A 72,089-nucleotide genomic window follows, 5' to 3' on the forward strand; every position below is an offset into this window, starting at 1 on the left:
CCACTTTGACTTTGCTATTTCTCCTTTTATTTAACGAATCTCAATTATGGGACAGGATACGTTCTGTTCGATTTATGGATCGATTGCGACAGAACGCGTGAACAGCTTCGCTGCGAGAGGCTTAGGCTAAGGGGTTTAGATTCAATACTCAGAATATATTATGTGTTGTTGTGTGTCGTTTCACGTCGAAACTAGGGGCCTATTTATAGGGAAGAGTTCGTGGAAAGATAGAATTGCAGAGTTCTATTCCGCAAAGAATTAGGAAAAGAGACGTACCCAGGTACTTTCAACGCCCAGGCCTGGGCGCCGAAGATTTCGGCGCCCAGAGCCAGGCGTTGAAAATAGGGTCTGGGCAGCTTTGTTTAGTCAGATTCGGATTCCTAAAATTCGTAGAGTTTGAGATTAATTCGAGTCTTTTAGCGCGTATCAATTTCATGACGGAATGCGTCTGGGCCCGTTACGAACTCTAGGCTCATTAGGATTTTGATTAATACGTAACTCTTATTTCCGAATCCTATTAGGAATAGGATTCTCGCGGTTTTCTATCTCATTTAGGATTTATGTTGGAGTGCAACACCTAATTCTGACAGGTTTCTATCTTTTATGATTTGCCACTTTTAGACGCTACCTTTTACGGCAGTTACTATTTTTAGCATGTTTCCATAAATAGCAGGTTTCGGGTGAAATGAAATAGGGAATCGAGATTCGTTTATTTTATAGGAGATGCGTTGTCAAGTGGAGTTTTTATGCTTTCATCATCGAACCTTTCCCTTGCGGGAATGGGGACAAAAGTAGGTGTCTACAGTTGTTAATTATTAAATGGCTTTTGCATGATGATTAGTACTTAGTGAGTGATGCATGTTTTAGTTTTGTTTCACTCTATTCTTGTAAGTACTCATCTTTTGCTGACTACGTGCTTTGCGTGTTTTGGTCATGGCCTTTGCCTTAATGACCCTATGATGATCTATCATTTGCACTTGCATTGATGGGGAGTAGAATAATATAGCAGGTTGGTAGATCGGAATCATGTGGCTTGGGATGATCGAGAGAGTTGCATGTTTTCGTATTTTGAACTATTTATTTATACTTTAATTATGTTTGAAATTGTTGAACTATTTATACTTTGGTTTTTGGGACGTTATGGTTCCAAATTGTAGGAGGCCTCGATATTTTATTAATTATGTTTTTAAAGGTTAGTTGGCATTAATTTCTGCTGCGTAATTCTGGTAATAGCCTTAACCGTTATCACGGTGGCGGTTATGCTTTAGTAATTCCTTTATTTTAAGTTGGAAAATGATTTTATAAAAGCAAGGAATTATTAGGGTGTTACAAAGTGGTATACTAGAGCTTAGTTTCATTCCTTCTTTGTAGTAAGCAATACTACAAAGTGGTAATCGGAGACTAATGCGGAACTTTAGGATTTTTTAATATTATTTTCCTAAAGTCAAAACGTATTATTTTGAGTACTCAATATTTTAAAGGTCAAATATTAATTATTTTGGGTCGTTTGAAATGAGTTGAAAAGTTTGGGTTATTATTTAATTTAATTAAATTTTCCGCAATATTTTTTTTATTCACTCGAAAATTTCGAATTAAATTCGAATTAATTTTATTATTTTCGCATTTTCTTAAATATCCGAATTTTTTTATTTTATTTTATTTATTTATTTATTTATTTATTATTTATTCGAATTTTTTTTTTGAATTTATATTTCTTTTTTTTCGGATTATTTTCTTAAATTATCCGAAATTAATTTGTTTAATTAGTTAAAATTCTTATTAATTTTCAATTTTAATTTAAATAATTTCAACTAAGTTAGGAGTTATTTCTTAATTAATTTCGAAAATTAATATTATTTTCAAGTGAGGAATGGGTAGACTAAGAAGGGCATATTAGTCTAAGAATATATATTATGTGACAATGTGATTTATTAAATGCCATGTGTGCGTTCGAATCATGTTTTATCTTGCTTTATGTGATTAATTGCATCATATTTCATGTTGAGCATATATTTGTGCATTGAAAATTGTATGGCTCCACGAACTATTTATTGTATCCTTCTTGGGGTTGGAATTTCTATGGAAACGCGTTAGTAAGACTTTTTAGTTGTGAATTTTCAGGAATTAAGGATGCTACCTTCTAAGTTCACCAGTCTAGGATACTTAGAGAAGATGGATAATGAGACTCCTCGCATGTATGTCCAGAAGATCGTGTTTGCTTGCGACTATTTTGCTTCGACCAAGGATATGCCCACCTTAGGCACAAAGATATGATGGCTAGTATGGTTATACATTATTTGCCCCATAAGAACCCTTACATAGACCTCAAGAACAAGTTCAGTGACATGCATTTTAATGATGGTACCCCTAATTGGTACAAATATGGGACTAGAGATGGTAGGTGGAAGTATGATTCTGAGGTTCTTACTACTATCTTAGAGGTTGCGGAGAATAGCTATGAGGATGGGAAGTATTCTGCGGGTTTAGGTATAGGCTATGGAGGAATAGAAAGTGATGGTGAGGATGCATGGCATGATCCATGATGAGCAAGCTAGTGATGTTGAGGAGGACGATGATGATGATGATGATGTAGTAGAGATTGAAAATCCTAATCCTGTAGTTCCTGAACCAACCATTGAGATATCTAGTGGATCAGAAGATGAGCTTGAAGAGAACAATGTGGTTGATAGTGAGCCACAACAGAATGATGAGGCTATGGATGAAGACTCTGATCCGGAAGAAGACTTGGATGATCCTAATGATCAAGACTTTACTCCAGAGCAATACAAGGAAAGAAATGATCGTCGTGATGACGTTAGTCTCTAGAGAAATGTAATCCTTAGTTTTATTTTTCGTTGAATAATAAAGTGGCAAAGCTACTACTTATGGTTGTTAGTTCTATCATAGTTGGAGAATAAATGTTATGTCATTAGTGGATGTAAGACTTATTCATTGAAGCATTAATAAAAGAATAGAATTTCCTTTTCGTTATCTCTTAAGTTCAATTTTCAATTCTAAGTCTTGTGGGTATCGCAACGGGATTAATTGTTATTTCTTCAATGAAATTTTATGTGCAAGGTGGTCAAGTAGCAACCATCTAAATTTACATGCATCTAATAGTGGGGTGAGAAGGCCCAAAAGTGGCGCCAACTCTTCCCCTAGGGCGCACATAACTGTGTTCTTGTTGTGAGTAAGTTCGTTGTCGAACTAGTGCCTTAGTAATGTCATGTCCAACCAATATTAAAGTTAGCCTTTTTATTTTATCAAGTTCGAACGCGAGGAAACCTGTCAAGAAGAAGAGATCTCTGAGCCTGCAAGCATGTCGACGTCAACAGGTAAACATGGGTTAGGGTTAGTTTACAGCTTTGGGTTCGTTACCCTTTTCCAAACAAATATAAATTACAACTGTTGTGACGAGACTGAGTCGTCGAAAAATTCTTTCTACAGGAACTGGCCCGTCGACACGCTCTGGCAAAGCTCCCTCTGCGGACGCGTTGCAGAGAAAAAGGTTGGAGACACTAGGGAGTGTGTCTCGAGCCAAACCCATCACTGTGTTGTCACCTCCGAGGCCGCCAAAGGATTCCATCGACTCCACAGTGACTGGGGAGACTGGTGCGTCCATGCCTGCTGAGAAAAAGCTGCCGCCTCCTTCCCGGAAGAGGAAGCTTGCAGTGGAGTTCCCTGACGACTACGGGTCGACAGAGGCGCCACGAGTCCAGCTTTGGCCTGAGGTCGACCGCTTGTGGATGCCGTCCAGCCGATAGCGTCAAGAGTCCCTGTCCCCAGTTGCTGCAACTGTCGAGAGCGTCTCGGATGCTTGGCGGGTATGTTTTGCTTGCTTATTCTTTCGTCTCTTTTACTTTTGTTGCATGCCATCATCGTCTCGTCATTCGGTAACTTAGAATTTTTTCTTTCCTGTTCAAACAGGCCCTGCAATCTGCTTTAGCTACACGTCATCATGTCATAACATTAGAGGATGAAATATTAAAAATGAAAAACGACATGAAGAAAGCAAAGCAAGAACCTGGTCGCCTTGGCGGTGTGGCCAAGGAGGCGGCGGCCAGAGCTGAGGCGCTGCAGGTGGCGCAAGAAAAGGGGGCTGCTGAGATTGCAATGCTGAATGCCGAGAAGGAGACGCTGGTTGCCGAGGTTGACGAGCTAAAGACGTCTCTCTCCAAAGTCAAGGCGAGGATTTTCGAGTGTGCTGGTTACTATACTTGGAAGATGAAGGCCGAGATGATGGAGGAATTTAAGGCGGGAAAACATGTGAGCTGGACTCCTGACGAAGACATTGCTCAGTTCAACGCTGCATTCCCCGAGGACTATATCCCCCCTGGTGCCGTTAGCGATGAGGAAGACGTTGAGGGGGGTGCAACAGCAACCAGCCCCAATGCCGAGACGGTAGCGGCACCAGGCGATGGCGAACAAGGGGAGAATGCAGGTCCAGCAGACCCTCAGGAGTAGCTCTCCCCCCTCCTTAAAAAATTTAAAATTTCACTGGTGTTTGTTTTAAACAATGGTTCGTATTAAAAAATATTCTGTGTGTTTGGCCTTTGAGGAGGTCGAAAAGATATTGTGGTTGTGTTTCGCCTTGATGGCGGCATGTAAATATTTTGTGGATTTTCAGTTTTGTGTTTTTGTGTTTGGTTTTGCAGGTTGAGCACATACCTCGAGTTTTGACTTTGGCGACGCCTCCAGCCTGTCGGCAAGATGCTGCCAATGTATTTTGTAGAAAATGTAGATCTGTATTCCAATGTGTATGTAGTGTACATTGTTGTGTACCAGGAATTTTTGTAATGGCCTAAATTGTGTTTTGTAGTTTGTAAAAATGTAATATGTAATGTATATAATCATGTTTGAACAAAATTGACAATGTTTTCTTTCACTTTGTTTCCTTGAACATGTGTGTACAATTTCGAGTTTTTGCTTTCCTGTACTTTGTGTTGTATACTTCAATTCATCCGTTCTCTCCTTGTCGAATCCATCATCATGTGGGCATCATACTGTTTAACATAGCAGAGCGTGAGGTTTGGCCGTTGGTGGAGCCAACGGCCCTCCGATGCCTAAGTCAGTAATGATAATAATATGTGAAAAAGAAAAGAAGTAGAAAAGACAGAGAAGGGGGACTTAACTTCTTTTGTTACTTGTAAGTATACGTTGTCCGAGATGTTCTCGGTTTCGTGATACGTCATGCCCACACCGTTTTAGGGGTGCCGACATGGTGGCGACGGATGCTAGGGTTCCTGTGTGTTAGGAAAAAACTAAAAAGCAAGAAAAGTGATTCGAGTGTTCAGAAATGGTACAATTTCAGGTGTGTTGCGTTCCAACTTCTTGGGATGGGTGTGCCGTCTCTGTCAACGAACTCGTACGCGCCATGACCTCTTCGTCTTATAATCTGGTAAGGACCTTCCAATGTCGGAGCCAACTCGCCATGTCGGGGGTCCTTCTTGTTTGGGAAGACTTTGCGTAGAACCCAATCTCCTTGCTGAAATATTCGAACTCTCACATTCTTGTTGTAGTTGTTTGCAACTGCTTGTTGGTAGGACCCCATTCTGACCAATGCTGCTTCCCTGAGTTCGTCGACAGTATAGATGTCGTAGGCCAAGACTGAGTCGTTCATTCCTGGAGCCATGAAACTACTTCTTGCTGTGGGGAGCTCGACTTCAGGAGGGATGACTGCCTCGCAACCGAAGACTAGGGAGAAAGGAGTATGATTGGTCGCCGTCTTGGGTGTTGTCCTATCGGCCCAAAGGATCATGGGTAATTCGTCTGCCCATCTTCCTTTGGCGTCGTCGAGGCGCTTCTTGAGGTTATTGATGATGATTTTGTTGCTTGACTCGGCTAGGCCATTTGCTTGAGGATATCTTGGTGTTGAGGTATGCAAGGTGATGTTGTTTATAAACTGAGAACCATTGTCGCAGACGATTTCGGAAGGGATATCGAACCGACTAAAGACATTTCGTTTGATGAACGAGATGACCTCAGTATCTCGAACTCGCTTGAATGCTTCTGCTTCGATCCATTTGGAGAAGTAATCAGTCATTGCCAACATGAAGACACGCTGCCCTGATGCTTGTGGTAAGGGTCCCACTATGTCCATCCCCCATTTCATGAAGGGCCAAGGGGACAAGATGGGGTGGAGCACTTCACAAGGTTGGTGGGAGATAGATGCGAACCGCTGGCAAAAGTCGCATTTCCTGGCGAAGGTGATTGCGTCTTTCTTCATTGTGGGGGCAAAAATATCCCATGGTAAGAGTTTTGTGGGCTAAGCTTCTTCCTCCTGCGTGGTTTCCACATTCTCCATCATGTATGTTCCGCAATGTCGAATCGATCTTGTCGTGATCTATGCATCTCAGGTACGGTCCTGCAACTGATTTTCTGAACAATACTCCATGGATTAGGATGAACCTGGAGGCTTTCATGCGGAAGGATTTTTCGTGGGTGACCCCAGGTGGGAATGTGTTGTGTTTGAGCCAGTGTATGTAGGGATCGCGCCATGAAGGCACTTGAGTAGATTGAGATTGTTCGGTGATGGGTACGTTATCTTTGGTGATGGCTGGATACATTAAGTGTACTACGGGGATGGAAGTGAGTTTAGGTTTGATATTTGAGCCGAGGTTGGCTAAGGCGTCAGCCTGGGTGTTCTGATCTCTTGATATTTGTTGGTGCATGAGTCGAACTTGTGCACGAGCCTTTTCGCTATTTCCAAGTAAGCCTGCATCTTTAAGTCCTTTGCTGCATACGAACCGTTAATCTGACTGATAATCAATAATGAATCACAACGTACCTCAAGTTGGCGGATATTCATGTCGAGTGCTAATGACAATCCCAGGATCAAGGCTTCGTATTCTGCTTTGTTTTTGGTGGCTTTGAACTCGCAACAGACAGACTGTGGCGACTTTAGCACAATGCCGAGGCCTGTCCCCCGTATCTTGGAGGAGCCGTCAGTGTGTAGAGTCCATGTTGATGAGGACCCACCATCGGTCAATATGTTGACTTCTTGATTGACTTCATGTTGGACGCTTGGGCTGAAGTTAGCCACAAAATCAGCTAGAATTTGCGACTTGATGGCTGTGCGAGGTTTGTACCTGATATCGTAACAACCTAATTGTATTGCCCATTTGGACATCCTGCCAGACAACTCGGGCTTCCTCATTATTGACTTCATGGGATAGTTAGTTCTAACAGTGATAGGATGACACTCAAAATAAGGGCGTAATTTAACAGAAGCGACAACTAGTGCAAGGACAAGTTTTTCGAGATGAGAGTACCTTGTTTCGGCGTTAAGTAAAGACTTACTGACGTAATAAACAGGTAGCTGCTTCCCGTCTTCTTCTCGTACTAGCACTGCACTGATGGTCGACTCCGTAACTGCAAGGTATACTTGTAATTCTTCATTGTCTTTTGGTTTGGACAGTCGACAAGTATTGCTTGAGTTGTTACAATGCAGCTTCGTGTCGATCGGTCCAACTGAATTTCTCATTCTTCCTAAGGATGTCGTAGAACAATTTGCACTTGTCGGACGACCTGGAGATGAAGCGGTTGAGGGCGGCTACTCTGCCTACTAACTTCTGTACCTCTTGTTGATTTCGAGGGGATTGTAGATTGATGATCGCACGGATTTGATCAGGACTGGCTTCGATGCCTCTTTGAGTAACCATATAACCTAAGAACTTCCTGGAGGAGACTCCGAACAAGCACTTGGTGGGGTTGAGCTTCATGTTGTATTCTCGTAATACGTCGAAGGCTTGTTGGAGATGCGAGATGTGATCCGAGGCTTTTTTGGACTTTACCAACATGTCGTCGATGTAGACTTCCATTGTGTCGCCTAACTATTTTCTGAACATTTTGTTGACCAGGCGTTGATAGGTGGCACCTGCATTCCTCAAACCGAATGGCATGACCTTGTAACAATAAGTTCCCCGCTCCTTGATGAAGGCGGTTTTTCCTGGTCTTCCGGGTGCATCAAAATCTGGTTGTACCCACTGAATGCATCCATGAATGTGAGCATTTCATGCCCTGCAGTAGCATCAACCATGGCGTCGATGTGGGGTAAAGGAAAACAATCCTTGGGGCATACCTTGTTGATGTCGGTGAAGTCTATGCAAACACGTCATTTCCCGTTCTTCTTTCTGACCACGACGACGTTGGCCAACCAATCTCGATATTTGACTTCCCTGATCTTTCCCGTATCTAACAGTTGCTGAACTTCGTCGTTGATAATTTGGTTGCGTTCTGGAGCGAACTTCCGCCGTTTCTGCTTGACGGGCTTGTGATGTGGGTCAACACTTATCTTGTGAGTAATTACATATGGGCTGATGCCTGGCATATCTTCATGGGACCATGCGAAGCAATCTGCGTTGGCTTTGAGGAATGTGATAAGTTTCGACCTGATGTCGTCGGGTACATCGCATCCAATGAAAACGACCTGTTCTGGCTTTGTAGGATCCAAGATGGTCTCGTCGAGCTGCTCGGATTTGGGCTCCTGGTAGCCTGCTGGGTCGGAACCGGACTGTAGTTGCTATAATGAGGACTTATTGGTGGCTGAGGGATTCAGAGCTGCCTTGTAACATTCTTTAGACTCTTGTTGATCTCCTTTGATTTCCTGAACTCCCCATCGAGTCGGAAACTTGATGGTTTGATGGTACGTTGAGGGGATGGCCTTCATGTCGTGAATCCAGGGCCTGCCCAAGATAATGTTGTAAGATGAAGGGTAATCAATAACACAAAACTTTACCTGTTGGTTGATTCCTTGAGCGTAAACAGGTAGGGTGACTTCTCCGAAGGGGGTCTTTGCTTCGCCGCTGAACCCTATTAGCACGGTGGACTTTTTGACGACATCCGTATCTGGGTTGAGCCCCATCTCCTTGAGGGAATTGAGCATCATTACGTTAGTTGAGCTAGACTTACGTCATCCTTCTTTGATTCGGGTAACCATGTCTCCCCCAATGGTAACCATCTCCTTGCTGGACTTACGTCATCCTTCTTTGATTCGGGTTTGCTGGACTTGGGTGGCCATTGCACTGCTTTCCCCATCTTCGAGAGGTGGTTCATCAGACCTACAGTGTCAACACAAAAAGAATATTCGTTAATTTTTGGAGGCAGGTCCGGGCTGTTCTTCCAATCGGAGTCGTCGTCATCTTCCACCATTGCTACGTGTTGAGGTCGGGAATAAGGGGCAGGACGATCGTTGCTTCTCTTGGGGTAGGGCAATCGCCTTTCCGTCTTTGTATAATCGTTACCCCCTTTCCGAGAATAGAGAGTTTCTTCCAACCTAACTTGGGCCATTGCTTTGGCTTGAGCATCTTCGAACGTCTTGCAGGGCTATTTAATCAGATCCCTCCAGAGGTCGGTTTCCCCGTACAATCCTTGTCTGAACGCTTCGATTGCTGTTGGGACATCACATTCAGGTACAGTTACCTTCTCCCTGATGAACCGGGCTATGTAGTCCTTCAAGGGTTCGTCGGGGCGTTGGATCACATGGTATAGGTCGCTCGTCTGTTTCTCCAGGAATTTGCTACTAGCGAACTGCTGATTAAACATGTTATCAAGTTGAGCAAAACAGGTGATGCACCCATTTGGCAGGCTAGTTAACCACTTTAAGGCGGGTCCGATCAGTGTCGAACCGAACCCTTTGCAAAGGCTAGCTTCCCTCATGTGCTTGGGAACTGGGATAGTAATCATCCGCTGCTTGTAGGTCAAGATATGCTCCCTTGGATCGGTTGTTCCGTCATACATGGGCATATTGGGTGGGCTGAATCGTTTCGGGATGTCGATTGCGCCAATGGGGTCGGCATATGGTGAGTCCGCATAGCTATCCAGGCTGGCTTCTTTGATTGGTGTTGGTACTCCTGGGATTTTGTTTATCATAGTCATGATTTGTTGGAGTTGGTGATTGGTGTTTTCACAGATGCTGTTAAGCACCGGGACAAGGGGGCTGAAGGTTTCGGGAGGCTGGCTTGGAGATGTTGATAATAGGTGTTTTGTGGGTATACACTGTGAGGTTGGTGAGGAGTGAACTGCGGCACCACTTGTTGCATGTAAGGGGGCGTTCCTTGGGTAGCATGGGTACCTGTAACATAAGGGAAAGGAGTTACGAAACCGTGACTAACTGGAACGACTGACCTGTTAAGAGGAGTGTATGGAGAATAGTTTCGAGAAGAGTCCAGGCGCATTAGGGCGTTTGGGAACGCTGCTTGCCGCGCCTGACTGGCTAAGGGGACCGCCATCAACCGGGGGGTGCTCCTGGCGCCGAAGTGACTAGGTTGACGACAGGTTGAACGACTTGCTGAGAGAAGAGTTGATCCCACGGCATTTGAGTTGCCGGCGTCGATCCTTGTGCGGGGACTGTAACGAACATGGGCATCGACATGGTTATCATTGGGGGTGGTAACGGACGAGATGCCGGAGCAGAGGCGGGATCCGAAACCATGGATGATGTCGTCATGCCGACCTGAGATGGGGCGACCCGGGCGGCTGTCCTGGCGACGGCGGCCGCCGATGTGCCTGCAGAAGATGGTTGAGTTGGAGGCGGGGGAAGCCAACTCGGATTGGAGCGGGGCTGATTTGGTAGCGGGTCGAACTCGCAGATCTGCTCGAGAACTGGACCCCCAGGCTCGCCAAAGGCTACATGGAGGGGATGGTCTGGAGTGGTGTCAAGATCCAAGCGGCGGTTTAGCCCAGAGGTGTCTCGCCGGTACTGGAATCTAGATCCGGGAGCGATGGAGGCGATGGACCTGACTTGAGAGTGCAACGCTTCGTTTTCCTTTTAGAGGATGTGGATGCGCTGCTCCATGGCTTTGAAGCGACGAGTGATATCATCGGATGAGCTAGTATTTCCGGCCATGGTGATTGGAATGGTATTATCGAGCTGCTTATGATTGTCAGCCCCACGGTGGGCGCCTAATTGATTTGGGCAAATTCTACTTAGAGACGAACTTGCCTTGATGATGGTGCTAACAATCGATGGAGCTAGATAATTTAGAGTAACGAGAGCAAGTTGTAATAGCATGGAATAATAGTATTTTTATTGCTTGGAATTCGTAAATGTAAACTGACAAATTTAAGCCATTTTATAGGCCTTTACAACAAGAGTGTAACGTTCGTGCTTAGTTGCACATAATTGAACAATAAATACGTAATGAAGGCCGGCTTCATCAATGGTTCGTAACGGTTGTTTTGATCCCAACTGTTGAGAGTAAGTTAGAACGACGCTACCATATGCCCTGCTGGCAGCCACGTACACAACGCTTGCCACGTCTTTCCACGTCACCAAGAGGGTATTTTCCCCCCTAACAGTTTTCATAGATGACATCCTAGTGTATTCCAAAAGTGAAAAGGATCACGCTGAACACTTGAGACATGTGTTGAGTACCTTGAGAGATAACCAGTTGTATGCCAAGTTCTCAAAGTGTGAGTTTTGGTTGGAAAGAGTTGAATTTTTGGGACATTTTGTATCTAAAGAAGGAGTGGAAGTTGACCCTGCTAAGATCAAAGCTGTTAGTGAATGGCCTACACCCAAGAGTGTGACTGACATTCGAAGTTTTCTGGGATTAGCTGGCTACTATAGACGCTTTGTGCAAGACTTCTCTAGGATAGTGTTAGGGGGGGAAATACCCTCTTGGTGACGTGGGCAAACGTGGCAAGCATTGCATACGTGGCTGCCAACAAGGCACATGGTGGCACCGTTCGAACTCACTCTCAACGATTGGGATCGAAACAGCCGTTACAAACCCTTGATGAAGCCGGCCTTCATTACGTATTTATTGTCTAATTATGTGCAATTAAGCACAAACGTTACACTTTCATTGTAAATGCCTATAAAATGGCTTAGTCTTGTCTATTTACATATACGATTTCTAAGCAATAAACATACGGTCATTCCATGCTATTACAACTTGCTCTCACCATTTTCAATTATCTACCTCGATCGATTGTTAGCACCATCATCAAGGCAAGCTCGTCTCTAAGTCGAATTTGCCCAAAACAATTTGGCGCCCACCGTGGGGTTGACAATCAAAAACAGCTTGATAATACCATTCCAATCACCATGGCCGGAAATGCTAGCTCATCCGACGATATTACTCGTCGATTTGAAGCCATGGAGCAGCGCATCAACATCCTCCAAAAGGAAAATGAAGCGTTGCACTCTCAAGTCAGGTCCACCGCCTCCATCTCTACCGGATCCAGGTTCCCGTACCGGCGGGACACCTTCGGGATAAACCCCGCTTGGATCTTGACGCCGCTCCAGATTATCCCCTCCATATACCCTTTGGCGAGTCTGGGGGTCCAGTTCTCGAGCAGATCCGCGAGTTCGACCCGTTACCAAATCAGCCCCGCTCTAATCCGAGTTGGCTTCCGCCGCCTCCAACTCGACCAACTTCTGCAGGCACAACGGCGACCGTCGTCACTACGACAGCTGCCGGGCCGCCCCATCTCAGGTCGGCATGACGACATCCACCATGGTGTCGGCTCCCGCCTCTGCTCCGGCATCTCGCCCTTTACCACCCCCAATGGCGACCATGTCGATGCCCCTGCCCGTTACAATCCTGATGCAAGGACCAACACCGGTGACTCAAATGCCATGGGATAAGCTCTTTTCTCAGCAACTCGTCTAACCTGTCGTCAATCTGGTCACCTCGGCGCCAGTAGCACCCCCCCAGTTGATGGCGGTTCCCTTAGCCAGCCAGGCGCCGCAAGCAGCGTTTCCAAATGCCCTAATGCGCCCGGACTCTTCTCGAAACTACTCTCCATACACTCCTCTTAACAGGTCAGTCGTTCCAGGTAGTCATGGTTTCGTAACTCCTTTCCCTTATGTTGCAGGTACCCACGCTACACAAGGAACGCCCCCTTACATGCAACAAGTGGTACCGCAGTTCACTCCTCACCAACCTCATGGTGTATACCCACAAAATACCTATTATCAACATCTCCAAGCTAGCCTTCCCGAAACATTCAGCCCGCTCGTCCCGGTGCTCAATAGCATCTGTGAGAACACCAATCACCAACTCCAACAAATCATGACTATGATAAACAAAATCCCAGGAGTTCCAACACCAATCAAAGAAGCCAGCCTAGACAGTTATGTCGACTCGCCATATGCCGACCCCATTGATGCAATCGACATCCCGAAGCGATTCGGTTCGACACTGGTTGGACCCGCCTTGAAGTGGTTAACCAGCCTGCCAAATGGATGCATCACCTCTTTTGCCCATCTCGACAACATGTTCAATCAGCAGTTCGCTAGCAGCAGATGCCTGGAGAAACAGACGAGCGATCTATACCGCGTGATCCAACGACCTGACGAACCCCTGAAGGATTATATAGCCCGGTTCATCAGGGAGAAGGTAACTGTACCTGAGTGTGATGTCCTGACAGCAATCGAAGCGTTCAGACAAGGATTGTACGGTGAAACCGACCTCTGGAGGGATCTGATCAAATACCCCTGCAAAACGTTCGAAGATTCTCAAGCCAAAGCAATGGCCCAAGTTAGGTTGGAAGAAACTCTCTATTCTCGGAAAGGGGGTAATGACTACTCAAAGACGGACAGACGATTGCCATATTCCAAGAGGAGCAACGATTGTCCTGCCCCTTATTCCCGACCTCAGCACGTAGTAGTGGTGGAAGATGATGACGACTCCGACTGGAAGAACAGCCCGGACCTGCCTCCGAAAATTAACGAATATTCTTTTTGGGTTGACACTGTAGGTCTGATGAACCACCTCTCGAAGATGTGGAAAGAAGTACAGTGGCCACCAAAGTCTAGCAAACCCGAGTCGAAGAAGGATCCCTCGAAATGGTGTGATTTCCATGCCGACATCGGCCACACCACCAACGACTGTGTCGCGTTGAGAAGAGAAGTAGCCTACCTGTTGAAAAATGGGTACCTCAAAGACGTCATGTCAGACAAATCTCGTGGTGTCGTCAACAAAGACAACTCTAACTCTCCATCTCGACCTCCTCCACCTCCCCCTCATACTAAAACTGTGAATTTTATTGCTGGAGGTTCTGACATTTGTGGTTTAACTTATTCTGCAGCGAAGAGGCACGCCCGAGAAAATGAGATAGATAGACCGGCCCGAGTCGTAGCCGCAAAATATCTAACCCCTATATCTTTTGATGAATCTGATGTAGGGGACATCTTGAATAAACATCATGACGTCTTGGTAATATCCATCCCTATTGGGAACTGCATGATCAAACGAGTCCTTGTCGACAACGGTAGCTCAACTAACGTGATGATGCTTGACACCCTCAAAGTGATGGGGCTCAACCCAGATACAGATGCCGTCAAAAAGTCCACCGTCCTAATAGGGTTCAGTGGTGAAGCAAAGACTACCTTCGGAGAAGTCACCCTACCTATTTACGCTCAAGGAATCAACCAACAGGTAAAATTTTGTGTTATTGATTGCCCTTCATCTTACAACATTATCTTGGGTAGGCCATGGATCCACGACATGAAGGCAATCCCTTCGACGTACCACCAAACCATCAAGTTCCCAACTCGATGGGGGGTTCAGGAAATCAAGGGAGATCAGCAAGAGTCCAAAGAGTGTTACAAGGCAGCCCTAAAGCCCTCAGCCACCAATAAATCCTCATTATAGCAGCTACAGTCCGGTTCCGACCCCGCAAGCTATTAGGAGCCCAAATCCGAACAACTCGACGAGGTTGTCTTAGATCCTGCGAAGCCGGAACAGGTCATTTTCATTGGACGTGATGTGCCTGACGACATCAGGTCGGAACTTGTCACATTTCTCAAGGCCAACGGAGATTGCTTCGCATGGTCCCATGAAGATATGTCAGGCATCAGCCCAGACGTCATCACTCACCAGCTCAGTGTTGACCCCCATCATAAACCTGTCAAACAGAAACAACGGAAATTCGCTCCAGAGCGCACCCAAATTATCAACGTTGAGGTTCGGCAACTATTAGATACGGGAAAGATCAGGGAAGTGAAATATCCAGATTTGTTGGCCAATGTCGTCGTGGTCAGAAAGAAGAACGGGAAATGGCGTGTTTGCATAGATTTCACCGACATCAACTAGGCATGCCCCAAAGACTTTTTTCCCTTACCCCACATCGACGCCATGGTTGATACTACTGCAGGGCACGAGACGCTCACATTCATGGATGCGTTCAGTGGATACAACCAAATTCTGATGCACCCAGAAGACCAAGAAAAAAGCGCCTTCATCACGGAGCGAGGAACTTACTATTACAAGGTCATGCCATTCGGTCTAAGAAATGCAGGCGCCACCTATCAACGCCTGGTCAACAAAATGTTCAAAAAACAGCTAGGCGACACAATGGAAGTCTACATCGACGACATGTTGGTAAAATCCAAGAAAGCCTCGGATCACATCACGCATCTCCAACAAGCCTTCGACGTACTACGAGAGTACAACATGAAGCTCAACCCCACCAAGTGCTCATTCGGAGTCTCCTCCGGGAAATTCTTGGGTTATATGGTTACTCAAAGAGGCATCGAAGCTAGTCCTGATCAGATCCACGCAATCATCAACCTACAATCCCCTCGAAATCAAAAAGATGTACAGAAGTTAGCAGGAAGAGTGGCCGCCCTCAACCGCTTCATCTCCAGGTCGTCCGACAAGTGCAAATTGTTCTACGACATCCTTAGGAAAAACGAGAAGTTCAGCTGGACCGACCGACACGAAGCTGCATTGCAACAACTCAAGTAGTACCTGTCGAACCTCCCCTACTGTCCAAACAAAAAGACAACGAAGAATTACAGATATACCTTGCAGTCACGGAGTCGACCATTAGCGCAGTGCTAGTACGAGAAGAAGACGGGAAGCAGCTACCTGTTTATTACGTCAGTAAGTCTTTACTTAGCGCCGAAACAAGGTACTCTCATCTCGAAAAACTTGTCCTTGCACTTGTTGTTGCTTCTGTTAAAATTACGCCCTTATTTTGAATGTCATCCTCTCACTGTTAGAACTAACTATCCCATGAAGTCAATCATGAGGAAGCCCAAGTTGTCTGGTAGGATGTCCAAATGGGCAATACAATTAGGTTGCTACGACATCAGGTATGAACCTCGCACAGCCATCAAATCGCAAGCTCTAGCTGATTTTGTGGCTGACTTCAGCCCGAGCCTCCAACACGAAGTCGATCAGGAAGTCAACATACTGACCGATGGTGGATCCTTATCTAAAAGGACTCTACACACTGACGATTCCTCCAATATACAGGGGACAGGCCTCGTCATCGTACTAAAGTCGCCACAAGGGGACACCATAGTACAGTCCGTCTGTTGCGAGTTCAAAGCCACCAACAACGAAGCGGAATACGAAGCCTTGATCCTGGGGTTATCATTAGCACTCGACATGAACATCCGCCGACTTGAGGTACGTTGTGACTCATTATTGATTATCAGTTAGATTAACGGTTCGTATGCAGAGAAAGATTCAAAGATGCAGGCTTACTTAGAAATAGCAAAAAGGCTCGTAAGCAAGTTCGACTCATGCACCTTACAGCAAATACCAAGAGATCAGAACACCCAGGCTGACGCCTTAGCCAACCTCGGCTCAAACATCAAACCTAAACTCACTTCCATCCCCGTAGTCCACTTAATGTATCCAGCCATCACCAAAGATAACCTACCCATATCCGAACAATCTCAACCTACACAAACGCCTTCATGGCGCGACCCCTACATATACTGGCTCAAACACAATAACATCCCACCTGGAGTCACCCACGAAAAATCCTTCCGCATGGAAGCCTCCAGATTCATCCTAATCCATGGAGTATTATTCAGAAAATCAGTTGCAGGACCGTACCTGAGATGCCTAGATCATGACGAGATCGAGTCGACATTGCGTAACATACATGATGGAGAATGTGGAAACCACGCCGAAGGAAGAAGCTTAGCCCACAGAACTCTTACCATGGGATATTTCTGGCCCACCATGAAGAAAGACGCAATCACCTTTGCTAAGAAATGCGACCCTTGCCAGCGGTTCGCATCTATTTCCCACCAACCTTGTGAAGTACTCCACCCCATCTTATCCCCTTGGCCCTTCATGAAGTGGGGGATGGACATAGTGGGTCCCTTACCACAAGCATCAGGGCAGCGCGTCTTCATGTTGGCAATGACTGATTACTTCTCCAAATGGAACGAAGCAGTGGCATTTAAACGAGTTTGAGATACTGAGGTCATTTCGTTCATCAAGAGAAATTTCCTTAGTCGGTTCGGTATCCCTTCCAAGATCGTCTGCGACAATAGTTCTCAGTTTATCAGCAACAAAACCAAGGAATTCTGCAGAAGGTACAACATCACCTTACATACCTCAACACCAAGATATCCTCAAGCAAATGGCCAAGCCGAGTCAAGCAACAAAATCATTATCAACAACCTCAAGATGCGCCTCGATGACGCCAAAGGAAGGTGGGCAGATGAATTACCTATGATCCTTTGGGCCGACAGGACAACACCCAAGACGGCGACCAATCACACTCCTTTCTCCTTAGTCTTCGGTTGCGAGGCAGTCATCCCTCCCGAAGTCGAGCTCCCCACGGCAAGAAGCAGTTTCATGGCTCCAGGAATGAACGACTCAGTCTTGGCCTACGACATCGATACTGTCGACGAACTCAGAGAAGCAACATTGGTCAGGATGGCGTCCTACCAATAGGCGGTTGCAAACAGCTACAACAAGAATGTGAGAGTTTGAGTGTTTCAGCAAGGAGATTGGGTTCTGCGCGAAGTCTTCCTAAACAAAAAGGATCCTCGACACGGCAAATTGGCTCCGACATGGGAAGGTCCTTACCAGATCGTAAGACGAATAGGTCATGGCGCGTACGAGTTGGTTGACAAAGATGGCACATCCATCCCAAGAAGTTGGAATGCAACACACCTAAAACTGTACCATTTCTAAACTCTCGAATCTTTTTCTTTCTTTCTAGTTTTTCGTAACACACAGGCACTCTAGCACTTGTCGCCATTATGTCGACACCCCCAAAACAGAGTGGGCATGACGCATCACGAAACCGAGAACATCTCGGATAGTATACACTCACAAGTGACAAGAAGTTAAGTCCCTCTCCTCTATCCTTTCTACTTCTTTTCCTTTCTACACGTTATTCTCATTACTGACTTAGGCATCGGAGGGCCATTGGCTCCACCAACGGCCAATCCTCACGCCGTCGTTTTATTTTGCTGACAATAACATGGCGCCAACATAAGTATACACTTAGAAGGAGTAAAAAACATAAAGCATTCGACTCGACCTCGTCCTGTATCTCTCCTTAACCTTTTCTTTCTCTTTTCTCCTTGTCGCAATTTCTTCTCATTCTCATGTCGCTCTATACTGACTGAAGCATCAGAGGGTCGTTGGCTCCACCAACGGCCAATCCTCACGCTCTGCTATGTTGACAGTATGATACCCACATGATGACGGATTTGACAAGGAGAGAACGAGTGAAATGAAGTATACAACAAAGCATACAGGAAAACAAAATTCGAAATTGAGCACACATGTTCAAAGAAACGAAGTGAAAGGAAGCATTGTTAATTTTATTCAAACATGATTGTATACATTACATACTACAATTTTACAAACTACAAAACACAATTTAGGCCATTACAAAAACGCCTGGTACACTACAATGTACATTACACACAATGGAATACAGATCTACATTTTCTACAGTATACATTTTGCAGATTCTCCTCTGAAAGGCTAAAGGCATCGCCAAAGTCGAACTCGAGGTATGTGCCCAACCTGCAAAACAAAACACCAAACCAAACACATTTTTTCCAAACACAAGCAAGCAACACAGGATCGAAAACCCACAAATTATTTACATGACTTGCCCCCTTGGACAAGCCCAAAAACATCCAAAGACTTCCGCCATCAAGGCGAAACACAGCAACAATATCTTTTCGACCCTTTCAAAGGCCGAACACACAAAATATTGTTTAGAACGACCCATTGTTTAAAACACAAACCATTGAAGTTGTAAATTTTTTAAGGAGGGGGACAGAGCTACTCCTGAGGGTCTGTTGGACCTGCATTCTCCCCTTGTTCGCCTTTGCCTGGTGCCGCCATCGTCTCGGCATTGGGGTTGGTTGCAGTTGCACCCTCCTCAACGTCTTCTTCATCGCTAACGGCACCAGGGGGGATATAGTCCTCGGGGAATGCAGTGTTGAACTGAGCAATGTCTTCATCAGGATTCCAGTTCATATGTCTGCCTGCCTTGAATTCCTCCATCATCTCGGCCTTCATTTTCCAAGTGTAATAACCAGCACACTCGAAAATCCTCGCCTTGATTTTGGAGAGCGACGTCTTGAGCTCGTCAACCTCAGCAACCAGCGTCTCCTTCTCGGCATTCAGCTGTGCAACCTCAGCAGCCCTCTTTTCTTGCGCCACCTGCAGCGCCTCAGCTCTGGGCGTCGCCTCCTTGGGCACACCACCAAGGCGACCAGCTTACTGCTTTGCCTTCTTCATGTCGTTTTTCAGTTTTACTATTTGATCTTCTAACATTATGACATGATGACGTGTGGCTAAAGCAGATTGCAGGGCCTATTTGAGCAGGGAAAGAAAATAATTCTAAGTCGCTAAAATGACTAGATGAAGATGACGTGCAGCAAAGTAAGGAGACGAAGAATAAATAAAAAACAAAAGAGAAGCAAAAACATATCCTCCATGCATCCGAGACGCTCTCAACAGTTGCAGCAACTAGGGACAAGGACTCCTGACGCTCTCGGCTCGACGGCATCCATAGACGGTCGACCATAGGCCAAAGCTGGACCCGTGGCGCATCTGCCGACCCATAGTACGTCGTCAGGAAACTCCACTGCAAGCTTCCTCTTCCGAGGTGGAGGCGCCAGCTTTTTCTCAGCAGGCATGAGTGAACTAGTCTCTCCCGTCACCGTGGCGTCGATGGAAGTCTTTGGCGGCTTCGGAGGTGACAGCACAGTGATGGGTTTGGCTCGAAACACACTCCCCAGTGACTCCAGCCTCTTCCTCAGCAACGCGTCCGCAGAGGGAGCCTTGCCAGAGCATGTCGATGGGCCAGTTCCTGTTGATAGCATTTATTGACGACTCAGTGTCGTCACAACAGTTGTAATTTATATTAGTTTCGAAAAGGGCAACGAACCCAAAGTTGTAAACTAACCCTAACCCATGTTTACCTGTTGACGTTGACATGTTTGCAGGCTCAGAAATCTCTTCTTCTTGAGAGGTCTCCTCACGATCGAACTTGATGCCGGTAAAAGCTCTGTCCTTTAGAGGGACCCCCAACACCACGGCAGTCTTTTGTACAGCTTCGGCACCGACACCAACTGTGTCAAAGGATGCACCTACAAAAACAGGAATGTGAGACAGAGTCAAATCAACAAGCCCAGAAAACACAAAAAATAAACAAAATACCTCTAGCCATCCAATCCCCCGTCAAGAAGTCGGAGTCGGGCCTTAAACTAGCCAACTCCACAAAAAAGAACCGACCCATCCACCCGCGGTCGTTCGACTTGTTCGCACCAAGAAGAGCCTCCCTGTCGTCTTTGACATGCAGCAAGTACCTACAAGCCCCATAATTCTGGACTTTGTAGGTGTAAGCCAGATCTTCAACCCGGAACTCCATATCCAGTTGGCCGGCCAGATGGTCGACCAGATGCATCACCCTCCAGACTTGCGGCATAAATTGCGCCGGCGGCACCGCCAGAGCTTTCAGAACTCCTCGCACCAGTGGCGAGAAAGGATAAGTGTACCCAATTCTGAAGGGGTACTCATAAAAGCACACCCAACCGTCCGATACCCAATTGGCTCGTTCGTCGGGCTGCGGCAACCGAATTATCGCCGACGGAGGGAAACCACACTCCTCCCTAAGCGCCTCCACATCTTGCTTCCCCCAAGTGGTCGGCCGAGCGTTTTTCTTGTCTAGAATGTGGGTAGGGCTGAAGATTGGCCCCTCAACCAGATCGCATTCCACCACCGCTATCTTGTTCTTCGCAAGGGTGGATTTCGTCCCCATTCGTTGCGACATAGAAAGAATTAAAGAAAGAAAAAAGAAGGGAACACTACAAGAAAGTTACCTTTTCGTGGCGATTATTTAGTATCAAATGTATAATCGCTACTATAACTCAATAGTGTTTGTTAAATTATATAAACAATTGTCGCACTTTATAATCGCTATATTACCCTTTAATTAATCAATACGAAAAACAAATTAGATATTATTCTAAGTATACCGCCCAATTGTGAGGGGGTCGAAAAAAGCAAGAGGCTAATGCGTGACCTCGTCCCTCGTGGGTGTGACGATTCTTTTTATTCAATCAAGTGTAATTGGATTTCCTGTGAGTTTACACCCAATTGACTAGTAATATAGGAGTCGCCATTCAGTTTTTAACGACAATGAGAAAAACTGACAAAACCTGGTTATCGTGACATAAAGGGAGTGCAATTATGTTTGACCACGACGGCCGTAGGTTCCCTTGTGATCCCTGGTGTGGGGATCTCTCAACATACACCCGTAAGGTAGAGATTGAGGGTTCGGGGGACTGTAACTACCGAGAGGAGTACTTCGCTCGTCGATAACTCCAGAGGCAGGATATCCTTACTAGCTCAGCATAAATAATTGAAGGTACATGCGTTAACTATTAAACTAATCTGAGTTGATTTTAGCAATATGCAACATATAATACTAGATCGATCGTGATTATCTGATTTAAATAGTATTAAGGGACCTAGCATGATAATCCAATTTCCCAAAAATATTATATTTGTTAGGCGTGATAGAACAATCAGATTTAGTTAGTTTAACAGTTCATAAAAAGGGCGAGGAAAGCAGTGAAATCATCGAAAAGGGACACATTACGACGCACCCTTGAGAGGTGCGTTACGGTTCTCAGAAAACTAACCACTTTGACTTTGCTATTTCTCCTTTTTATTTAACGAATCTCAATTATGGGACAGGATACGTTCTGTTCGATTTATGGATCGATTGCGACAGAACGCGTGACCAATTTCGCAGCGAGAGGCTTAGGCTAAGGGGTTTAGAGTCAATACTCAGAATATAATTATGTGTTGTTGTGAGTGCTTTTACGTCGAATTTAGGGGTCTATTTATAGGGAAGAGTTCGTGGAAAGATAGAATTGCAGAGTTTTAATCCATAAAGAATTAGGAAAAAAACACGTACCCAGGTATTTTCAGCGCCCAAGCCTGGGCGCCGAAGATTTCGGCGCCCAGAGCCAGGCGTTTAAAATAGGGTCTGGGCTGTTTTCTTTAGTCAGATTCGGATTCCTGAAATCCGTAGAGTTTGAGATTTAATCGAGTCTTTTAGCGCGTATCAATTTTATGACGGAATGCGTCTGGGCCCGTTATGAACTCTAGGCTCGTTAGGATTTTAATTAATACGTAACTCTTATTTCCGAATCCTATTAGGAATAGGATTCTCGCGGTTTTCTATCTCATTTAGGATTTATGTTGGAATGCAACACCTAATTCCGACAGGTTTCTATCCTTTATGATTTGCCACTTTTAGAAGCTACCTTTTACGGCAGTTACTATTTTTAGCAGGTTTCCATAAATAGCAGGTTTCGGGTGAAATGAAATGGGGAATCGAGATTCGTTTATTTTATAGGAGATGCGTTGTCAAGTGGGGATTTATGCTTTCATCATCGAACCTTTCCCTTGCGGGAATGGGGACAATAGTAGGTGTCTACAGTTAGCCCCCACTTTGACTGAGTCTTGGAGTAAGACGATGGTGAAAGTATTAGACGGAGTGCGTCACACAAGCCATGGTGTATGTGACATGTTTTGCGAGGGTCTCACGAGCCCCCGAGTGATAACATTTGACTTAAGGGTCATCACTTGAAGTGTCGACATATCCCTCACGTATCATTGGGATTTGTCAATTGATAGTATAGAAACTTCCTCACTTTGTCATTGGAAGTATCTAAAGAGGCGTAGAAACTCCCTCACTTTGTCATTGGGAGTAGCTACAGATGTTTTCGAAATCAAAGCTATAAAGTGTAATTGGGCCTGGCCAAGCCCAACCACGAGGTAAAATATTTTTAAAGATTCTCATTTTCAAGGCTAGTTAAACGAGAAAACCCCCTTGTTTTTATAGGACGTAAAACGAAGGAAAATCCAACCCCCTTGTTTTTATAGGACGTAAAACGAAGGAAAATCCAGCACCCTTGTTTTTATAGGACGTAAAATGAAGGAAAATCCAGCAAAAGTTATCGCTGCAGCAACTAAGGACCTGCGCGGTTTAATGGCGCAGACCCTGCCGGCTAAAGATGGCGAGCCTGTCCGCTAAGGGTGGACACCCCTTCCGATAGAAGTGGACGAATCTGTTTTTGAAATTTGATAATAAGGACCTACGCGGTTTGTGACGTAGACCCCGCTGGCTAAAGATGGCGAACCTTGTCCGCTAAGGGTGGACACCCCGTCCGATAGAAGTGCACGAATCTATTTTGAAATTTGTTTTTCTTTTTTTGAAAATAAGGACCTACGCGGTTTGCGCCGTAGACCCCGCCGGCTGAAGATGGCGAGCCTGTTATATTTTTGAAGACTTTATTTTTTCGAAAACTGAGGACCTGCGCGGCTAGTGACGCAGACCCCGCCCGCTGAGGGTGGGCGAGCCCTGTCCGCTGAGGGTGGACGTCCCTGAATTCGTTTTTTTTTTCGATTTGGGAACTCGCGCGGTTTGTGACGCGATCTTGCCGACTGAAGATGGGCAAGTTCCTATTTCTTTGGTTCTTCGTGATTTCTTTTGAGAGTTTCTTTTTATTCATTCTTGCAAGAGCGAATTCTTTCGAGGGATGCTCGAATTTAGTTGTAACCTGAACGTGGGCTGAGAACGTGTTCAGACGGATCTTTTGTCTTACGACCGTCCGCTTTCGTGATTTTGAGCTAGTTTTTACAGCTCGACTTGGTCTTTGATCAGAGGACCGTGCACAAGTATCAGTGACGTCCTTTCAATGAGGTCGGACCTGTTGTTGTTCTTTTTTGAGATATCCAAACATGATATGATGTATGGCGCAGTCCGGGAATGTGATTTTGATCGCGCGCTCCTCGTTGGAGTCTATTTTTTTCGCGAGCCCCCAAGCACTGGGGCTCGTCTGTTGTTTTTCGCATCTTGTAATCATGTTTGGGTCATGCTCGTATGTGCGAGCGACCTTCTATAGTAGTGTGCTACTCTAGCGAAGCCGTGGAATGCGAGCTTAGTTTTCAGGTGACATCCGGTTTTAGCTTGGCCCGGATTAACCCTTTGACAGACAAACATTTTTTTGGAAAACCAATGACTTGACGACACATATTTTCGGTGTTTCGAAGAATGACCATGATATTTAACTTGTTTTTTTTTAAAAAAAAAAAGTGTACATAAGCATTTTCTGAGACGAGTCTAAGTTTCAACCAAGTTTTAATGTTATATTTTTTTTTTTTGCTTATTTGGGAGCTAAAGGTGCTTTGGGCTTGATCTTACTTGCAATAGGGCCTCGTGTTTAGCAACACGGTCTTAAGTCCTTTCCTGTTCCGTGTTTTGTGAAATCTGGGCCTTGGGCTGCATTTTCAGCGCCCAAGTTCAGGCGTTAAACATTTCGGCGCCTAGGCGTGGGCGCTGAAAGTTCTTTCCTGGTAATATTTGATTTTTCGGATTTCCTAACACGTTTCCGAATGGGATCAGGATGTCATTGGGTGCGTTCAGCTATATATAGGGGCTAGATACGTCCTTATTTTCCACCACTCTCAAATTCTTTCTTTTCTTTTTGTTGTGCTTTAATTATTCATTGCTTTGGTCATGTCGATCCCTACTTTCTCACTCCAACGGACTGTTAGGCGTTGGCTACGGGCCCTTACTCCCACAGAAAAAGCTTTGTTAAAAGAATACCACTTAGAGGCACTTTTAGGCTTACAACAAATTAATATTGATTATAACTTTCTGCATGCTGCCCTAAGCTTTTGGGACTCCGATCATCATGTTTTTTCCTTTCGGGGCAATGAAATATGTCCTTTGCCCGATGAATTTGCTGCGATCCTTGGTTATCCTACTAATGCTACTCCTGTTACCCCTGGCACCGTTGAAGAGGGTAAAACAACCATAAGGGCTTTCCTAGGGCTAGATGATAACATGTTTGCTGAAATTGTTGTAGATGATAAGGTTAACTTGGCAAAACTTGTAAAACATCATTTTAGGCCTAGTAAGAATATGACCGAACAGAAATTGAATATTCGAGCCCTTGTATTTTGTTTGTTGAATCATTATTTGCTTTCGAATAACAATGGTGAGTTCGGTGACATAAGGTTGATCCCTTTGATTAGCCAGATGGAAAGTTGTTATTCTATTATGCCGCTGGTTGTTGCCGAGACTTTGCTGAGTGCGGATGAGCTGAAGAAGGATGCCAAATCTGAACATTTTAAGGGAAGCCCCCTATTACTGCAGGTAATCGATTTTTTTTTGCGCGCGTACGCGTTCCTTTTGCATATATTTCTTTTTGCTTGGGGCTGAGTTTCAGCGCCCAGGGCTGGGCGCTGGAATTTTCGGCGCCTGGTCCTGGGCGTTGAAACTGCGCCCCAGGAACCGTTTTTTCTTTCTTTTCATTCTTTTGATTCGATCGTACCTGTTTTTGCAGATTTGGCTTGCGGAACGGCTTAGACTTTTGGAGGCTCCTGCCGATCCTAAATATTATCGCCCTATAGCTTTGGGTAACCGAAAATAATTGCACCAAGGCCAGGACGAGGCCGAATGGACCTCCTTTTTTACTTATGGTATTTGTTCTATTAAGTGGGTGGTACCATGGTGGGGTTTGACTACTATGACAGGGGGTTCTAATGTATCGGTTTATGTTTCTTTGTTGGGGATATCTCGTCCCATTTATATTTTCCCTTACCGAGTCATGCGTCAATATGGTTTAAGGCAGACTATCCCCTTTTCTGATACGGTACCACCTAAGGTAGCGGCCTTTTCACAAACACGGGTTTTAGCATGGGCTAAGTATTATGATGGTCTCCCGCGTTGGGCCGTAGCTACAAATGGCTTTGTGGGTCTTTCTGAAAACTACAAGTTGTGGATGAGTTCCGATGACAAAGATGTGAGGACCGAGGCTCGAAATGGGGAGCCGGCTGAGCTTGTGATACCTCGTATTCGTGTTAAGTATGAGGGTCCTGATTCTGCCAGACCTCGTACCTATAGTATTAAGACTGTGAAAGCTCGTCCTGATCGAAAGCGAAAGGAAGTTCCTCCCCATTCCAGTTTCAGGCCTAAAAAGATGCCTAACATGAAGGGGCCTGCTGTTGTTAAAAGAAATGCAAGCTCTCGCGGAGATCGTCGCCGGAACAATGTTTCTGAAGCCTTGACATCTTTGGAAGCTAGTGTCCATGAGCCGGTTCTTATGGAGATTGAGATTGGGGCAGCGCAGAAGCCTGTGGGGGTGGATCCTGCGAACATTGCTCTTTACAAGACTTTATTTGATGATCCGGAAGAACTAGAGTAGTGTAGTTCTTGCTAGGGTGTAGGTGCCCTTTATTTATTTCAGTTGTGTTTGTTTTTATTCTTAGCACTCTATTTTCCTTCTTATTATATTTTAATAAAGGCGTATTTTTAGTTTTCATTTATTTTTGTTTCCCCTCTTTTTTATGTATTTTTATATGTCTTACACTTTTTGCACAAAGAATATTTTTTTTTATTATTTGGACCGAATCCTTGGTAAGGATTGCCTACGTATCTTGTCAGAATCAGGTCGCGCGTAGTTCTAGTTTTAGAATAAGTTCTAGTATGCCGGATTTCGGTAGATATGCCCTGAGGTGGAAACATATTACTTGATCGGTCAAATGAGTGAAGTATTATCTTTATTTTCATCTGCCGTTCTCTTTTTTTTTTTGCCATAGGTCGCGTAAAATTCGATTAATTTGTATAGCTATATTCTTGGTAAACCTATTTGGATACGTACTGTACCTCCCAAGTGTTCGTTATTTTTCCGTTGTGTGCGGATAAAATGACGAGCACTTTCGAAAAGAAAACTTTTGGCAGGCACAGAGTTTCAACGCCCAGGCTGGGGCGTCAGAAATTTCGGCGCCCAGCCCTGGGCGCTGAAAATGACCTGGGCGGTCAATTTTTGACGCTTTGCTTCACATGTTCTTGCGTTTATTTCTATTTCTTTTTTTTGTGGCTTGATATTTTTCTTCGTATTTAAAGTTAATTTTGAGGCTATTTTGGAGGCTTTTTGACTGTTAGCGTGAAATGCATTTTTGTCCGGATTAATTTTTTCTATTGGTGACTCGAAACAGTTTTGAAAATGGAGTTAGGGTGCGGAAGTTATGAAGACCTTTGTGTAGGCTTTGGAGGTGGGTTGTTAGTGAAGGGTATGATGGAATCTATGTTTTATGAATCTGTTTTTTTGGTAACATTTGCATTATTTTGGATTTTGATTTCCTTTGATTCTAGATTGCATGGATTGATTCTTTATGATGACACTGGTCTGGCTTTTTAGGTTTTGGGGATATGAATGGGGTAGTGTGGTTTATTTTGTGGGTTTCAGGAATTGGTTCCCATGGCACTATTTCAAAACCGAGTGGGCTTTGTTTGTTGGGCCTAGAGTGGGCCGCCTCTTTATTTTTGTATTTTGCAAGTACATTTGGTGTTTATTTAGTGTTAGAATAAAAAAATTTAGGAGAAATATTACGCCTTTATTGATTCGGAAAGTAAGGAAAACACACTGAAATAAAACTGACCTATATTCTAGGCGGCCTTAGGACCATCTAAAGTCTCTATTATTATTTTTTCTATCAATCTAAAGAACTAGTAGGCGCTTTTTACTAATGGTGCTCTATGTGGCTCAAGCCTGGGGTTTAGTCTCATAAAACTTCGGTCCTTCACCGGTACTCATCTTGAATTCCATTCCTTTTGCATTGACCCACTGATATGTCTTCACCCATCCGTTCTCGACCTCTTCTAGTGTTGATGCAAGAGAGATTAACCGGGTTGGATCGAAACCTTCACCTTGTAAAGCTAGGGTAGTCATCACAGTCTCGTTCTCCATAGGCCTCGATTCGTTGAACAATGTCCATAGAGCCTGGTTGTCCAATATTTCAGCTGTTTTGGTCTTGGTGAGGTGGGGTGCCTCATCCAAAGTATGACAGTCATGGAAAATTCCAGATCTGGGCCAATTTTCAGCAAAGAGGTCCTGGCCCGATACTTGAGACAGGTAAACATCTTCAACATCATCATCCCACACACTGCACACTTCTCTCTCGATTTGATCCATAGGGACCATGGCGAGTGGTGCACCTTGGGGCGTAATATACGCCGTAGGGTCAAAGTTCATATTTTCTGGTTGGTCAAGAGAGATGTGACAAGAACCGAGTGGGCTCTTGTTGTTGTTGGGTTTGCCAACGTTGGGGAGAAGTGTTATTTCATCCTCTATCATATCCTGGATTGTGTTTTTTAGATTCCAGCAGTTTTCAGTATCATGCCCATTCCCTTGATGGAACTTGCAGTAAGTACCTTCGGCGCAATATTTGCTTTTGACAGGAGGGTCACGGGTGGGGCCTATAGGTCTCAACTTTCCTTGATTGGTTAGTCTTTCAAAGGCTTGTACCAAAGTCGACCCGAGTGGGGCAAACTTTCGGTCCCGGACCCATCTTCCAGGGCTTCTTCGGGCGGGAGTCTCTTCTACAGCATGGACTTCTTGGGCTTGGGATGTGTTACCCCGATTATAGGTGTTGTTCTTATATGTGGGTTTGCTTTGTATGGTTTTGGCGAGGTCGTCCTCGATCTTTATTCCCACATCATAAACTCTTTTGAAAGTGTCAAGTCCCAAGTATCTAAGATGTGGTTTGTAAATTGGGTCCAGCTTGTCAATGAATTTTTGGACTAATTCGGTTTCGGGAGGCCAAATGACCAGTAATGCAAAATGTTTGGCTTGCGCAGCCGCTAAGGATTCGTTTTCCATTTTCAGTTGGTTCATGAGTAGGGTCATTTGGGCCATTTGGTTCTGTAGCTCTTCTATAGACATGTTTGAGGGTGTGAATCGAGGTTGGGGAAGCGGAGATCCTTGAAATGAGGGATGACGGACGGAACCTGGAGTTACTAAACCTTGCTTCGGTGATGTAGCTTCGAGACACACTAACCTTTGATTTTCAGATCGGCACCAAGTGGCAGGACCAGCCCACTGCATAAGATAAGCTAAAGTTTAGGCCCCAAAGTTTCAAGCATTACTTAGTCTAGACTTCGACTCTCTAAATTGGTTTTTCACTCTTTCTTTTGTCGGTACACTTTTTGGTTTTTTTTGGTCATTTTTTGGATTTTCGAAACACTTGCCCGTGTGACATTCATAGTTGTTAGCATGTTCGGTTTTGGTGCCGAGCATTGCCGTCGTAGGAGGCCCAACAACGACACAAAGAGTTATTAATTTTTTCACGAGTCGCTTTTTGAAATCGAGTGCTTTTCTTACGCCCTCGTAGCAATTCTTTTTATGAACATTTTTTTGCGCTACGTATTTTCCTTTCGCTCGGGCATTGTGGCTGCTACGCCTGACCAGAAGGCCAAGCAGCAACTTCAGCGCCTAGCTAGGGGCGTGAGAAATTCTGGCGCCCAGCCAGGGGCGTTGAAAATGCGTCCCTGGCTGGTTCTCGTTTTCTGTCTTCTGTTTATGCGACTTCGATTTGCGTGTTTGCCTAATAACGTCCTTTACGCGTAGCAGCGTTTGTGGGATTCGTTACAGGCCATCCCGAGCGTCGCTTATTCTTGTGGCGATCATTCGGGTTTGCGGAACACGTGTTTCGGTATAACTCTTTGGCAAATTAGTCTATGAATGTTTGGGCAATTTTTAAGGTCGTTGGTTTTCTAGCATTATTTGTCTAGCATTATTCGTACGCACAATCATAACATAGTCACATAGTTCGCTACACATAACTACATTACAAACATGGATTTGGAAATTAAATATGTCACGCAGTTTATGATAGGTTTCTATGGGTAGTATTTGCGCCTGGCTTGGTACCGCTTCTATCGTAGATCCAACACATGCCCCGGTCGAGGTAGTGTCTTCAACAGACGAATTTTGCTCAAGAGGCCAACCCGCAAGTGCAAGCCAAGGGGGCATGCAGGCGAGAGGGACCTAATGAGCGAGCGATTGGGTTCGGGATAGGTGTACTACCTGCACAAGTACCGAGTGGGCAACATGCGCGGCGTATGCACCCCCCTATTGGCGAAAAAAGGTATCCTTAGTCCCAACTCCCGAGGGAGCCGAGATTCGTTATGCGGTTCTGCCCGTTCACATTAATATGCTGATTTTCAGGTCGTCCCAACTTGATGGGGAAATAAACGCGGGGTAGGATCGTTTCACCCTTCGGCTATTTTGATTACCTACAAGCACGAGTATTTCCTTTACTATCCCCAGTGGAGTCGCCACTGTGAGGGGGTCGAAAAAAGCACGAGGCTAATGCGTGACCTCGTCCCTCGTGGGTGTGACGATTCTTTTTATTCAATCAAGTGTAATTGGATTTCCTGTGAGTTTACACCCAATTGACTAGTAATATAGGAGTCGCAATTCAGTTTTTAACGACAATGAGAAAAACTGACAAAACCCGGTTATCGTGACATAAAGGGAGTGCAATTATGTTTGACCACGACGGCCGTAGGTTCCCTTGTGATCCCTGGTGTGGGGATCTCTCAACATACACCCGCAAGGTAGAGATTGAGGGTTCGGGGGACTGTAACTACCGAGAGGAGTAATTCGCTCGTCGATAACTCCAGAGGCAGGATATCCTTACTAGCTCAGCATAAATAATTGAAGGGACATGCGTTAACTATTAAACTAATCTGAGTTGATTTTAGCAATATGCAACATATAATACTAGATCGATCGTGATTATCTGATTTAAATAGTATTAAGGGACCTAGCATGATAATCCAATTTCCCAAAAATATTATATTTGTTAGGCGTGATAGAACAATCAGATTTAGTTAGTTTAACAGTTCATAAAAAGGGCGAGGAAAGCAGTTAAATCATCGAAAAGGGACACATTACGACGCACCCTTGAGAGGTGCGTCACGGTTCTCAGAAAACTAACCACTTTGACTTTGCTATTTCTCCTTTTTATTTAACGAATCTCAATTATGGGACAGGATACGTTCTGTTCGATTTATGGATCGATTGCGACAGAACGCGTGAACAATTTCGCAGCGAGAGGCTTAGGCTAAGGGGTTTACAGTCAATATTCATAATATAATTATGTGTTGTTGTGTGTGCTTTTACGTCGAATTTAGGGGTCTATTTATAGGGAAGAGTTCGTGGAAAGATAGAATTGCAGAGTTCTAATCCATAAAGAATTAGGAAAAAAATACGTACTCAGGTATTTTCAGCGCCCAGGCCTGGGCGCCGAAGATTTCGGCGCCCAGAGCCAGGCGTTGAAAATAGGGTCTGGGCTGTTTTCTTTAGTCAGATTCGGATTCCTGAAATCCGTAGAGTTTGAGATTTAATCGAGTCTTTTAGCGCGTATCAATTTTATGACGGAATGCGTCTGGGCCCGTTACGAACTCTAGGCTCGTTAGGATTTTAATTAATACGTAACTCTTATTTCCGAATCCTATTAGGAATAGGATTCTCGCGGTTTTCTATCTCATTTAGGATTTATGTTGGAATGCAACACCTAATTCCGACAGGTTTCTATCCTTTATGATTTGCCACTTTTAGAAGATACCTTTTACGGCAGTTACTATTTTTAGCAGGTTTCCATAAATAGCAGGTTTCGGGTGAAATGAAATGGGGAATCGAGATTCGTTTATTTTATAGGAGATGCGTTGTCAAGTGGAGATTTATGCTTTCATCATCGAACCTTTCCCTTTCGGGAATGGGGACAAAAGTAGGTGTCTACACTAATTTTTCACAATTGCGCTCAACTTTTCCTTCGAAACTTTTCGCTAAAAAATTTCACTTCCCTCCACACTGCTATCCCGTCTTCTCTACTTAGGGTTTAGATCAGTTTTCTCTCATCCTCCGTAGATACCAAAAGCTTGAACTCGAAGCGCGAGATTCTGGGCTAGGGTGTGAATAATTTGCGCAATTTGTCATCCCTTCTCTCCTTCCCCCAAACTGAGGAGTAAGATGGGAAGCTCCAACACCGGCGGAAAAGACGATTCAGGCGCTAACGCTGGTGGTAGCGACTCCTCTAAGGCGGTGTTCAAGACCCTAAGCCCGGCCTTTACACAAAAGGCGAGAAGATCCTCACTTATCACGGTCCTCGCATCTACGAAGCCAAGGTTACTCTCTCCTCTCTTGACTTCCGCCTGTATTTTGCCGAAATTATTTTCTCACTTTTTTTTGTTCTAATTCAGCGTTCTTGATTGATATCAATATGTATTTTCTAAATTGAAGTTGTCGAATTGGATTTTTTGGTGTGTTTGCTCTGTTTGATTCAATAGGTAAAGAAATTTGGAAGTATTGGAATGTATTAATATAGTTATGGGTTAGGTTTTGCGTGATTTGAACTATTGATAATGAGCGTGTTTAGATTTCAAGTAGCTATGAAAATTTAGGAGAAATGTAGACACCGTCATCAAGTTTGTCCGCACTATTGAATTTGGTGAAATTTCAATTGGAATTCGAGTTTATCAGAGTGTAACCTGATTGAACATTTATTGCAACTTATTAATTTTCCGATGACTGGGGACAATTGTAATCTTTATCGTTTGTTCACTACTACAAATCGCGCCTGTTATCGACGCTTTTTAGACCGTTTTTCGTCGCCTAAAAGCGTCGAGAAATTATCCCTCGACGCTTTCCTGAAGCGTCGAGAAAATTAGAGTCGAAAATTTTTGCGACGCTGTTTGGCGCCGAGAATGTAGACGCTTTTTGGCGACCACCTTTTCCTTTCAGCGTCGACATCCTCGACGCTTTTAAGCGTCCACATATCTGATTTATGAGCGTCGATAAGATTTTTTCCCGGTTTGCCCAACATTTTCCTATTTAAAGTTCTCGACACTTACGGGTGTCTAGAATTTGTGTTGGCGGGAATTATAATTCTAAATGACCACCATAATACGACCCCAAAAAATCGTCCAGAATTATTTGTATGATATTAATTACAATAGCGTCAAAAATTAAGAGTTACGATTAATTATCATTTCGGGGGTCCAACCGACGCTGTACTCAAATTTTATCCACAAAGAAAATTCAGTGAAGGTAAAACTTACCATAGAGATCAAAATGTATAAACGACAAGAAAATCTATTCATTACTAATGTATAAATAGAAGAAAAAATGAGTCTTACATGAATTTGTTCAAAATTGATATATACTACAACAAAATAATTATTTATACCGTACATTAACATTGTAATATTATGCACACTTCTACCATTTGTTTACATTAAAGGAATTGAACAACTTATATTGAAGTGCTTGTTTTCAAAGAACTGCTGCCAGACACATCCTTCAGCACATTTAGCACACTTAATACAGTAAAGCCTGCAAATCCAAAAAAAGAGAAATAAATCCAGTGCATAGTCTAAAAAACTTCGAAGAAGAATCTGCACTTAAATATGTCACAATATCATGCACGGATATCTTACGGGAAAATTACCTTCTGACATGGCTGTAAGCTAAATACTCTTCTGGAACAAAAATTTGATAGCTCATTTGCATTGTCAATTTTTAACACACCTGAAATAGCATTAATATTACTACATGAACATTAATATAGAATGTGGAGATTCAACATTATTATATCACTCAACCGATTTCCTAATCTGACTCAATATGATTCTATAAGTTCACCCAACATATGTCCTACATTTACTACACATAAAACAGTTAAAATTGGACCACAAGTACAGCAACGGAAAATAGAAAAGTTGTGAAATGTGTACTTTATATCTTTCCTTTCCTTCCAACTTCTTTACAAATTTCAGGATCCAGACAGGTTAGCTAACATACCCAGTTTGATCACAACTGGTGGCTTATATAGACGAGATGACACAATGCTCATCACATTATATGGATTGATTAACCGAACAAAATATTTTATTTCACGAAAGTAGGAGTGATCAAAATAGGGACTGAAAAAATGTGATTGTGAACCTTCTCAACGAACCTCACATTCACGCCAACTCGAGTCCCACTACTTGCTAGTATCCTTCTGTTTGTTGAAGAAACCGTTAGAGAGAAGCCATCTATATTTCTTCCCTCAAAGGGTCGCAATACTCAAGGAAGGCCGGATGGCATAATTCCTATCGCCGACTGTCTAGCGTTTAAGCCTCTAAGATGTTTAAGCTAAAACTGTAACGGGGAATATCTCAAACTCTTGTCAAGAAAATCCTGGTTGTGAAGATATCTGGGTAGCCAACCAGATGCATGGTCTGCAACCATTCAGCCACACCCAGACATTTGAAAGTGGACTAAAAAAAGGAGACATAATATTAGGTGACAAAGATAGAACATATTGTTAAGGAAATATGAAAACTTTTAGCTTTTTTGTGTTTAGTTTAATGAGGAAAATGAAGGAAAGAGTCCAAATACTCCAAATATATGACGGGTAATACTAAGAACGAACATGTACTTATTTGGTGTAAACTCTAATTACTGCCATTATTAATGATTCTAGCAAAACTACAAGAAAAATATCGCTTTGGATTTTGAGATGCCATTGAGCTTTAACTTATGAACTGAATGACCTTAAGGTCCTTAACAAAACATTTAGAAAATCAAGAATATCACCCGCATCTCCCTCGAATGATTGGTCATAAATTATGCAGACCTTTCATAAAATCATTTTACTTCATAAATTCTGCAGACCTTTAATCTCTCAACTTGCTTAAATGATATTCATTCTTGAAAACCTTTTTTTAGGTTTTCATGATCAGGGTAAAATATACTTGCAAATTTCTCTTTTCTATGTGACGGGCGTAATAAAAATTATTCCCCTGTTAATAGCGCAAGATAAATAGGAACTTCGGATCAGTTTATAAGAACTTTTTCTATTTAAGGCACTTTATGAAGATTTAGAGGAGCGATGAAATACAAAAACAGTTTAATGAGAAAAAATTAGAATAATTACCCGTTGGTGTGCCATTCCCTAGACTTGTTGTAGGTTTAACCCTCTTGAGACAAATCACACAAAATAACCAAACAAGCCACATTAGTAACAAATGTTTACAAAACACTACTATTACATATCTCATTAGTAATAAAGCCTTTGTTAATCTTACTCCATGTTTCCCTTAGGCTAATATGAATGATAGAATATGAATAAGTCTATCATACGAGGTGCAATTAAGAATAATTAGAATGTTCTAACCCTAATGAAAAACCAAATTTCAGATTTGATGGTAATAATAAGAATAAGAACTATGATACAGTTAAACAACACAAAAAAATAACTTTTCAATGGGATTTGAAGATACACTAAACAATACATTTTAAACAAGCTCACATTCATCTGAGACAAAAACCTTATGGATTAAGTTAAAAGACAGCCTTTACGATTCAGAAATTCATCATTTCTTGGAGATTTTTTTTAGGATCATACCTTCCTACATTGCCTTTCAAAAGTCGGTGAAAGGTATAAATCAGAAGCAAACAAAAAGTGGATAATTAGTTAACTCACAGATTTCTAGTATCAACCACATAACCCTAGTCCTCTAAGTTGCCAAATCAAGGCCTCCAGGACATACACAGAACATTCTCTAAGCAACTGCAACAAAAACGTGTCTGTTTGAATATTTGATCACCTCCCCGCTCATCCTCATCCCATGCCTTCAGTTCACATCCTATAACATCACCCAACTGACAGTTACGCTTCATCAGAGTGATTTAAGGTAAGGGTATATTAAGCCAAACTTTCAAGTTCAAACATATATAATGCTTCGCCATGAGTTAACCATGTTCATATTGAGAATACTGATTCACAGCTAAGTTACGATTTGTTGCCCAAACCTGTCATTCGTTTTCTAATGCCAAATATCAATTTTATCATGTTTATAATTTAGAATACTGATTCACACCAAGGTTAAGATTTGAAACTTAGATAGAATTTCAGACGATCGATACCTTAATACCTTCCCAAACTAATTCCACAGTCCTAAATCTTAAGCCCTATCTAGACAAATAGGAACGAAATTTACCACTTTCTCATTATAAGCCTGCATATTATAGTAATCACTAAATATCTGAGCTCCTAGCTCCAAATGTCATTGAAACAGATTCTCTGCATATTTACTCTGTAGAGAAGACTGTTATTGCTAGTTCACATAAATTCAGACCTGAAATAGTAGGGCCAAAGCCAACGGAAATCAAAGTGAAGACCAAAATGGATAAAAAAAAAGCTATTTAGACCAGGGTAATACCCAAAAAAGTTGCTAGTACAAGTGTGGGTATAGTTCACTGCAAGTTATTGTTAAATACAAAATATTTATGACTGGTAGCTGCATCTTTACCTGGTATTATGTGTTATTCAGAAAATGTTCCTCGATCAGCAATTAAACTCTTCGCCTAAGCAACAGCTCTCATGATAAAAGAAAAATGAGTGTTTCGGATCGAGAGAGCACAAAGGTTTCTTTTAAGTCGGATGTGGGCCATGTGATTAGTGATGTACCAGGTATGCATATCCCCGTCTGATATAATAGCTAATTAGAGAATCAAAAGCAGATGGTGAGGATTTATATTCTTAGTAGGGGTTTATAATTGACATGCAACTTATAAGTTGGACTGTCGTGTAGCAGATTTGCCTAGATTATTCACCACCAAACCGAATTGGTGGGGCTCTTTGCCAAGAAGTAATCAACTATTCAAATCAAGAAGAGGACATAAGATAATTGATATGTAAGGTTTCAGGAAGGTAGATTGATCTCTGCTGAGTTCATTAGCTTGATTTTTAGGATAATAATAATAACATTGCCAATTGAGAGTTTATGAAAGTATTATAAAAGAAAAGAGAGAAATTGAGAATCACATGGCAATGGTATAGGCAGCGGAAAGCAACATCCCCAAAATCCAGCCTTGAAATAAATTAAAGAAACAAACTACTTGAACATCTGAAATTTACATAAGAAAGTCATCTCTTCTCAATGGAGGCACCAAACATTGATTTATACCAAAATTGTACTCTCAATAGATGAAATATGACTGTAAAAGAAAAGTGAGAAATTGAGAATTACATGGCAATGCTATAGGCATACAACAGAAATCACTTTATTCCCAAAATCCAGCCTTGAAATAAATTGAAGAAACAAACTACTTGAATATCCGAAATTTACAGAAGAAACACAAATAACAATGTCAGTTCTTCTCAATGGAGGCACCAAACATTAATTTACCAAAATTTTACTCTCAATAGATGAAATATGACTATCATATTCTCTTAAACCATCAATTTACCCAAATTTGAAAGTAAACCCTTAACACACAAATCTAAAATTAACAAGAATAGAAAAGAACAAAAATCAACTTAAAAAAATGCATTGATGTATTGTTCGAATTACCCAGCGCCAGACCAAACTTAGGAAACTAGATTCCGCGAAATATAACTGCAATTTTTTTCACCCAATATTTCTCTACCAAAGAAGAAGGTAAGTAAATAATCAAGAAGAAAATAATCTATAAATCTGCTCAATATAAACCCTAAACTCGTTTAAACAAGAAAATAACTAATTTATCGTGCAAAATATTTGAATTGAGTTGACAGATAAAACTAATAACAATAAGATAAAACTTGGACTTCACTCAATCAAAGAACAAAGAGAAAATTGGATTCCCAGTAATACATTCAAGATCTAAAGAAGATAAGAAAAAACTATGATAAGAGAGCTTGAATAAAGAGAAAGAGAAATTATTACCTGAAAGTTGAGTTAGAAATGTCGACCGAGGACTACATGTATGTTCATGTTGATCTGAAGGCAGAGAAATGCTTGTTCATGTAGATCTGGAAGAGAGAGAGAGAGAGAGAAGAGAGAGAGCGGTGTTTAGGGTTGAATGCCGAAAGTTTTCCCCTAATTTGGACCCGGGGATGTGATGTATGACACGTGAGCCTCACATGGCTATTTCCTAAACTCTCGACGCTTATATTCATCGAGAATTTCAGAGGACAAAGATAGGCGTCGAGACGACGCGCGGACTATCATGTAGTTCAACGCTCTTCCCCTTGCGTCGAGGCCAAAGCGTCGTGAAACCACGGTTTTTGTAGTAGTGGTTGTTTGTGAAAATTGATGAATTCACTTTTAAGTTATAAACATTGTGTTGATGCCAATATAAATTTCAATCGTGGAAAAAGTCTCTCACGTAATTCATACTTTTAGACCATGTTAAGGACACTAGTAAGAAATCACATGGCCGGACCTAAAGTTTGTTTCGTTTGCGTGATCTAAGTGTTAAGTTTTGAAGTTCTTAATAACTATTTTAACATAACATTGAAAGTGTGAAGCAATATTTCATCTGTTGTGGCATTTTGTAGGATTGATATTTGGTCTTGTACTCCTATTAGTTCTCTGTTTGGTAAAGCTTTACACTAAAATGTGTTTGAAATGCTTACAAACTTTGGAACTTAGAAGTTGAAGGAACATTATATACTTGGGACACCCGATGGTCTCACTGTCCAACCTTGACAACACCAATATCCATGGACTTGGGAAATGGTAGCATGTACACTTTTGACCCCAAAGTGTATTTGGGCAGCTCTGATGGTAAGCTTTTTGAGTTCTTTCTCCAGTTTCTTGATGTGGGTTTCGAGCTCATTTATGGTAGCACTAAATTCGGGCACAGTTTCTTCGGCTTTTGATGCTCCCTGTTCTTTTTCCAGTTTAGCATGAACAAGGGCTTCCATATCAGCTTCAAATTTAAGTTCTTGTTTCTCTAGTTCCTCCTCCAGGTTATAGTTATGAATTTCAAAGATTACTTCAGTCTCAGCAGAAACCTTTTCCTGAACCATAAAACGAACGAAGTTTAGAACTTGAAAGTCACTTCTATGTTCAGGCCATACAGAAAGATAGAGAAAAAGTATGTTGTTGTCTGGATAACTTGCAATTCAAAAACCAAGCAAAAGCAACCTGATTACTGATGTTCAGTTCATTTTTTTCAAGGTAATTTACATCCAAGCCGGGTTAAGACTACTTATTCACCTAAATCAGCCCTAAGCTCCTTCTGCACATGTTAAGAACCATGAATCACCTAAATCAGCTGCCTTCTCACTCATTGATATGCCACGGATCATGTCAAAGGCCTTCTTAAGCAATATTTTTCTCATCATTCTCACCTTAAATGAGCACGTGTGTGAGAAAAAAAAAGGAAACAATCAAAATCTGGAAAAACTGCAAAAAATAATCAAAAAAAGTTTGTGCCAGGTGAAAGGAGTGTCAAGTATAAGAAGGCGTTTGAACAGTGCTTGAACCTGTTTACTTCTCTCAGAGAGCGCGGCGTTCTTGTGCATCAGTGGTGGTGATCTTTGGTAACAGACCATACTTGAATGTCTTTTTAGCCTTTTCTTGTACTTTATCAAATGCAGTATTTACTGGTAAATGCACTTCATTTTCCTGTTCGTGTTCCACAATTAATACTCAGTCATACATGTTGTTTTAAAAGGTTTACTTGTTAGTGAAAATTTATATTTTATTAAGTGATACCACATTCTTTGATTTATTTGTTTCATACAGGTTGTTGTTATCCTGTATTCTTCCAATAATATTTAGTTATGAATCTATGATGTACCGATTCTTCGCAATTCTTGAAGTGACCATGATACTGCAATTTCCTTTCTGTGTTGGCATGAGTGAACAAGTAAGTAGTTGGAATTTTCAACATCATATACTTTATGTTTTCCATTATTCAAATTTGTACTGGTTTGCACCTTTCTTTATTGAAATTCTGCCTTTTTTTAAGAAAAACATTATTGTATCTGGCATTGGCAATTTGTAATCTATTTCTATACATAACTATAAGGTGTTTTCAAATCTTATAGGATGATGACACTTCGGCATGGGGGTCATGAAATGCAAAGCTTAGGTAGCAACGCATAAGGACGGTAAGAATTGTTTACTTCTGTTCTTAATCAACATTCTATACTTCCAAAATCAGCAGAAGTTCCCATTGCTCTGGTACTGAGAACATTAATGGTTTTATTGCTATTTCGTGGTCAAGTTTAGGAGAACCTACATCTTGTATGGAACATTATGCTAGAGTTTAGCATTAGCTAGAGTAGGCGTGAATTCCGTAGTCTGGGATGTTGGTTGGTAGTTAACTGTTCTTTAGGTGAAGGCCTCACAGTTGGAATTGTTAGATGTCAGGAGGGCGAATTATTAAGTTATTATGTTTAAAAACTTTACAAAGCACCTTAGTTAGAGTGTAAACTCCCCTGCGAGCAACAATGCCAGAGTAAACATCAGCTGGTTTATCCCCTGCGACAAGATTCACAGCCTCTGCTCCAATCTGAACAAAAAATGATCATCATTAAGTAGAAAAATAAACTAGCATTGCAGTTCCATTTGTAGTCTTTTTATTCTTCCCCATTTTATTTTAATTTTTACTAACTACCTTTACTAATAAAAACATAACATTATTTTTCACACATGAATTAGTCCACCATGGTTCTGTCTGCTACTTTTTGAGAGCTCTCATACCTAAATGTAATTTTACTTAACAATTATAACTTTTCTGTTTGAACACTCAAAAAACAAAATTAGAGAAGTAATACTGAATTACTAATTGCATATCATAAACACATCATAGCTAGGGGTTCTAATCGAGTTGAGCAACTTGAACTCGGCTCGGACAACGCTAGGTCAAAACTTGATTCCAGTTGGCTCGACGCAAACTCGACTCAAAACCTTGGTAGTCAGTTTGAATTTTGCTCAGTTGGTAGTCAGTTTGAATTTTGGTTCATGTAAACTTTTCTTAGGAATGCTGAATTATATGGAACACATAAAACCCACTATTTTCATTTTATCTTTTCCTTCTTATTACTTAGCTGACATATAGAAGTCAGTTTGACAATTTTTCATGAACTGGCATGAGCTGATTTCAGTTACCATAGCTAAGTTGGTAGAGAGGATTGTACATGAACTGGTCTGAGCTGATTTTCTCAGTTGGTAGTCAGTCTGAATTTTCCTCAGTTGGTAGTCAGTTTGAATTTTGGTTCATGTAAACTTTCCTTAGGAATGCTGAATTATATGGAACACATAACACCCACTATTTTCATATTCTTAGGGAAGCATAATTGTCAGATACAAAAGTTCTGATACTGCTAATGGATTCATAGATATTTCTATTCTGCTCTTGCAATCATAGTTAATGTTTATAAGGATGATGAGATTAGGATACTACAGTTGAGAAGACTATATGCGTCAATAACTGTGAATTTGCCAGGTCGGATTTCTAGCATATATGGTACATGAACTGGCCTGAGCTGTAAGACTAGACTGCTAGAGCATTGTTGTCAGTGGCCTGATATTATCAGTAGGTTAGGATAATAAGGTTGAAATAAAATAATTTACTTAATTTCAGTAGATAGTACTGAGAGTCATACTAGCTGGAGTGCAGGACAACTTCATTTTGTTGAACCTTATTATCCTAAGCTTCTTATATATTGGAACTATTTCAATAATTGCTGAATCATGGACCTTCTTAGTCAGTTTGTATGTTTGTGGATTAGGGTACAATCAAGATCAGCCCATATCAGTTAAAATAAAAAATACTAGACCTTGATATGGAATCTTCAAATCAAGAATAGACCTTAAAGGCTTTTTGAAGTGTGGTTCTATCAGTTATTCGGGTTAATTACTAGTGTTCATCAATGGAAAATATTGACATTGTTGCTGGAACTTCCACCCACCGCATTTCCTTATGCTGATAATCTGGACCAAGTTCCATTCCGTAGTATGCTTGATGTTGAAACCAAAGACTCAATTATCGGTTTGCTTGTCTTATTACTTACTAGTGTTATTAATTATCGTACATTCTTTTGATTTGCAGATAACTCTTTATTTGGCAAACGGTGGAGTTGGACTTATTTTGCGAAGCACACGACGTTATCGACTTATACTATATTAGTTGTTTTATTGTTACGTTGTAGTAGTTAATTAGTTATTTATCTTGTCATCTGCAAATTATTAGACAACATTTTGTTAAGTTCTAAGATTATTAGACAATTATATATCACATATGTAATAACTTATGACATACTCTATATGAGTTATTTATTTATAATATTATTTATCTTATAATTATCTTGGATTTCAAATTTATATTCATGTATAATTATAATTGCCAATATGTTCTTTTTTGGAGCGATTATAATCGCCGCTATAGAGTGTCAATCTGGATTTAACAAATATTAATGTATCAATTACGAAATGGATAGTATTACTTAAATATGCAACGATAAATAACCTATAGTAGTGATTATAATCGATACGATAAGTATCTAATAGCATCTATTGCATTCGCTACTATAACTACCAATAGCATCGATTCTTTTGCCACTGAAACGAATGTATTTGGTATGTGAAATTAGAAAATTATAGCGATTATAATCGCTACAATAATCGATACTATTACACATAGTATTTCGTATCGATTGTTTTGGTCTACCCCATTGAATGCACTAATCGCTACTAAAGGTTATGGCAACGGTGGCTACCGCCTCGAATAACTAAATGATGGGGAATGTTTTCGTAGCGAATATATTCGTTACTAAAGGCCAAAATAATCACCACGAAAGCCCTTTTTTCTTGTAGTGGAAGAAGATGGAAACAGAACAGTTACTTCAAGAAAGGAGAGAGAAAGAGCGCCGATTGCTTTTTCTGGGAAAGAGAAAAGAGAGATTGCGGAAGTGAGTATGTGTGGTTGGGCGCATAGCCCTATTTATTGGCGCAGTTGGGCGGTTGATCTTTCCAAAGCAAAAATCATCATTGCTCTAACGCCGTTAGCATTGGGGAGGTTAAAGGGGCAGTTTCCACCCTTCCTTCCGTGAAACCCATTTTTCCTTTTGAACTTCCCGGAATAAATTCAAAATGGGTTTGGGGACAATTGTTAGGGGGGAAAATACCCTCTTGGTGACGTGGGCAAACGTGGCAAGCATTGCATACGTGGATGCCAGCAAGGCACATGGTGGCACCGTTCGAACTCACTCTCAACGGTTGGGATCAAAACAGCCGTTACAAACCCTTGATGAAGCCGGCCTTCATTACGTATTTATTGTCTAATTATGTGCAATTAAGCACAAACGTTACACTTTCATTGTAAATGCCTATAAAATGGCTTAGTCTTGTCTATTTACATATACGATTTCTAAGCAATAAACATACTGTCATTCCATGCTATTACAACTTGCTCTCACCATTTTCAATTATCTAGCTCGATCGATTGTTAATACCATCATCAAGGCAAGCTCGTCTGTAAGTCAAATTTGCCCAAAACAGATAGCCAAGCCCATGACTACCTTGATGAAGAAGGAAGCAAAGTTTGAATGGAGTAACAAGTGTGAGGAAGCATTCCAAGCCTTGAAGACGCGATTGACAACCGCGCCAGTGTTAACCTTGCCAGATGAGAGTGGTACATATGATGTGTATAGTGATACCTCTAAGAATGGTTTAGGGTGTGTATTGATGCAGAACGGGAAGGTTATTGCGTATGCGTCAAGGCAGTTGAAGCCATATGAATCCAATTACCCTACCCATGATTTAGAGCTAGCTGCTATAGTGTTTGCATTGAAGATATGGAGACACTATCTGTATGGTGTGAAGTGTAGGATATTTACGGATCATAAGAGTTTAAAGTACATCTTCACACAGAAGGATCTGAATATGCGCCAACGAAGGTGGTTGGAGTTAATCAAGGACTATGATTTGGATATCCAGTACCATGAAGAAAAAGCCAACGTAGTTGCGGATGCCTTGAGTAGGAAATCAAGTCATAGTGTTAATGCGTTAGTAGTTGCTAACGAGTTGTGTAAGGATATGTAGCGTTTGAACCTTGAAATAGTGAGTGGTGAAATCCTTGAGGGAATGATGAATGCCTTGACCATCCAGTCGTCAATATTTGATGAGATTAGGGAGAATCAAGCTGGTGATGTAAAGTTAGTGCGAATCAAGGAAAAGATCTCGCAAGGTAAGGAGTTAGAATTCCGAATCCATGATGATGGAAGTTTGAGGTACAAAGGCAGGTGGTGCGTGCCTCAAAAGTGTGGAAAATTGAAGGAGAAATTGATGAAAGAGCATAATACGCCATATTCTGTGCACCCAGGTGGTGACAAGTTGTATAAGGACTTGAAAAAGGTCTATTGGTGGCCAAGGATGAAGAACGAAGTGGCTGAATTTGTGGCTAGATGTCTGACTTGTCAGATAGTTAAGATAGAGCACAGGAGACCTCAAGGGAAGGTCCAACCTTTAGATATTCCAAGCTGGAAATGGGACTGTATTTCTATGGACTTCGTAACTTGTTTGCCTAAGTCAAAGACCGGAAATGATACAATTTGGGTTGTGGTAGATAGGTTGACTAAGTCAGCAGTGTTTATACCAATGAAGGAAACCTGGAAAATGGAACAACTTGCTAAGGCTTACATTAAGAATGGTGTGAGGTTACATGGAGTTCCTAAGGATATCGTATCAGATAGGGATTTAAGGTTTCTTTCGAATTTCTGAAAAAGTGTGCAGAAGAGCTTTGGTACGACATTGAAAATGAGTACAACCTTCCACCCAGCCACAGATGGACAAACTGAGAGAACTATACAAACCCTGGAGGACATGCTTCGGGCATGCGTCATTGATTTCCAAGGAAGTTGGGAAGATAGCCTGGATTTGATTGAGTTTTCCTATAATAATAGCTATCATGCTAGCATCGGAATGGCACCATTTGAGGCTTTGTATGGACGAAAGTGTAGAAGTCCCCTTTGCTGGAATGACATTAGTGAAACCGTAGTATTGGGACCTCAAATGATAGAAGACACCATGAACCAAATCCGAACCATCCAATCAAAGATTCAAGCGGAGCAGGATCGCCAAAAGAGTTATGCAGACTTGAAACGTAGGGATGAAGAGTTCAATATAGGTGACAAGGTGTTGCTCAAAGTGTCACCAATGAAAGGTGTCATGAGATTTGGAAAGAAAGGGAAGTTAAGCCCTAAGTACATAGGCCCAAATGAAATCTTAGAAAGAATTGGAAAGGTACCTTATATACTATCCTTGCCTATGGACTTGCATAGAGTGCATAATGTGTTCCACATATCTCAGTTAAGGAAATATATCCCGGATAACTCGCATGTGTTGCAACCGGAGACCATAGAATTAGACCAAAGTTTAACCTTTGAGGAAAGACCTGTCAAAATCCTTGATAGCAAAGTGCGTAGTACGCGTACTAAAGATGTGAAAATTGTCAAAGTGTTGTGGTCTAATCAAGAATCTGAGGAAGCAACTTGGGAAGAGGAGGACGAAATGAGAAAGAAATATCCCGAGGTTTTTCCCGAGGTTAGTTGAGTTACGGGGTCGTAACTCGTGTCTTTTAAGGGGGGTAGAGTGCGGTAGAATTTCGCGCTTTTTACCTTGTTTTCCCCTATTTTATGCTCAATTTAGTGCTTTCTATGGAATTTGCACTTATTATTGTCCTGTTTAATCATGTAAAGAGTACAACAACTTAAAATTTTTGCAAGAGAACACATTAAAAGTCTCATAAAGTCTCAAGTTTTGAGTTAAATTTTGATTTTCCGAACCCAAGTTTCGGGACGAAATTCTTGTAAGGAGGGTAGACTGTGATACCTCGTATTTTTATAATATTTATAAATACATTTTATTATATTTATAAAGCATTTTACGATTTTTTGAATTTAATTTGCATTTAAATAATATTTAAATGTATTTTAATTAATTAGAATATTTATTATTTTAATTAATTACGAAACGAATTTAATTCTTGAGTCGGAAAATTAAATGGGTTGCAAGTAATTTTAAAGGTTCGGGTTTTAAATGAAAAGTCCAATTCGTTTTATTAAACGAGCCCAATCAAAAGAATTTAATTCAAATCCTAAGCTAGCCCAATCATTTAATTCCCTAAGCCCAATTCTATTTTCCTAAGCCTAGCCAATTGAAAATAGGGAGCCTATAAATAGGACTCCTCATCATTAAATGAACCCCTAAAATTTCATAAAGCCCTCTTTTGCTTTGCTTTCCCCTCACTCCAACTCCCTCTCCTCTCTCGTCCGCACGCCGGCACGCCGCACGGCCATCGTGCCCTCGTGCTCGTGCCCCCTCCTCTTGTTGCGTCGTTGTTGCGTGGCTGTCGCTGCTGCTCGGCCTTACGCCCCAGTGCGCGCTGCTCTCCCTCTCTCGTTCACTCCCTCTTGCTCGCAGCCGCAGTGCACACTCGTCGTGCCCTGCGCTGCTGCTGTGTCGCTGATGTTCCTGCGTCTCTCGCGTACGCCAGCCTTGCTCTCTCGCCCCTCCTTCACGCACAAGCGCCCTGCCCTGCTGCCTTGTCCCGCGCGCCAGCCTTGCTCGTCGCCCCTTAGCTGCGCGCGCACACACACGAGCGTGTGTGTGTGTGTGTGTTGTTCGTGTTCGTTATTCAATTCTTTTTTGCCCAATCACTCTAATTCGTGATTCTTCCGTGCTATAGGCGGGATTGGTATAATTCTCTTCTTCCTTACCTATTCTATTTCAATTCCGTATTTTAAATAATAATATTATTATTGTTTTGGATGATTAAAATGCTGGGAATCGGTTATGAACACCGTGCTTTGAGGATTTGCGTGTTGTGATTCATTAGGCTTGTTTTAATTATTAAAGGATGAATATTCAGATTCGTTTATTTAATAAAGAATTGATTTTTATGATGATAAATTGGTTTTATTGGGATTTCCAAGTTAGGGTTTTAATCTAGACCTAATGAGTCAATTGATTAGCATAATTAGGTGATGATTTTAATTATGATAATCCATTATATTTTCAGATTTGAATAAAGGCTTAAAGTGTTGATTTTTATTGATTTTAAAGACGGAAAAAGTATGTTTTCGTACTAGGGATTGGTTTTGCAAATTGAGACGATTATATTATTGAAAAACGATTGAATTCTAAATTTTAAATGAGGTTTTAGATTTTATAAAGTTGCTGGAAATTTAATGAACATGGAAATAATTTAAGTTTCATTATTTTGATAATAGGAGGTGATTTCTGAGTAAGTGCTCGTTGTTGCAAAGTGGCCCCTACGCTTAGGTATTCAAGGTACGTACAAGTCTAGGGCGACCACATCATTTGTCAAAGACATTACATGGTTGATGTGAATTATATTATGTGGATTCATATTTGGTTTGGTGAACGATCATGTGGATTATTATATTGGAATTGTTGAATTATTGGTTGAACAAGCATGTGGAGATTGTTATGAGTATGAATTTTATTGTCAATCATGTTGTTCAATATTTATGCATGTATGGTTTGTTTCACATGCAAGGGACGAATTATTTATTTGTATGCCATTGTACGGGATGTCTAGCATACTTTGAGCCAATTATTCGTACTTCGTTGTACTATTTATTTTACCACATGTGAAGGGTTAGCTCACGTAAGCCACCGCACATGTAGGGTTCAGTTGGGAATATTTTGTATGAAATGAATTAGGATTTGTCGTGCAAGGGCACAACCCTCATGTTAATGGGCATGATGTGGAATCTCACTTTAGTGAGGAGGAACATGGTAGTAATTTCACAAGAGTCTTGCTTGGTTGATCACAAGTCCTAAAGTATTAAAATAAGATTGTTTTGGTTGTTGTTTATTAATTGTATGTGTGTACATTGTTGAGTCTTGAATTCACCTTTAATAAAATATTAATAAACGTAAAGTGCAACCAGAACAAGCTTCAAAACTCTTGGAACGTATATACCTTGAGTATGAACAATGGGGGGAGTCTTGCCGGAAAGCTCGTACTCCTACTAATGATACAAGACGTTGTTTCATTTATATTATGCGCCGACACTCGGTATGGCCCGATTTTATTATTTATTATTTGTTGTATGGTTGGCTCCCATCACCTTTCCTTTATGGAAAATTCTTTTGGCTCGTTCAAAGCTTATTCTAATTAAATTGTGAGTCAAGAGTCGAGTCAAGAGTCGAGTCTTGTATTCATGATTGGTAGTTAATTATTAAATGGCTTTTGCATGATGATTAGTACTTAGTGAGTGATGCATGTTTTAGTTTTGTTTCACTCTATTCTTGTAAGTACTCAGCTTTTGCTGACTACGTGCTTTGCGTGTTTTGGTCATGGCCTTTGCCTTAATGACCCTATGATGATCTATCATTTGCACTTGCATTGATGGGGAGTAGAATAATATAGCAGGTTGGTAGATCGGAATCATGTGGCTTGGGATGATCGAGAGAGTTGCATGTTTTCGTATTTTGAACTATTTATTTATACTTTAATTATGTTTGAAATTGTTGAACTATTTATACTTTGGTTTTTGGGCCCTTATGGTTCCAAATTGTAGGAGGCCTTGATATTTCATTAGTTATGTTTTAAAAGGTTAGTTGGCATTAATTTCCGCTGCGTAATTCTGGTAATAGCCCTAACCGTTATCACGGTGGCGGTAATTCTTTAGTAATTCCTTTATTTTAAGTTGGAAAATGATTTTATAAAAGCAAGGAATTATTAGGGTGTTACAGATCCGGATCGGGCGAAGCCCTCCCGGTCGGGCGCGCGTTGAAGGCTTCAAAATTGTATTTCTTCGCCCGGTCTTCTCATTCCGCCCTCTGCTCAAAGGGCGATTTGTAAAAGTCATCATCCTTCGCCCATATCACCGGGTCTAACTTCCGTGGCTCAATTAAGTTTAAGCATCTAAGGCTCTCGAAAGTTGACGATAGTTGTCCCGAACTTTCTCGGGATCGTGTAGTGGCCTAAATCACCATGAAACAGGTCTAAAAAGTCCAATTTCTCACCAAGTAATCCTGAAACTCAAGGAACGCTCAATAACACAGATTAGTACTAAAAACGGCTCCTAAGAGCTCATTTGATGCATAAAAGTACTAAGGGACGGGGGTAAAACTCTATATAAAACACACATATCAAACTCCCCCAAGCTAGATCCTTGCTTGTTCTTTGCTGCTACGGTTTTCTGCACCAGGCATCAAACATCAAATCATGCTATCCTCCAAAACTGCGGCCATATACCTTTATCTCCAAGCACCAACAGATGAATATCTCAAGAATACGAAGTCCAAAAAATATAAGAATTCAGGCGCTCGACTCCAAACGGACCCAAGCTATAGGAAAGTCAGCCGAAATTTCAAGATTTTAAGAGCCAATAAAAAGCTCTTCTCCCTAGAGAAGCATATCCCCAACGGATCAATTCCGGATATTCAAAATTCAAAATTCAAAACTTCGAGATCCAAAATTTTCGATGCCAAGCTCCGTCCTAGACCAAGGCGGAAGTGCAGTACAAGTACAAATCAGAGTCGTCATAACCGAACGGAGATAGATTCTATCCTTTTTCCTAACGCATGTTTTGTGCAGGTACCGGCATACAAAGAATGGTCCTGATTGCAGAACATCTTGATCATTCTCCGTCCCGAATGGAAAAATTTGACTTGCGCTTTCCTAACCGGACGCTCAGTCAAAGTGGGGGCTTCTGTAGACACCTAATTTATGTCTCCCCTTTGAGATGATGACGATACCATTATCCTTATTAGGTGGTTGGGACAACCCCGTGCGGAAGCACCAATTGCTAAGAACATGTTCCAAAATCCAAGAGCCAATGTCCAATACCCGAGGCCGTTCCCATTCCAGAACTCGGTACAAAATACGATTTCCGAAAATCAATTTCAAAATCCAATTACAATCTCACCCAATGGACAATTCCATTGGTTTTACAAGGCCTTTTCCAGTCGAAATGACATTAAGCAATCCCAATTCGGGCGCCGACCCACAAAAGCGAGCAAGCCGGGCCTCGTCCCGTAAAACCGAAATTCAAAAACCCGAAACGGCTTGTTTTTAGACGCAAACCGAGCCTTAATCCCCAAGAAATAACTACGTTCCAACTTCGTACAAATCGTACAAAGGTACACCCATTACAAGCCAAAAGCAAGGATGGCATCCGCGTCCTTGTTTTGGCAGCTTCTGTACCACGTCAGCAACGCTGGGCGCAGGCAGCTGCGCTGGACGCTGGCGTCAGCTGGCGTTTAGCGACAAATCTTCCTATTTAAACCCCTAATTCTGAGCATTTAGGGAGGGAAAATAAAAAACACAACGTCGTAATACAAAAATTGCCACTCAAATCAAAACACAAAATCTCTCCAAACATCTCATACAATTTCAAAGTTCTAAGCAATTGGGAGCTCCAAAAGGGATCTTAGCCTAAACCTAATTAGGTATTTCCGAATCCCAAACTAATCTACAATGCTTCTATGATTTCTATTTCAAAAATAATTAGTAAGATTGGCACTTTTATTCTTAAAAGTGTCACTTACAACAATCATACACCTTTTCAAAAATCCGCACTTTGTGTGATTCAAATACAAAATTTCAAGATTCAAGGATGTTTAAGGTTCTTTGTCATCACTTCCTTAAACTAGAATCATCTTCAAAATATGGAGTAATCAAAGATGAAGCCTTTCTAATGTTTAAAGGTCTAATCTTTGAGATTCAAGACTCCACTTTTCAAATTTCAAGTTCAAGTTTCAAAGTTCAATGATGTTTAAGGTTGTTCATAATCACTCCCTTAAACTAGAACAACTTCAAAATAGGAACATATCAAAGATAAAGCCTTTTCAACATTAAAAGGTTCAATATTTGAGATTCAAAACTCCTAAGTTCAATATTCAAGTTCAATATTCAAGTTCTATTCTTCAAGTTCAATATTCAAGTTCTATATTTGAAGTTCTATATTTAAAGTACAATGCTTCAAGTTCAATTTCTATGTTCAAAATCTAGGACACTTTGGGATGAGCAACTAATCCTAAAGTTGAGATTTTTGCTTTGAATCCGTGTCGGATGCACTTATTTTAAGGAGTCGTTTGGCGTTCGGATCTCATGTGCTAAGTTCAATTTCAATATTGCATTTCAATTCCGCAATTTCAATAACGCACTTCAATTCCGCAATTTCAATAACGCATTTCAATAATGCACTTCAATTCCGCAATTTCAATACCGCATTTAAATATTGCACCTTTTAATTCCGCACTTTCAATTATGCAATTTTACTTGCCTAGTCCTTCTAGGCAATGTGGTTTCCCACCTAGTCCATTTCTAGGTGGTTATGTATTTTACTAATTCCGCACTTATTTTCTATTGTGATGTCGCTTTACTTGTTTATTGCTTTCATCACCTCAGATGCTAAATACAAAATACAAAGTTACACCACACTTAACGAAGATAATTTCTTGGACAAACCGATCTTAGGTTCCCTTAAATTAACTTTAAAGCTAAGTGGTCACGATACAAAAGTAGAAATTCTATTTGTTCAAGTTCTAAATTCAAACCCACATAGTCTAAACTAGGATATTGTCGAATATGTTTTGTGCCACGCATTTGAATTATTTCTAAAGCTCGCGGAATAAGCATCTCGTTCCCTTGCCCGGATCTCACCCATCCGTTTCTAAAATTCAATGCCTTATCCTAATCGAGTCACGTTTTGGTCTTTCCTAACGGGACCCTTAAAAATGTTTGGTGGCGACTCCTTCAGGATCCAAAAATACAAAGGTTCTAAAACCGCCCTCCGTAGGGGAATTACAAAAAAGAGTCGAAAACCCCCCTACAATTCTGGCGACTCAATTGGGGAGTTCCTGATTTCAACTTCGAAAATACGAGCTTACTTTGAGCAGCAAGCCACTGATCTGCTTAAGTTCTGGATGCCATCTCTGGCGCCAGGCGCAGGCCCCTACGCCAAACGCCACTGCCTGCGTCCAGCATAGTGGCTCACAGTGGCTCGTTGCCCATGTGGCTCAAGTTTTCAAGTGGGAGTCAGTCTATTTTTGAATTTTGAAGGACACTGTTTTGGGAAAATTCTACTTGGAGACGAACTTGCCTTGATGATGGTGCTAACAATCGATCGAGCTAGATAATTTAGAGTAACGAGAGCGAGTTGTAATAATATGGAATAATAGTATTGTTATTGCTTAGAATTCGTATATACAAACTGACAAAGTTAAGCCATTTTATAGGCCTTTGTAACAAGAACGTAACGTTTGTGCTTAATTGCACATAATTAAGTAATAAATGCGTAATGAAGGCCGGCTTCATCAATGGTTTGTAACGGCTGTCTTGATCCCAACCGTTGAGGGTGAGTATGAAAGGTGCTACCATACGCCCCACTGGCAGCCACATAGGCACTGTTTGACACGTCTGTCCACGTCACCAAGAGGGTATTTTCCCCCCTAACAATTGTCCCCAAACCCATTTTGAATTTATTCCGGGAAGTTCAAAAGGAGAAATGGGTTTTCACGGAAGAAAGGGTGGAAACTGCCCCTTGATCCTCCCAACGCTGACGGCGTTAGAGTAATGATGATTTGCTTTGGAAAGATCAACCGCTCAACTGCGCCAATAAATAGGCCTGTCCGTCCAACCACCCCTACTCACTTCTGCATTCTCTCTCTTCTCTTTCCCAGAAAAAGCAATCGGCGCCCTTTCTCTCTCCTTTCCTCAGGTTACCGCTTCTCTTCCATCTTCTTTCCTTCTCTTTTCTTTCTTCAATTCCTTCTATGTCGCAACGAATGGGGACGAAATCCACCCGCGCGAAGAACAAGAAGGTAGTGGTGGAGTGCGATCTGGTCGAGGGGCCAATTTTCAGCCCTACCCACATACTGGACAAGAAGAATGCTCGGCCGGCCACTTGGGGGAAACAAGATGTGGAGGCGCTCAGGGAAGAGTGTGGCTTCCCTCCGTCGGCGGTAATTCGGTAGCCGCAGCGCGACGAACGGGCCGATTGGGTATCGGACGGTTGGGTGTGCTTTTATGAGTACCCCTTCAGAATTGGGTGCACTTATCCCTTCTCTCCACTGGTGCGAGGAGTTTTGAAGGCTCTGGCGGTTCCGCCGGCGCAGTTAATGCCACAAGTCTGGACGGTAATGCATCTGGTCGACCATTTGGCCGGCCAACTGGATATGGAACTCCGGGTTGAAGATCTGGTTTACACCTACACAGTCCAGAATTATGGGGCTGGTAGATACTTGCTGCATGTCAAAGATGACAGGGAGGCTCTTCTTGGTGCGGACAAGTCGAACGACCGCGGGTGGATGGGTCGGTTCTTTTTTGTGGAGTTGGCTAGTTTAGGGCCCGACTCCGACTTCTTGACGGGGGATTGGATGGCTAGAGGTATTTTGTTTGTTTTTTGTGTTTTTTGGGCTTGTTGATTTGACTTTGTCTCACTTTCCTGTTTTTTTAGGTGCATCCTTCGACACGGTTGGAGTTGGTGCCGAGGCTGTAAAAAAGACTGCTGTGCTGTTGGAAGTCCCTCTAAAGGACAGAGCTTTCATTGGCATCAAGTTCGAACGTGAGGAAACCTCTCAAGAAGAAGATATCTCTAAGCCTGCAAACATGTCGACATCAACAGGTAAACATGGGTTAGCTTTAGTTTACAGCTTTGGGTTCGTTGCCCATTTCAAAACAAATATAAATTACAACTGTTGTGACGAAACTGAGTCGTCGAAAAATGCTAACTAGCCCGTCGACACGCTCTGGCAAGGCACCCTCTGCGGACTCGTTGCTGAGGAAGAGGTTGGAGACACTGAGGAGTGTGTCTCGAGCTAAACCCATCACTGTGCTGTCACCTCCGAGGCCGCCAAAGGCTTCCATCGACTCCACAGTGACTGGGGAGACTGGTCTGTCCATGCCTGCTGAGAAAAAGCTGCCGCCTCCTTCTCGGAAGAGGAAGCTTGCAGTGGAGTTTCCTGACGACTATGGGTCGGCAGATGCGCCACGAGTCCAGCTTTGGCCTGAGGTCGACCGCCTGTGGATGCCGTCTAGCCGAGAATGTCAAGACTTCCTGTCCCTAGTTGCTGCAACTATCGAGAGCTTCTCGGATGCATGGAGGGTATGTTTTGCTTGCTTACACTTTGTCTCCTTATTCTTGTTGCATGCCATCATCGTCCCGTCATTTAGTGACTTAGAATTTTTCCTTTCCTGTTTGAATAAGCCCTATAATCTGCTTTAGCTACACGTCATCATGTCATAATGTTAGAGGATCAAATAGTAAAACTCAAAAACAACATGAAGAAAGCAAAGCAGGAAGCTGGTCGCCTTGGCGGCGTGGCCAAGGAGGCGACGGCCAGTGCTGAGGCGTTGCAGGTGGCGCAAGAAAAGAGGGCTGCTGAGATCGCAACGTTGAATGCCGAGAAGGAGACGCTGGTTGCTGAGGTCGACGAGCTGAAGACGTCTCTCTCCAAAGTCAAGGCGAGGATTTTCGAGTGTGCTGGTTACTACACTTGGAAGATGAAGGCCGAGATGATGGAGGAATTCAAGGCGGGCAAACATGTGAGCTGGACTCCTGACGAGGATATTGCTCAGTTCAACGCTGCATTCCCCGAGGACTATATCCCCCCTGGTGTCGTTAGCGATGAAGAAGACGTTGAGGAGGGTGCAACAGCAACCAGCCCCTATGCCGAGACGGTGGCGGCACCAGGCGATGGCGAACAAGGGGAGAATGCAGGTCCAGCAGGTCCCCAGGAGTAGCTCTGTCCCCCCTCCTTAAAAAATTAAAATTTCAATGGTGTTTGCTTTAAACAATGGTTTGTTTTAAACAATATTTGTGTGTTTGGCCTTTGAGGAGGTCAAAAAAGATATTGTGGCTATGTTTCGCCTTAATGGCGACAGTCTTTTGGGTGCTTTTGGGCTTGTCCAAGGAGGAAAGTCATGTAAATATTTTGTGGACTTTTAATCTTGTGTTGTTTGCTTGTGTTTGGAAAAATTGTGCTTAGTTTTGTGTTTTGTTTTGCAGGTTGGGCACATACCTCGTGTTTGACTTTGGCGACGCCTCCAGCCTGTCAGAGGAGATGCTGCAAAATGTATACTGTAGCAAAATGTAGATATGTATTCCACTGTGTATGTAATGTACATTGTAGTGTACCAGGCGTTTTTGTAATGGCCTAAATTGTGTTTTGTAGTTTGTAAAATTGTAATACGTAATGTATACAAGCATGTTTGAATAAAATTGACAATGTTTTCTTGCACTTTGTTTCCTTGAACATGTGTGTACAATCTCGAGTTTTTTCTTTCCTGTATTCTCTGTTGTATACTTCAATCCATCCATCCTCTCCTTGTCGGATCCATCATCATGTGGGCATCATACTGTCAACATAGAAGAGCGTGAGGGTTGGCCATTGGTGGAGCCAACGGCCCTCCGATGCTTAAGTTAGTATAGAGCGACATGAAAATGAAAGGAAATTACGACAAGGAGAGAAAAGGAAAAAAAAAAGGTTAAGGAGAAATACTAGACGAAGTCGAGTTGTATGCTTATGTTTGCTACTCCTTCTAGACGTGCATTCATACTGACATAGTGTTGTAACCTGCAAAACGGGACGATGGCTTGAAGGTTGGCCGTTGGTGGAGCCAACGGCCCTCCGATGCCTAAGTCAGTAATGATAATGATACGAAAGAAGTAAAAAGACAGAGACAAGGGACTTAACTTCTTTTTCCCTTTGTAATTGTGTTTCATCATGGTAATGTCCGAGATGTTCTTGGTTTTGTGATACGTCATGCCCACACCGCTTCTGGGGGTGTCGACATAATGGCGATGGATGCTAGAGTTCCTGTGAGTTAGGAAAAACTAAAAAAAGAAAAGATTCAAGTGTTTATAAATGGTACAATTTCAGGTGTGTTGCGTTCTAACTCCCTAGGATAGGTGTGCCGTCTCTGTCAACCAACTCATACGCGCCATGACCTGCTCGTCTTATAATCTGGTAAGGACCTTCCCATGTTGGAGTCAACTTGCCATGTCGAGGATCTTTCTTGTTTGGAAAGACTTTGCGCAGAACCCAATCTCCTTGCTGAAATACCCGAACTCTCACGTTCTTGTTGTAGCTATTCGCGACTGCTTTTGGTAGGATGTCATCCTGATCAATGTCGCTTCCCTGAGTTCGTCGACGGTATCAATGTCGTAGGCCAGGACTAAGTCTTTCATTCTTGGTGCCATGAAACTGCTTCTTGCTGTGGGGAGCTCGACTTCGGGATGGATGACTGCCTCACAACCGAAGACTAGGAAGAAAGGAGTATGATTGGTCGTCGTCTTGGGTGTTGTCCTGTCGGCCCAAAGGATCATAGGTAATTCGTTTGCCCATCTTCCTTTGGCGTCTTCAAGGCGCTTATTGAGGTTGTTGATGATGATTTTGTTACTTGACTCGGCTTGGCCATTTGCTTGAGAGTATCTCGGTGTCGAGGTGTGCAGGGTGATGTTGTACCTACTGCAGAATTCTTTGGTCTTGTTGCTGATGAACTGAGAACCATTGTCGCAAACGATCTCGGAAGGGATACCGAACGGACTAAGGACATTTCGCTTGATGAACGAGATGACCTCGGAATCTCGAACTCGTTTATATGCTTCTGCTTCGATTCATTTGGAGAAGTAATCAGTCATTTCCAACATGAAGACGCGCTGCCCTGATGCTTGTGGTAAGGGTCCTACTATGTCCATCCCCCACTTCATGAAGGGCCAAGGGGACAAGATGGGGCGGAGCACTTCACAGGGTTGGTGAAAGATAGATGCGAACCGCTGGCAAGAGTCGCATTTCCTGGCGAAGCGATTGCGTCTTTTTCATGGTGGGCCAATAATATGTTTTGTGGGCTAAGCTTCTCCCTCCAGCGTGGCTTCCACATTCGCCATCATGTATGTTGCATAATGTCGACTCGATCTCGCCATGATCTAAGCACCTCAGGTACGGTCCTGCAACTGATTTCTGAACAGTATCCCATGGATTAAGATGAATCTGGAAGCTTTCCTGCGGAAGGATTTTTCGTGGGTGACTCCAGGTGGGATGGTATGGTGTTTGAGCCAGTGTGTGTAGGGGTCGCGCCATGAAGGCGTTTGAGTTGGTGGGGTTTGTTCAGTGATGAGTAGGTTGTCTTTGGTGATGGCTGGGTACATTAAGTGGACTACGGGAATGAAAGTGAGCTTAGGTTTGATATTTGAGCCAAGATTGGCTAAGGCATCGGCCTGGGTGTTCTGATCTCTTGGTATTTGTTGTAGGGTGCATGAGTCAAACTTGTTGACGAGCCTTTTTGCTATTTCTAAGTAAGCCTGCATCTTTGAGTCCTTTGCTGCATACGAACCGTTAATCTGACTAGTAATCAATAATGAATCACAACGTACCTCGAGTCGGCGGATATTCATGTCGAGTGCTAATGATAATCTCAGGATCAAGGCTTCGTATTCCGCCTCGTTGTGGGTAGCTTTGAACTCGCAACAGACAGACTGTACTATGGTGTCCCCTTGTGGCGACTTTAGCACAATGCCTAGACCTTCCCCCGTATGTTGGAGGAGCCGTCAGTGTGCAGAGTCCATGTCGACGAGAGTCCACCATCGGTTAGTATGTTGATTTCTTGTTCGACCTCGTGCTGGAGGCTTGGGCTGAAGTCAGCCACAAAATCTGCTAGAGCTTGCGACTTGATGGTTGTGCGAGGTTCGTACCTGATATCGTAACAACCTAATTGTACTGCCCATTTGGACATCCTGCCAGACAACTCGGGTTTCCTCATGATTGACTTCATGGGATAGTTAGTTCTAACAATTATAGGATGACATTCGAAATAAGGGCGTAATTTAACGGAAGCAACAACTAGTGCAAGGACAAGTTTTTCAAGATGCGAGTACCTTGTTTCGGCGCTAAGTAAAGACTTACTGATGTAATAAACAGGTAACTGCTTTTCGTCTTCTTCTCGTACTAGCACCGCACTGATGGTCGACTCTGTAACTGCAAGGTATATCTGTAATTCTTCATTGTCTTTTGGTTTGGACAGTAGCGGAGGGTTCGACAGGTACTGCTTGAGTTGTTGCAATGCAGCTTCATGTCGATAGGTCCAACTGAACTTCTCGTTTTTCCTGAGGATGCCGTAGAACAATTTTCACTTGTCTGACGACCTGGAGATGAAGCGGTTGAGGAAGGCCACTCTGCCTGCTAACTTTTGTACATCCTTTTGATTTCGAGGGGATTGTAGATTGATGATTGCGCGGATCTGGTCAGGACTAGCTTCGATGCCTCTTTGAGTAACCATATAACCTAAGAACTTCCTGGAGGAGACTCCGAACGAGCACTTGGTGGGGTTGAGCTTCATGCTGTATTCTCGTAATACGTCGAAGGCTTGTTGGAGATGCGAGATGTGATATGGGATTTCTTGGATTTTACCAACATGTCGTCGATGTAGACTTCCATTGTGTCGCCTAGCTGTTTTTTGAACATTTTGTTGACTAGGCGTTGGTAGGTGGCACCTGCATTTCTTAAACCGAATGGCATGACTTTGTAACAATAAGTTCCCTGCTCCGTGATGAAGGCGGTTTTTTTCTGGTCTTCCGGGTGCATCAAAATCTGGTTATACCCACTGAACGCATCCATAAAGGTGAGCATTTCATGCCCTGCAGTAGCATCAACCATGGCGTCGATGTGGGGTAAGGGAGAGGAATCCTTGGGGCATGCCTTATTGATGTCGGTGAAGTCTATGAAAACACGCCATTTCCCGTTCTTCTTTCTAACTACGACGACATTAGCCAACCAATCTGGGTATTTGACTTCTCTGATCTTTCCCGTATCTAGTAATTGCTGAACCTCGTCGTTGATGATTTGGTTGCGTTCTGGAGCGAACATCCGCCGTTTCTGTTTGACGGGTTTGTGATGTGGATCAACACTTAGCTTGTGAGTAATGACGTCTGGCTGATGTCTGGCATATCTTCATGGGACCATGCGAAACAATCTGGGTTGGCTTTGAGAAATGTGATAAGTTCCAACCTGATGTCGTCGGGTACATCGCATCCAATGAAAACGACCTGTTCTGGCTTCGCAAGATCTAAGATGATCTCGTCGAGCTGCTCGGATTTGGGCTCCTTGTAGCTTGCTGGGTCGGAACCGGACTGTAGTTGCTATAATGAGGATTTATTGGTGGCTTTGTAACATTCTTTGGATTCTTGCTGATCTCCTTTGATTTCCTGAACCCCCCATCGAGTTGGGAACTTGATGGTTTGATGGTATGTTGAGGGGATGGCCTTCATGTCGTGGATCCAAGGCCTGCCCAAGATAATGTTGTAAGATGAAGGGCAATCAAAAACACAGAATTTTACCTGTTGGTTGACTCCTTGAGCGTAAACAGGTAAGGTGACTTCTCCAAAGGTGGTCTTTGCCTCGCCGCTGAACCCTATTAGCACGGTGGACTTTTTGACGACATCTGTATCTGGGTTAAGCCCCATCTCCTTGAGGGCATCGAGCATCATCACATTAGTTGAGCTGCCGTTGTCGACTAGGACTCGTTTGATCATGCAGTTTCCAACAGGAATGCATATTACCAAACCATCGTGATGTTTGTCCGAGATGTCCCCTGCATCAGATTCATCAAAAGATATAGGGGTTAGATACTTCGCGGCTACGGCTCGGGCCGGTCTGTCTATCTCATTTTCTCGAGCGTGCCTCTTCGCTGCAGAATAAGTTAAACCACAAATGTCAGAACCTCCAGCAATAAAATTCACAGTTTTAGTATGAGGGGGAGGTGGAGGAGGTCGAGATGAAGAGTTAGAGTTGTCTTTGTTGACGACGCCACGGGCTTTGTCTGACATGACGTCTTTGAGGTATCCGTTCTTCAACAGATAGGCTAATTCTCTTCTTAATGTGACGCAGTCGTTGGTGGTGTGACCGATGTCGGCATGGAAATCACACCATTTTGAGGGATCCTTCTTTGACTCGTGTTTGCTGGACTTCGGTGGCCACTGCACTACTTTCCCCATCTTCGAGAGGTGGTTCATCAGACCTACAGTGTCAACACAAAAAGAATATTCGTTAATTTTTGGAGGCAGGTCCGAGCTATTCTTCCAGTCGGAGTCGTCGTCATCCTCCACCACTACTACGTGTTGGGGCCGGGAATAAGGGGCAGGACGATCATTGTTCCTCTTGGGGTAGGGCAACCGCCTTTCCGTCTTGGTGTAGTCATTAGGTCCTTTCTTGGAATAGAGGGTTTCTTCCAGCCTGACTTGGGCCATTGCTTTGGTTTGAGCGTCCTCAAACGTCTTACAGGGGTATTTGATCAGATCCCTCCAAAGATCGGTTTCGCCGTATAATCCTTGTCTGAACGCTTCGATTGCTGTAGGGACATCACATTCAGGTACAGTTACCTTCTCCCTGATGAACCGAGCTATGTAGTCCTTCAGAGGTTCGTCAGGGCGTTGGACCACACGGTACAGGTCGCTCGTCTGCTTCTCCAAGCACCTGCTGCTAACGAACTACTGATTAAACATGTTGTCGAGATGAGCGAAAGAGGTGATGCATCTGTTTGGCAGGCTGGTTAACCACTTCAAGGCGGGTCCAATCAATGTCGAAACGAACCCTTTGCAAAGGCTAGCTTCCCTCATATGTTTGGGAACTGGGATAGTCATCATTCGCTGCTTGTAGGTCAAGATATGCTCCCTTAGATCGGTCGTTCCGTCGTACATGGGCATGTTGGGTGGGCTGAATCGCTTTGGGATGTCGATTGCATCAATGGGATCGGTATATGGTGAGTCGGCATAGCTATCTAGGCTGGCTTCTTTGATTGGTGTTGGTACTCTTGGAATTTTGTTTATCATAGTCATGATTTGTTGGAGTTGATGATTGGTGTTTTCACAGATGTTGTTGAGCACCGGGACGAGGGGACTGAATGTTTCGGGGAGGCTAGCTTGGAGGTGTTGGTAGTAGGTGTTTTCTGGGTATACGATGTGAGGTTGGTGAGGAGTGAACTGCGGCATCACTTGTTGCATGTAAGGGGGCGTTCCTTGGGTAGCATGGGTACCTGCAACATAAGGAAAAGGAGTTACGAAACCGTGACTAACTGGAACCACTGACCTGTTAAGAGGAGTGTATGGAGAATAGTTTCGAGAAGAGTCCGGGCGCATCAGGGTGTTTGGGAACATTGCTTGCGGCGCCTGACTAACTAAGGGGACCGCCATCAACTGGGGGGGTGCTCCTGGTGCCGAAGTGACTAGGTTGACGACAGGTTGAACGACTTGCTGAGAGAAGAGTTGATCCCATGGCATTTGAGTGGTCCTTGTGCTGGGACTGTAACGGGCAGGGGCATCGACATGGTTACCATTGGGGGTGGTAACGGACGAGATGCTGGAGTGGAGGCGGGAGCCGACATCAGGGTGGATGTCGTCATGCCGACCTAAGATGGGGCGACCCGGGTAGCTGTTGTGGCGACGGCGGCCACCGATGTACCTGCAGAAGATGGTTCAGTTGGAGGTGGGGGAAGCCAACTCGGGTTAGAGCAGGGCTGATTTGGCAGCGGGTCGAACTCGCGGATCTGCTCGAGAACCGGACCGCCAGGCTCGCCAAAGGGTACATGGAGGGGATGATCTGGGGCGGCGTCAAGATCCAAACGGCGGTTTAGTCCAGAGGTGTCTCGCCGGTACTGGAACCTGGATCCGGTGGCGATGGAGGCGGTGGATCTGACCTGGGAGTGCAACGCTTCGTTTTCCTTTTGGAGGATGTTGATGCGCTGCTCCATGGCTTCAAAGCGACGAGTGATATCATCAGATGAGCTAGAATTTCCGGCCATGGTGATTGGAATGGTATTATCAAGCTGCCTTTGATTGTCAGCCCCACGGTCGGCGCCAAATTGTTTTGGGCAAATTCTACTTAGAGACGAACTTTCCTTGATGATGGTGCTAACAATCGATCGAGCTAGATAATTTAGAGTAACGAGAGCGAGTTGTAATAGCATGGAATAATAGTATTGTTATTGCTTAGAATTCGTATATACAAACTGACAAAGTTAAGCCATTTTATAGGCCTTTGTAACAAGAACGCAACGTTTGTGCTTAATTGCACATAATTAAGTAATAAACGCGTAATGAAGGCCGGCTTCATCAATGGTTTGTAACGGCTGTCTTGATCCCAACCGTTGAGGGTGAGTCTGAAAGGTGCTACCATACGCCCCACTAGCAGCCACATAGGCATTGTTTGCCACATCTGTCCACGTCACCAAGAGGGTATTTTCCCCCCTAACAGACACTCCCAAACCTTGAAAACGAATGACAAAAAGCGAGCTTTTCAAATACAATATTCAAATGCCATTTTCAATTTTCAATTTCTAGGCATTTCAAGCATATTTCGAAAACCATATTTGTGCAAAACGAATTTCTACCTTGCCCAAACGGATGTGTTCTACATTCGGGCAAGCCTCGGGGGCAACGAAATGGTGACTCTCCATACGGTTCCCGACCAAAGTGTGTGACCATTTCCGCGCCTACCAAAGTATGGAGGTCGTCTGCTGACACACACCTCCCTTAGGTGGATGAGCAAGTTTTCGCCGAATCCGCCTCTTAGTCAAGTACCTTTTTGACACCCAAAGCCGACCACTTGCATCATACAAAACTTAGACCGACCTTAGGTTGAGAACTTTGCATGTCGCATTCATATCCATGTTAGTGTGACAACACGCTACTTGTGCATTGTGTGGGCGTCTTTACACGCGTGAATGGCTAACCTCGAGTTCTAGCTTGCCAAAACCAATTAGCCTCCAACTAGGAAACCAAGCCCCTAGGAGCATCATTCAAACTTCATGCATCCAAAATCGCCGATTTAAGGTCTTTTAGGAGTGCCACTCCACTTGATTCAAATCCCTTAAACACGCCTCACGCACAAACGCCAAATCCAAAATTCAATCCAACGGCGTTATAATGCCGGATTTTCTAGTCCAAATTTCGAGTTTCAAATTCAAATTAAATCCAACGACGTTATAATGCCGGATTTTCTAGTCCAAATTTCGAGTTCCAAATTCAAAATTCCATTCCAACAGCGTCATAATGCCTAGTCCAAATTCCAAGTTCCAAATTCAAATTCAATCCAACGGCGTCATAATGCCGGATTTTCTAGTCCAAATTCCAAATTCCATATTCAAAATTCAATCCAATGGCGTCATAATGCCGGATTTTCTAGTCCGAATTTCAAATTTCAAATTTAAAATTCAAATCCAACGGCATCGTAATGCCGGATGTTCTAGTCCTAATTCCAAACATCAAATTCAAAATTCAATCCAACAGCGTCCTACCGGATTTTCTAGTTCAAGCCTTCAAGTCTTCAATTCCATCTTTCGAACCTCAATTTCAAGTTACCAATTCCAATCTCAAAACCTCAAATTCAAGTTACCAATTTCAATCTCAAAACATCAAGTTCAAATGTTCAAACTCATGCCGTCGTACGTAATGCCGACTTTTCCATTCCATATTTCGAACCTCAAGTTCAAATTCCTAAATTCAATCTTTCAAATCTCAAGTCCTATATTCGAAAACTTCAAATTCCAAATCCATGATGGCGTAATGCCGAATTTTTCTCATTCAATTTCAAATTCAAAATTCCATGATCAAACACTTCAAAATTCCAAGTCCACGGCGGCATAATGCCGGACTTTCCAAGTTCCAAATTCAATGTCTCAAATCCATGCCTTCAAAACCTCATACTCTATACGAAAATGCGTCTTTTCCATTTCAAAGTTCATACTCTAAATCAAATTCAAATTTCAAATTCGCCTTCGAACTACAAAAAATTCTTGCCTTCCATTGCTCCCAAATACAAAATTCAAAAATATTTCCAATGGGTTGAAAATCCCTTGAAATATTAAAGTCCAATTTCTAAATTCCAATGGGTTGAAAATCCCTTGAAATAATTCGAGTCCAATTTCTAAATTCCATTGGGTTGAAAATCCCTTGAAATAGTACAAATTCAAATTCCTCATTCTATGATGGGTTGAAAATCCCTTAAAATAATTCAAACCTCATTCAAATTCTATCGGGTTGGAATCCCCCTAAAATACCTCGAAATTTCAAACTCCTATCGGGTTGAAATCCCTCTAAAATACCTCGAAATTCAATGGGTTGAAAATCCCCTGAAATAGTACAAATTCAATTTCCGCATTCTATATTGGGCTGAAAATCCCTTGAAATCGTTCAAGTCCAATTCCCAAATTCCTATCGGGTTGTGTGAGGGGGTCGAAAAAGCGCGAGGCTAATGCGTGACCTCGTCCCTCGTGGGTGTGACGATTCTTTTATTCAATCAAGTGTAATTGGATTTCCTGTGAGTATACACCCAATTGACTAGTAATATAGGAGTCGCCATTCAGTTTTTAACGACAATGAGAAAAACTGACAAAACCCGGTTATCATGACATAAAGGGAGTGCAATTATGTTTGACCACAACGGCCGTAGGTTCCCTTGTGATCCCTGGTGTGGGGATCTCTCAATATACACCCGCAAGGTAGAGATTGAGGGTTCGGGGGACTGTAACTACCGAGAGGAGTACTTCGCTCGTCGATAACTCCAGAGGCAGGATATCCTTACTAGCTCAGCATAAATAATTGAAGGGACATGCGTTAACTATTAAACTAATCTGAATTGATTTTAGCAATATGCAACATGTAATACTAATTCGATCGTGATTATCTGATTTAAATAGCATTAAGGGACCTAGCATGATAATCCGATTTCCCAAAAATATTATATTTGTTAGGCGTGATAGAACAATCAGATTAGGTTAGTTTAACAGTTCATAAAAAGGGCGAGGAAAGAAGTTAAATCATCGAAAAGGACACATTATGACGCACCCTTGAGAGGTGCGTCACGGTTCTCAGAAAACTAACCACTTTGACTTTGCTATTTCTCCTTTTTATTTAACGAATCTCAATTATGGGACAGGATACGTTCTGTTCGATTTATGGATCGATTGCGACAGAACGCGTGAACAGTTTCGCAGCGAGAGGCTTAGGCTAAGGGTTGGAGTCAATACTCAGAATATAATTGTGTGTTGTTGTGTCCTTTCACGTTGAATTTAGGGGCCTATTTATAGGGAAGAGTTCGTGGAAAGATAGAATTGCAGAGTTCTAATCCACAAAGAATTAGGAAAAAACACGTACCCAGGAACTTTCGGCGCCCAGAGCCAGGCGTTGAAAATAGGGTCTGGGCTGTTTTCTTTAGTCAGATTCGGATTCCTGAAATCCGTAGAGTTTGAGATTAATTCGAGTCTTTTAGCGCGTATCAATTTTATGACGGAATGCGTCTGGGCCCGTTACGAACTCTAGGCTCGTTAGGATTTTAATTAATACGTAACTCTTATTTCTGAATCATATTAGGAATAGGATTCTCGCAGTTTTCTATCTCATTTAGGATTTATGTTGGAATGCAACACCTAATTCTGACAAGTTTCTATCTTTTATGATTTGCCACTTTTAGAAGCTACCTTTTACGGCAGTTACTATTTTTAGCAGGTTTCCATAAATAGCAGGTTTCGGGTGAAATGAAATGGGGAATCGAGATTCGTTTATTTTATAGGAGATGCGTTGTCAAGTGGAGTTTTTATGCTTTCATCATCGAACCTTTCCCTTGCGGGAACGGGGACAAAAGTAGGTGTCTACAGGTTGAAATCCCCTTGAAATATTACAAAATTCAATTATCTTTCAATCGGGTTGAAACTCCCTAGAAATAATACAAATGCAGTCCCAAATTCCCATGGGTTGAAATTCCCCTAAAATATTCCAAGTGATAACATTTGACTTAAGGGTCATCACTTGAAGTGTCGACATATCCCTCACGTGTCATTGGGATTTGTCAACTGATAGTATAGAAACTTCCTCACTTTGTCATTGGAAGGATCTAAAGGTGCGTAGAAACTCCCTCACTTTGTCATTGGGAGTAGCTACAGAGTTTTTCGAAATCAAAGCTATAAAGTGTAATTGGGCCTGGTCAAGCCCAATCACGAGGTAAAACGTTTTTAAAGATTCTCATTTTCAGGGCTAGCTAAACGAGAAAACCCCCTTGTTTTTATAGGACGTAAAACGAAGGAAAATCCAGCACATCGTTCTTTTTTGGAAAAACGGAAAACCAATCCTTTAATTTTTGGAAAAAGGGAAAACCGAAAAAAGTTATCGCTGCAGCGACTAAGGACCTGCGCGGTTAGTGACGCAGACCCCGCCCGCTGAAGGTGGGCAAGCCTGTCCGCTGAGGGTGGAAGCCCCGTCCGATAGAAGTGGACGAATCTGTTTTGATGTTTTGAAAATAAGGACCTACACGGTTTGTGACGTAGACCCCGCCGGCTAAAGATGGCGAACCTGTCCGCTGAGGATGGACGCCCCGTCCGATAGAAGTGGACGAATCTTTTTTGATGTTTTGAAAATAAGGACCTACGCGGTTTGTGACGTAGACCCGCCGGCTGAAGATGGTGAACCTGTCCGCTGAGGGTGGACGCCCCGTCCGATAGAAGTGGACGAATCTGTTTTGAAATTTTATTTTGTTTTTTTTTTTTAAATAAGGACCTACGTGGTTTGCGCCGTAGACCCCGCCGGCTGAAGATGGCGAGCCTATTTTAAATCTGAAGACTTTATGTTTTTGTCGAAAACTTAGGACCTGCGCGGCTAGTGACGCAGACCCCGCCCGCTGAGGGTGGGCGAGCCCTGTCCGCTGAGGGTGGACGTCCCTGAATTCGTTTTCTTTTCGATTTGGGAACTCGCGCGGTTTGTGACGCGATTTATCCAACTGAAGATGGGCAAGTTCCTATTTCTTTGGTTCTTTGTGATTTCTTTTGAGAATTTCTTTTATTCATTCTTGCAAGAGCGAATTCTTTCGAGGGGTGCTCGAATTTAGTTGTAACCTGAACGTGGGCTGACAACGTGTTCAGACGGATCTTTGTTTTGCGACCGTCCGCTTTCGTGATTTTGAGCTAGTCTTTACGGCTCGACTTGGTCTTTGATCAGAGGACCGTGCACAAGCGTCAGTGATGTCCTTTCGATGAGGTCGAACCTATTTGTTGTTCTTTTTTGAGATATCCAAACATGATATGGTGTATGGCGCAGTCTGGGAATGTGATTTTGATCGCGCGCTCCTCGTTGGAGTCTATTTTTTTGCGAGCCCCCAAGCACTGGGGCTCGTCGGTTGTTTTTCGCATCTTGTAATCATGTTTGGGGTCATGCTCGTATGTGCGAGCGACCTTCTATAGTAGTGGGCTACTTTAGCGAAGCCGTGGAGTGCGAATTTAGTTTCCAGGCGACATCCGGTTTTAGCTTGGCCCGGATTAACCCTTTGACAGACAAACATTTTTTTTATTTGGAAAACCAATGACTTGACGACACATATTTTTGGTGTTTCGAAGAATGACCATGATATTTAACTTGCTTTTTTTTGAAAGTGTACATAAGCATTTTCTGAGACGAGTCTAAGTTTGGACCAAGTTTTAATGTTATTATTTTTTCTTGCTTATTTGGGAGCTAAAGGTGCTTTGGGCTTGATCCTACTTGCAATAGGGCCTCGTGTTTTAGCAACACGGTCTTAAGTCCTCTCTTGTTCCGTGTTTTGTGAAATCTGGGCCTTGGGCTGCATTTTCAGCGCCCAAGTTCAGGCGTTAAACATTTCGGCGCCCAGGCTTGGGCGCTGAAAGTCCTTTCCTGGTAATATTTGATTTTCGGATTTCCTAACTGATAGGTTATGATACATATGACAATTCATAAATCATGCGGAAAAACCATAAATCCAGGAAAGCATATTATTTACACATAGTCATTTAGCATAGTTTAGATGCATACTCTTTGTTGCGTGCCTTCCCTAGCTGCGCCCGAACCGAACAAGAACAAGTCTTTAGGACTCCAAGTGTCGCCCCTCCGTAGATAGTCCACAGCACGTCCGGATCCGCCTTAAGCTTGACCAACTAGGATCGCCCTTAAGGTACTTAGAATTTTCGGCACTTTATAGGCAATTGTATGACTGAATTTTGCTCTCAAAAATCACTTTGAATACTTGAATACTCGATATAAATTGTGAGCATTGATCACCTATTTATAGGGCATGGGTATCGGATATTAGAATCCTACTAGGAAACAATTTAGTGAATCTGAATTAATCTAAAATTCAATCACTTAATTTATCTAGTAGACTTAGGGAATTAATCTTATACGAATCCTAACCGATCAAGGTTTCGTACGCAAGCACAAACACTCACGCAGGCGCAGCAGCCCACGAGGGGCGCCATGCGCGCGCGCGCGCTGAGCCCAGGCCCAGGAAGTGCTCGCAGCCCACGAGGGGCGCGCGCCTGTTGGCCTTGCTCTCGCGTTTGGGCTTTCCTTGCTTTGGTCGCGCGCGGGCTTTGCTAGGCGTTGGGCCTAGCTTCGTGCTAGGCCTTGCGTCTAGCAAGCTCGTCCGATGTTTATTCGTACGATACGCTTCCGATTAAATTCCCGGTTCCGGAATTCATTTCCGATACGAACAATATTTAATATTTCCGATTCCGGAATTAATTTCCGTTTCGAACAAATATTTAATATTTCCGTTTCCGGAATTATTTTCCGATTCCGATAATATTTCCGATTCTGACAATATTTCCGTTTCCGGCAATATTTCTGATTCCGGCAATATTTCCATTTCCGATAATATTTTCCGATATGTACCATGTTTCCGTTTCCGGAAACATCTACGACTTGGATAATATTTATATTTCCGATACGATCCATATTTCCGTTTTCGGCAATATCATCGTTTCCGGAGTATTCATTTCTTGCCTGTGACGATCTTAGCTCCCACTGAAACCAAGATCCGTCGATTCCGAATATCCATAGATGGAGTATTTAATGCCATTAAATACTTGATCCGTTTACGTACTATTTGTGTGACCCTACGGGTTCAGTCAAGAGTAAGCTGTGGATGAATATCATTAATTCCACTTGAACTGAAGCGGCCTCTAGTCAGGCATTCAGCTCACTTGATCTCACTGAATTATTAACTTGTTAATTAATACTGAACCGCATTTATTAGACTTAACATTGAATGCATACTTGGACCAAGGGCATTATTTCCTTCAGTCTCCCACTTGTCCTTAGGGACAAGTGTGCATTTCGTAATTCCTTTGTCGCTCGATGCTTGCTCTTGACCATAAGTTAAGAGTTGTCATCCTCATTATGTCCAGAGGTGTTCCTCGGTTTCAGAGTTCAACTGATCAAATAAACAGATAATCATAGCCTATGATTCATCCGAGCACGGCCATGCATTTCACAGTTTCTAGCTCTCCGTTGGCCTTGTACAACTTTTAAGCATCTCATCCCGATTTATGGGTGGACAATCCCAATCTTGCGATCTTGAGATTAGACTTCGTTTGATAGGTGATTACCTGAGCGTTGCCTTTATAGCCTCCTTTTACGGTGCGACGGTTGGTCAACGTCAAAGCAACCAGTTCTCAAACAAGTAATCTCAAATCACTCAGGTATTGAGGATTTAGTGTCTAATAATTTTAATGAAATTTACTTACGACAGATTTTCATCTCTTATAGTAAAGTTTCATAGGTCTTGTCCGATACTAGTCTTCCCAAAGTAAGTATCTATGCAAATGATTATGACATTGCCATGTCCACATAGTTCAAGAAACAGAACTACTAGTCATCTTGCATTCTAATCGTCTAACGTTTTCTATGCGTCCAATTTTATAGAAAACTCCGACTAGGGACCATTTTCAACCTTTGACATTCAAGTTCACTTGATAGACATTTCTTAGTCACAGGACTGGTCCTGACAGTCTATCTTGAATATATCGTCAAATTGAAGGGACTCATCATTTAATAAACCACAAATTAAATGGAAAAATGAATTCTTTCATTTATTGTGAATGATTAACCAATAATGTTTTACAAAGATTTAAACTCTAAAACTTTAAAACATTAAACAGGGATATCAAAGCCATTCTCTAATATGCTTGATTCCCATAGCTGCAGTGTGCGAGTTGTGCTTCGCCTGCGGCAGAGGTTTAGTCAATGGATCTGATATGTTGTCATCAGTTCCAATCTTGTTTATCTCGACTTCTTTTCTTTCAACGAACTCTTGTAGAAGGTGAAATCTACGAAGTACATGCTTGACTCTCTGGTGGTGTCTAGGCTCCTTTGCCTGTGCAATAGCTCCGTTATTATCACAATACAGGGCTATTGGTCCTTTAATGGAGGGGACTACACCAAGTTCACCTATGAACTTCTTTAGCCATATAGCTTCCTTTGCTGCTTCATGTGCAGCAATGTACTCCGCTTCAGTTGTAGAATCCGCAATGGTGCTTTGCTTAGCACTTTTCCAGCTTACTGCACCTCCGTTGAGGCAGAAGACAAACCCAGACTGTGATCTGAAATCATCTTTGTCGGTTTGGAAACTTGCGTCCGTATAGCTTTTAACAAATAATTCATCATCTCCACCATAGACCAGGAAGTCATCTTTGTGCCTTTTCAGGTACTTCAGAATATTCTTGGCAGCAGTCCAATGCGCCTCTCCTGGGTCTGACTGGTATCTTCTCTTAGCACTGAGTGCGTACGCAACATCCGGGCGTGTACATATCATAGCATACATTATTGAACCAATCAATGATGCATATGGAATCCCATTCATTCGTCTACGTTCATCAAGTGTTTTTGGGCACTGAGTCTTGCTTAGAGTTATTCCATGAGACATGGGTAGGTAGCCTCGCTTGGAGTCTGCCATCTTGAACCTATCAAGCACCTTATTGATATAAGTGCTTTGACTAAGTCCAATCATCTTTTTAGATCTATATCTGTAAATCTTGATGCCCAATATGTACTGTGCATCTCCTAGATCTTTCATCGAAAAACATTTCCCAAGCCAAATCTTGACAGAGTTCAACATAGGAATGTCATTTCCGATAAGTAATATGTCGTCGACATATAATACTAGGAAAGAAATTTTTCTCCCACTGACCTTCTTGTATACACAAGATTCGTCTGCGTTCTTGATGAAACCAAAGTCACTGACTGCTTCATCAAAACGTATATTCCAGCTCCTGGATGCCTGCTTCAATCCGTAGATTGACTTCTTTAGCTTGCATACCTTTTTAGCATTCTTTGGATCCTCAAAACCTTCAGGCTGTGTCATAAACACAGTTTCTGTTAAAACGCCATTTAAGAAAGCAGTTTTGACATCCATCTGCCATATTTCGTAATCGTAATATGCAGCGATTGCTAACATTATCCGAATAGACTTTAGCATTGCAACTGGTGAAAAGGTTTCATCGTAATCCACACCGTGGACTTGCCTGTAACCTTTTGCAACCAATCTAGCTTTGAAAACTTCAAGTTTCCCATCCTTGTCCTTTTTCAGTTTGAAAACCCATTTGCTTCCAATGGCTTGGTAGCCATCTGGCAAATCGACCAAATCCCATACTTGGTTTTCAGACATGGAGTCTAATTCAGATTGCATGGCTTCTTGCCATTGCTTGGAGCTAGGGCTCGTCATAGCTTGTTTGTAAGTCGCAGGTTCATCACTTTCAAGTAATAGAACATCATAGCTCTCGTTCGTCAAAATACCTAAGTATCTTTCCGGTTGAGATCTATATCTTTGCGATCTACGCGGGGTAACATTTCTAGATTGACCATGATTCTCACCAGATTCTTCTAAAGATCTCTGAGTTTCATCCTGAATGTCATCTTGAGCATTCTCTAGAGTTTGTTGTTCGACTCGAATTTCTTCGAGGTCTACTTTTCTCCCACTTGTCATTTTGGAAATGTGATCTTTCTCCAAAAAGACACCATCTCGAGCAACAAACACCTTGTTCTCAGATGTATTGTAGAAGTAATACCCCTTTGTTTCCTTTGGATAGCCCACAAGGATACATTTGTCAGATTTTGGATGAAGTTTGTCTGAAATTAATCGGTTGACGTATACTTCACATCCCCAAATCTTAAGAAAAGACACATTTGGAGGCTTTCCAAACCATAACTCATATGGAGTCTTTTCGACAGCTTTAGACGGAGCTCTATTTATAGTGAGTGCAGCTGTATTTAGTGCATGTCCCCAAAATTCTAATGGAAGTTTGGCCTGACCCATCATTGACCTGGCCATGTCTAGCAAGGTTCTGTTCCTCCGCTCCGACACACCGTTCCATTGTGGTGTTCCAGGAGGAGTCAATTCTGATAGAATTCCACATTCTTTCAGATGGTCATCAAATTCATAGCTCAGATATTCACCGCCTCTATCAGACC

General features: G+C 42.5%; 2 long non-coding RNA genes across 3 annotated transcripts; one reads left to right on the forward strand and one right to left on the reverse strand.

Moving 5' to 3' along the window:
• Positions 1-31,904: 31,904 nt before the first annotated feature.
• LOC110788461 (uncharacterized) lies at positions 31,905-42,159 on the forward strand. Its single transcript, XR_008920046.1, has 3 exons — positions 31,905-32,229; positions 39,915-39,977; positions 41,924-42,159. It is a non-coding gene; the product is annotated as an uncharacterized lncRNA (long non-coding RNA).
• LOC110788460 (uncharacterized) lies at positions 33,181-37,955 on the reverse strand. Of its 2 annotated transcripts, XR_008920047.1 has the most exons (6): positions 37,801-37,955; positions 35,574-35,736; positions 35,025-35,067; positions 34,062-34,365; positions 33,552-33,631; positions 33,181-33,436 (listed from the first exon to the last, which is right to left on the reverse strand). It is a non-coding gene; the product is annotated as an uncharacterized lncRNA (long non-coding RNA). The 2 variants fall into 2 exon arrangements; XR_008920048.1 differs by lacking the exon at positions 35,574-35,736 and having other exon boundaries at positions 37,801-37,948.
• Positions 42,160-72,089: the final 29,930 nt, after the last annotated feature.

The sequence above is a fragment of the Spinacia oleracea genome, chromosome 4 (assembly GCF_020520425.1).
Source record: "Spinacia oleracea cultivar Varoflay chromosome 4, BTI_SOV_V1, whole genome shotgun sequence".
Lineage (NCBI taxonomy): Eukaryota > Viridiplantae > Streptophyta > Magnoliopsida > Caryophyllales > Amaranthaceae > Spinacia > Spinacia oleracea.